At 42.8% G+C, this 67221-nt stretch overlaps 1 protein-coding gene across 4 annotated transcripts; it reads left to right on the top strand.

Annotated features, from left to right (window-relative positions):
- Positions 1-11724: 11724 nt before the first annotated feature.
- On the top strand, positions 11725-66068 carry SLC45A4 (solute carrier family 45 member 4). 4 transcript variants are annotated; one of them, XM_026058508.1, is made up of 8 exons: positions 11725-12690; positions 26398-27016; positions 51133-51321; positions 54366-54545; positions 56165-57240; positions 57353-57452; positions 58505-58716; positions 59489-66068. In XM_026058508.1, the coding sequence occupies exons 2-8, from the start codon at positions 26773-26775 to the stop codon at positions 59849-59851; spliced, it is 2364 nt and encodes a 787-aa protein (XP_025914293.1). In that variant the 5' UTR covers positions 11725-12690; positions 26398-26772; the 3' UTR covers positions 59852-66068. The 4 variants fall into 4 exon arrangements, with proteins under 4 accessions (XP_025914293.1, XP_025914292.1, XP_025914294.1 ...); XM_026058507.1 differs by lacking the exon at positions 11725-12690 and adding an exon at positions 15127-15233; XM_026058509.1 differs by lacking the exons at positions 11725-12690; positions 51133-51321 and adding an exon at positions 15128-15233.
- The last annotated feature ends 1153 nt before the right edge of the window (positions 66069-67221 follow it).

Raw genomic sequence — 67221 nt, 5'->3', positions numbered from 1 at the left:
GGTGCTGCAGAGGTGAAGAAGCAGTGAAGAGCTGTGGGCTGAGGAAGATGTGGGGCTGTGGAGGTGGGAGAGGGATAAGGAGCTGTGGGGAGGGGATTTGGGGTGAGGGAGGTGGGGTAGTGAAGGTAGGAGGAATGGGGAGCTGTGGGGAGAGGGTTTGGGGTAAGGGAGATAGGCTGTGGGAGTAAGGAAGAGATGAGCTGGGGGAGGGAGATGTGGGGCTGTGGAGGTGGGAGAAGGGTGAGGAGCAGTGGGGAGAAGGTTTGGGGTGAGGGAGATGAGGGGCTGCAGAGGTGGGAAAGGGATGAGGAGCTGTGGGGTGAGGGCTCAGGGTGAAGGAGGTGTGGGACTTGAGGCTGTGAGGGTAAGGAAGGGATGAGGAGCTGTTATGGGAAGGAGATGTGGGGCTGCAGAGGTGGGAAAGGGGTGATGAGGTGTTGGAGAGGAATTGGGGTGAGGGAGATGTGGGGCTGTGGAGGTTGGGGGAAGGATTGGGGTGAGGGAGATTGGGTTGTGTGGTGGTGGGAAAGGGATGAGGAGTTGCAGGGAGTGGGACCGGGATGAGGGAGATATGGAGCTGTGGGGAGAAGGATTGGGGGAGGGAGATGTGGGGCTGCAGAAATAAGGAAGGGATGAGGAGCTGGGGGAGAAAGAAAGGGTGGGCATAGTGTGAGGGGGTGAATGGTAGGATGAATAAGGTGGGATTGGAGAGCCTGGAAAGATTGGGTTGTTGGGAATATAAGCAGTCCTAATGAGGTGAAGATGGGATGAGGAAGAGGTGGCYGAGTGCTCCTTGGGGATTGTGCTGGGTGGCGAATRTGCTGGGAGAGGACTTGTCAGAGGTGCTAAAGATGGCAGTTAGTTTAGCCCCTCAGACTTAAGCTTYCTCTGCCACTTGAATAATTCCATGCTTAATCTGTAACCTGAGCTCAGCGCTTTACCATGAAACAGTTCGAAGTCTCACCTCGCCTAGTGTAGCACGRTTGAGAGAGAAATTACCTATTGTTAAACCCTTACAAAACTTCCCAGGCATCCTACCGAAAAACTACAGTTTTCTTAAGCTCCGGATGTTTCATGTTATCAGTARTTGGAGCACCTTAGAGGTGTGAACTTGCAGTGGTGGTCTCCTGCCTCTGACAGGTGCAGAAACTGCTTTTGACCTTGAAAAATACTGTCCCTTTGTGGCAGTTGTTTTCTATTGTAATGAGTCCTGCGACTCTAGTATTTGAAGGATTGGCCTCCTGGACTGTGTGTGTATATAAGAGGAAAGGAGGGAGGAAAAGATCTAGCMAGGACTCAGCACTGAATGCAGTGACAAGTTGATGTTGCTGGAATTGGGCTACTGCAGCTGGTTACAAATGAAGAGAGAAAAGTGAAGTTGCAGATGTTGGGTGTCTGACTGAAGAGGTGACTCCTTTCTACGTTGCAGAAAGGAGAGGTGTTGCAAGAAGCAGCCCTAAAGCAATAGGCAGTGCTGGAAAGGTGGAGCACAGATTTATATTGCAGTTAGGAGAACTCGTGAGAAGAAATCACACTGTTACAGCATGTATCCGTAATACTGTGTGAAAGCTGTTCTCCAGTATGATCTGCATCATGTTCCACTTCCTTGGGTCAGACAGTGCTACTAAAATTTAATGAAATATGGCTTGAGCTGGCACTTCAGCTCAAAGAAAGAGCTAGTGAATGCTTCCTGCTTTCCTTTAGACCTCAAGCTTTTTGTAAGTATCTGGCAAAAGCAGTTGCTGGTGTGATTGCTCTGATATTTCTACCACTTAAATGCAGAACCTGCATAGCTTGTGTATGCCTTCCTCCCTCGTACCAGAATTGCAAAAGATAAGGTCTTCCTCATTAGGTTTGTTTAATGATTATACTGAATGGTTGAAATGTTCAACAGGCCTAAGTGTTCCCTTCCTAAACAAGGAAAAGGGCTTGAGATAAGAGTTTTAAGGTTTTTAGTTGACAGTTTGGTTATAAATGCTCCTAAAAGTGTGTTTTTACTAAATTTTAAAAAGGTAATGACACCTTCTTAGGCTTTTAATACTGCATCCAGTAGTCTTGGAGGTAGCCAAAAACAGTTTATTGGTTCCCATGCCTGTCAAAGGTAGTGGCAGCTGCTGTCTTGGAAATGAGAGCTTCATTCCAGTATTAATGAGATTAAATCGGGTATTTAAGGGGCTTTTCATGACAAAATAACAATTTCCATGATCTAAAGGATGGGATCAGTGGAACAATGTCTATTTTAGTTAGCTACTTGTACTATTGGAGGCCAGTTCATGTTAATCGGCTCATGCCTCACTGAGAAGGGAAGTGACAACAGTTCTTGCATTTGGTTGTGCATAACTGAGGCATCTTGAGTAAAACTGAAAACTTGCAGCTCTATAGATAACCCTCTTACATAATGCATGCTAACCCCGGTTAAACCTGCTGCTCTTCAGGTGGTTGTTTCCAYGAAAAGAATGAGCAATATCTGCTAACACAATCTTGTTTGAATGCTGCTGGAACTGCTTGCAATCAAAAGTAACTCTTGCCCACAAAGCTGAAATGTCGTCTTAGCAGTCTAGTCTCTGTACACTTTAAATAGACTTTTGTTGCACTGATTTCAGCTGACAAGGGAGTGTCTTCTCCTGTAGGAGTCCTTCATTAATAGTGAGAAGGTGGTATATTTAAGAYTATCTTTACATAGCTGGCGAACCTGCTGCTTCTGTCTTCAACTTAAAGGAAATCATGAAGTGCGACATTTGGGCGCCCTTTCAGTGGTGCAACACAAGTAGAATATTTATGTGGATTCTAATGAAGCTTAGTGTAATGTAACTCAACCAATACCCATGTGTATATGTCTAAGTACATGTGACCTAAATTCTTCACACTGAAGCAAATGTAGCAGCGGAGTGCCTAGGTGAAGAGCTTTCTGAAGCAACTGTCTTTATTCTACTGTGTGGAAACACAGGCTCTGAGGAGCTTTGCAACAGCAGGCTGAACTTGGACCCATCTCACAAGGCTGTGACCTTGGAGCTTAATTACTTTTAAACTCGCTCCAGTCTTGGATTCACTGACAGCTAAAGAGTTTGGTCTTGGTAATTTAATATTGCTCTGTTTGTCTGCTAAGGAATGTGTGAACTCTGTCTCCCTGTATAAACTTGTTTTTTTTCAAAAAATGGATCATTCCTAAAAGCTATATGAGAATATTCTCATTTGTTAATACCTGTGGAGCATTTTACTAGTGAAACTGCAGGTAATGCTTAATCTTTTTGAGAAGTCAAAATGCATTGCTGATTGGGTAGTTCAGAAAAATGTGTAAGCTTTGAAAGGCATCTTACAAATGCCTAGATGGGAGTTTATTGCTGAACTGACCTAGTAGCTGCAATATAATGAGCAGAGTTGTGACTGAAGTTCTTCCTTATACAGCTGAATTTGATCTTGTCTGGCTGAATCTTCATGAAATAAACTCTGCTATGGTATACTGCTGTCATTCTCTTCATAGCCACATACCTCAGACTTAAGGCTTTGCTCCTACAGCAGGTGGACAGTTTCTCACAAGTACTGTGGGCACCTCAATTCACATGTTATGCAAAAGCAGTGAAATCCTTTCACATCTCCCATCATGGGAAACTGCAGTTGGAAATTCTTTCTGAGTTTAACTGGTGGTCTATCTGTACTGTTACTCCTAACAGTAGAAGCTAACCTCAAATAATTGCATCAAATGATCAAGTAGCATGTGTTGAGCAACCCTGCAYGTACAGTGGTATCATGCTTGAGATAAAAACAAGCTCCAGTTGCTATTCAAACTGACTTTAACCTGTTCGTTGATGCTGGCACAAAAGCATGCTAAATGGAGGTGAAGCTACTTGACTTGACATGGGGCTTCCAAGTTCATCTGCCAGGGTAGCTGCTGTGGAAGCAGCGAGGCCATCACATGGCATGGGGGAAGCTCTAACAGCTTCCTGAGTCTCACTGGTAATGCACTGGGGTCCTAAGGAGACCTTATGGCTTCTACCTGTAATAACTGCAAGATCCCAAGCTCTGGCCCATTATAGCCAAAGGCATGAGAGTCATCAAAGCTACTTCAGCTTTAGTCTAAGTGTGTGGAATTGCTTCTGTCAGAGAAGGCTTAAACTGACTTGTTACTCTGTGAGAGCTCCCAGTCCTTCAACACGCAGCCTGCTGTCAGTCTTATTGAGCAGCTTCCATTCGAAAGTGCAGGTAACTCAGGAATACTGAATGCGATGGTGGTTGCTCACTCAAACAGTCCCCAGTTTAACACCAATATATTGAAACAATACTCTTCCAAATCAAAATATTATTCTTGCCTAGTAACTGCTTTAATAATGAGTCCAGTGAACTTTGTAGCACAGCAATATATGCAAGTCACTAAAAAAACAAACAAAACAAATGATTCTGACAAATCCATTTGCCAGAAAGCTAAAAAACATAATATCTCCTGTCAGGATGAATGTCGTGTTGTATGTAGCTTGAAAGATAGTCGGTATTTCTTTTTGAGAATCACCTTCAAGATGGGCRCTCCTAGTCTGCTTCCGGAACTGGCTTCTGGGCTGTCACTAGCTCAGACCAGAGCTCTACTAAAGACTTCACATGCTTCACTAAACTGCTGCTGGTCAGATGACTGTTCAAAAGTTTGCACCTTATCAGTTACCCACACATCTTGCATTTGGGCCACAGCCCTACCCAGTGCATTCAGTAACCACCCAAAATGTCAACTGGTAAAGGATATTACTATGTCCTTAAGCTAGAACTTTGAGGGTCCCTTGTATCCCAGCGCAAATTRGTTACTGCTGTCCTGAATAATACTGGTTGTTCTGTAATGCTTCGATATTATATAGTTCACGCTGTTTGGAGTGGAACAGGATACTCTGCATTAGAAAGAGCTGARTTCATAGTATTAAATGTAGGCCTATGATATAGTTGCTGGAGGCCGAATTTGCCTCAAGTTAAAAGCTGAACTTCAGGCATCTCAGCAATGGCTTCAGAGCGCTGCAATGTCTGAGTCATTGCTCAGTAGTTTACGTGCTGTGAACTGCCATCTTAGGGAAACTGGCACACAGTAGCTTAACTAAAGCCCTTAGTGTTGGTATTTCCAACAAGTGCTGTAAAGTCACTTAGACTGCTGACTGGAATACTGCTTTATAACARCTAAGGACAAGCAGCCAGGGTTTCGCATCGAGCTCGTTCTTGGCAATAACTTTCTGGCTAGCTTCAGGACACAAGGCTTTCATTTGGTAATGATTTGGTTTGGCTTAGGAGCTGTTTCTGACCTTGGTTTGGCTCTTACTGGTATGTAGTCTACTCAAATGTAAGCCTCTGGGTGACAGGAAGGTTGTTTGTCTCTTCAGTACATGGACAGCTATACTCTAAAATCCCAGTTAAAATTGARGAAGACTTGCTTTCCAGGACCTCCTGTCTCTGAGGGATACAGGCTACTGAACTAGTCTCCTTGGCTTAACCTTGTTAGGCTTGACTAGTCAGCCTTAAGGCAACACTGCTAAAAGACTGCAAGTTGGGGGGCCCCTGGTGCTAGGATAGAATAAAACCCACCTTTCCTGTAAGACTAAAACTGCAGGTCATAATAGATGCCTCATCTGTAGCACGGCATAAAAATGTAAAAAAAAAAAAAAAAGTAAACAACAAACTTGGATTTCTTAGCCCTAAAAACAGACTGAAGATGCTTTTTAAAAAAATTAAATAGGGTGTGAACAGCAACAGATGCAGGAAAGCATTACTCCTGAATTGTTTTACTAAACGATATCTGAAGTGGATTTTATCAGTGTTCTGGGGAGAGCAAGACTGGAGCTCTTAGAGTTGAGAGGACCTAGTTTCCTCATCTTGTTTTAACTGAGAACTCTAATGTTTTTGTAACTGAAATTGAAACCAGTGTTGTGCTGACCCTGCATATTTCCTATCCTCTGCTGGCTGGCCTGCAGTACTTTTGCATGCAGTATAGTTCATTTATTTTGGAGACTTAAAAACAAGCCATTATCACCCTTTGGTGCCAGATAAATAAATGACCTAACTGGGGGGCTGAACCCAAAGTGCCGTCTCTACAAAAGCACAATTGCATGTTGTACTTATCATCATTCTGCCCTTGAATATATGATCGGTCTTCCTGGACCACATCCAGAAACCAGTGGCTTAACCCAACAAGCGATGACTACAGAACAGTCAGTTTTCTGTGCCACTTCATTTCCTATCATCACTTACATACAGCAAGCAGTCTTCCAGAATACATGTAAATTATTTGAACTGCATAATCTACCACTTGCTTATCAGTCAAATGAGAATAGATGTGGGAGGAACAGAATCAACTATTAAAGTAATTTTGATGCTGGATCTTTGCTTTCAGGTAACAAGGGCTTCGGGGTTTCTGTGGGGAGGGGGAAGGAATGCACGCGGGGTAAAAATACTCCTCCTCTTTCAGGAATATCTCAGCAAGTACATTGGTCTATGCAGTCTGGCTTGGGATACTCCCAAAGGAGTGATTTGGCAGTCTGAACTATTGCTCCTTAGAGTAGTGTGGCTGGCCAGCTAACTCCCAAGGGTTCAAAAAATAACCTAAAACAAATGCACAACTTGCTTCAATGCTAACACATCTAGTGCACGTCCTGTTTGTCTGAAACATGTCTGGGGAAATCAACTCTTGATGTAGGCTTGTTCTTGTTCTTTTTGTTGGCTCTTGTTCTGCTTCTAACCCCTCTGTAGAAAGGGAAAATGCCAACGCTTCAGTGCAGGAGTTATCCTGATGTTTCCAACATCCTATACTTCTGCGTGTCTCAGAATACCACTTACATAGGTTTTGACATTTTTGGTTTTGGGACTGTCCAAAGCTTTTTGATTCAAATGTCACAGCATAAAGGTGAAAACACTACCTTCTTCAGTGGGCTAAAAAGGAGAGTGACCCGGAGTATTCTGTGCTTCTCATGCTCCTACAGTTATTGCAGGCCTGACAGTTTGAGCCCTGGTTTTTCTGCTGCTTTGCTTTCCAGATTGCTTGGCCAGTTTAGTCCTCTCCAAGGTCTGGTATGTTCAAAACTTCTGTCATGCAGCTGCATGATAGTAAGTCTGTCTTGAAATCCACTGGAGGACACTTGGGAGAAGTGGCATTGGACCAGCTAGTGTGTCCTCTTGCACGTAGTCACTCCAGGATAGTCTGCCTAACAGTCTAAGATGCCATCTGAAAGTAAGCCTCTGAACCCTATGGATACTAGTGGGATGTATGCATAAGAACTTGACTGGTGTGCTAAATAAAGGATATATAGCCTTTTTGCTGGGGTCTCAGGTAGCTTCCAGTTATGCTGTACTACAAGAGCTTGGGTTCCCATCCAGTGAATCTAGCGCCTGCTCTTCCACAGATGCCTAGTGCCTGTTCCTCTAGTAGGCTTAAGCTTCAATCGTTAGTAATGACTTTTCACTAATGAAGAATGTTAGGATATACTTGTGGGCATGTAGTCCTATTTGCTGTGATGCCTTAAAATGGAGCCTTACTCTGACTTCTTAGGCTGTTTGTGACTAGATCCAATTAATATCAGACTTTTCTCTCTATAAAACCTAATATAGTACGTCTGAGGCATGTCATAAATTTGACTCCTGTACTCCTTGAATAGACTTTTTGGCTCCCACTACCTCTATACAAGTTACTTTATGGGAAGTTGCTCGCACTTACCTTGTGCAGAAAATAGCTGTGCCCAATAACTGCAGACTATTAAACATGATTTGTTCATCAGTGTACTTTCAGCTCTTTCTAGCAACACAGCACTGCATAGTATTTCCCTAGGCTACACTTAGCAGCTTTCTTTTTCTCATTAACTATGCTCCTAAATTAACACTTATTCTGTATTAAGACTGGTTACTGAATAACTGACTAATTAGTGCCTCATTTATTACTGGTACAATAGTAGCTACACTGTTTTGTGAACTTTCAGCAGCTTTTGGTCAACAGACCAATTGTCTGGGTGACTCTGTAAGGGTCCTGTGGAGGTACTTTTAAATATCTCACCCACAGGATCTCTCAATCAACTTGAGAATAAGTTGCCTTGATTGCGGACCATAACCTCATTCTACTTATTCCCCCACTGAGATTTTAGTAATTAAAGTGGCCTGTGGTCAAGCATCCCTGTTAGAGAAAGCTTCAAGTTCCTACATAACTACTGTATTAAAACTGAATACTGAAAACACCATAGCTTGCAAGAGACACGTTTTTCAAATGAGTGGGACGTGAGACTTCACCAATAAATACAGTCAAAAATTGTTGCAATGCAACAAATGATATGGAAATACTGCCTCTAGGAAACAGAGCAAGAAAGGTGCTGTAATTCTGTGCTTTAAGCAGTTCTGGTAAAATTGCTTTACACTTAAATAGATCTGAACTGAAGACAGCTGTTCCAGGAGGGGTGTTGGTAATAGCTCCCCAGGCCTCAATACTAAGAGTATGCCTTATGATCAGGGCAGAGTCTGATGTTAATGTATTTAAATGTTTCATCTCCATGCAGTGTGTTGCCTAGTTGGAGTTTAAATTGAGGTGGTCAAGGTGAAAGTGCTGTGCAGCTGAACGAAAGCAATACCTTTGTTTATCTCCAGTGGCAGCATTCAGCTTGTTAATATTGCATCAACCTGTAACTTGGAAAATAAGTGGAAGCCTGCCAGTAATGAATATTAAGGAAAAAAAGCGGGGGGGGGAGGGTTTCCTTATTTTGCTTCAATGATTGTCCAGAATCTCTTGTAATTCTTACATGGTTTGCTTTTGTAAGTGCCATCATAAAGCCTTTTTGGGTCACTGCAAATGTAGGAATTAAATAACTTCCTTTGTTATTTCTGTTACTTGACTTTATTATTATCCAGACAATAAGAATACTGGCCTATCCTTGGCTTTCAATGAGGTATTTTTTTTAAAGGACACTGGACTAGACTCAGAGCAAATCGGGAGACCAAGGCTGGAAACTTCTGGACCCCAGTTTATCCAATAAAGCAAATGAGCCCAAAACTCTTCACAAATTGGTTAGCATCACAATACAAGCTATAGCTTTGAAAGTTGTTTGATGTGAGTGTCTAGGACTGAAGATGCATCTTTTTTGTCTGAAAGGGTTTATGCTTTTAGTCATGCTGTCACCATGCCAACCCTTCAGGAAAGCATGGAAACATAGAAGGCTCAGGATCAATGAATGAATCTCCAGCTATATTTGTAACTGGGCTTGTAGTTTAATGTTAAATCTGTATTTGCAAGACTTTCAGATAGCAAATTAGACAGACTAAACTGCAGGCTGGCCAGGAAAAGTCGGGAGGTCTGAGCAGCATCTCTGATAGTTATATGAGCACCTTCACTCACAGTATGAATGAGGAGGGTGCATTCAAAGTGATGCAGGTGTCACAGTGATCTAATGGGACTCAAAGTATGACTTTGAGGGTATAACTGCTGAAATTAGAATAATCACAGCAAATTGTGGTCACACCTGCTTCTAACGGTAAGAAATCTACCTCACTAAGAGCTTCAATAATCGGATGTCTGGGTGCAAGACTAACCAACAAGTGGGAGGCGTCTGCCCAAGGCTAGTGCGTTTCAATACCGTGTTTCTCTATTGCATGTAGCTATTATGGATAATGCTGCTCAAGACTTATCCCGTCAGCTGTGTGATGTGTAAACTTCCTTGATTCGGTCTGTGACCACCCAAAGGCTCGGCCCAGTTGACGTGCAGCTGAGTACTGGATATGACCGCAAAGCAACTCCTTTTGTCCATCCATTTCCATACTAATGCTGAGGAAAGCTGAAGGTTTTACCTACTCAAATACAGCTGGAGAGTCATCCAAAAGAGGCTGGAAGATGATTCTGCCAGAACTTAATTAGTATTTTTTTGCCATCTTGTCACAAGTGGCTGTGCCAGAAGTTGACTTTGAATTTCTTTTAGAACTGGCACCCTGTGGAGATGAAGTCACGTCTGCGCTGTTTCTCCAAGACTCGAGCAGCGCTGTGCCGTTAGCTCGTTGGAGTCAGGCAGCAGAGGAGCCTCGTCTCTGCCACCACCAGGCGTTATATAACTCTTCAAAGCTGCCACCTCCCGGATCAGTGGCTTTCAGAACATGTGGTGAGGGGAGGAGGTGGCAGAGACATGCTAAATAGGGAAGCTATGAAAAGCTGCCTGCATCAGGACTTTTATATACCTTGATAAGAACTGCACTGACAGCTGCTAGAAGAGCCTGGTGCAGTAAAAGACATCAGTGCTTTTCTGCTCAAAGCAAAATTTATGAGCAAAGGTTACGATGAGCGTTTTTTCTGGAAAGCTTGTTGGCAAAGTTAATTCAGATATCTGAGTTTCTTGTGGGAGAGGGGTTTGCTGTGTTTTTCTTTGATCTGTTCAAAACTAGCTTTGTTTGTCTTTGATCTACAGAGCTAATTCCTTGCTCGTTATCCTGGTTGGTAACAGTTCAGGGTCTGTTCCCCAAAATATCTAGGGCGGCAAAGACTTTTTGGTGCTAACACAGCACTGCATTAAGGAGACAAAGCAAAGAATTAAAGAGTATTTACCTTCTTGCTTCCCCATGTACAAAAGAGTACACAGTATTGCTTTTGATGCTGTGTGCAAGATGAAACTGGAGACTTTAGAGGTTTTTGTTTGGAACCGGGCTGTGCAACAAGGAAATGCACCTTGAACTCCTAATTAACTAGGCACCAATTCTTTTAATTTTTGCCTTTTGTCCTATGGCACAAGCTGCAGCTTTCCAAGACAACCCCTTCATAACTCTCTCAATCTAAACAGCCTGTACTATTCCAGTCAAGCTTTCCTTTGCGTAACTGAGTCAAACCAGGATGTGCTCACTGTGGTGAACCCTAGTTTTGAGTTGGTCTGCTCGTGGCTTGGTAGCCCTCTGGAGAAACAAATGCCAGTTCACAGAATCACCTAATCAGTTTGCTACACTCACCAATTCCTTGATTTTTATGATGCGCAGATCATGCCTCTAGCTTGCTTGCAGCAAAGAGGATGGAGGAGTGTTTTAAGATTGCTTGAGTTCCTGGGCTTTGTCCAGTTCTTTGAACCGATAGTGTTTAAAAATAAAAAGCATGCCAGAAGACACAGGCATGTTCAGTTTCTTTTCCATGCAGGCAAAGAAATGAGATCAGGTGACTTTCGAGCAGCTCGGTCTCCTACCCAGATGCTTGGGTGTGTTACCCAATGTCTGTCCTTGAGTAAGCTGGAGTCTTTTTTAACTGTACTGAGGCACTTCACACTGAGCTGTAAAGCTAGTGTCCATACTAATTTCAGTTCCCTGTTTTGAAAGCTGGTAATGCTTTACTTCCAAGGCTTTGCACTTCATAGGAGTGAAGCTTACAGCCTGACTGAAACTTATCCTTACAGGACGAATATTCCCTCATCAGGGGAAATGCAGGATACTGTTGCCATACTTGTATGCATCCTCTTTCTCTAGACCTCATATGATGAGTGTTAAGGCAAGGTAATGCTGCAAGCCCTCAAAGGAAGGTGAGCTGAGAAACAGTTTCTCTAGCCAAAAGTCTTGTCTTATCTGCAGTCAGTGCAGACCTCAGCATGTATAACTAGCAAGAACTGTGCAGACGCCTCATGAATTCTTCTCTTGCAGGATTTGTTATCAGTGAAGCATAAAAGTTATACTTCTTAATAAACCAGTAACTTTTGTTTTCTGTCTACCCCACATTTAAGTTACCTTGAACTTGCTGCTCTTCGATTAAAAAGCATGATGTGGCATGTTAGTCTCCTTAGCTTGCATTCTGTTTTTAATGCAGAATTCAGACTTGAGTATTGTTTGGCTTAATAAAGCTTTACAAAGTGGAAGTGACCTTTTGAACTATTTCTACCATATTTCATGGTGATCTAGGTCTCCAGAGGACTTCATGGGTCAAAACAGTCTGCTTTTATTGCAGAAATACTTTTATAGAGGAAATATGTTAAACTTGCTACTGGGTGAACAAAAACCTGACTCTATTACATTAGGACAGGATAATAAATGCAGAAAACTGCATTTCATTTTCAAATGACCTAACACAGAGATGTGTTGCCCTCTGTTTTAGCTATTAAGCTTTGGCTGGTGCATAAACAAAGCAATATTAAGAAATTTGAAGTCTTTTTAGGCTCTTGGAGCCTAAAACATTAAAGCATATCATGCTAAATTGCACATTCCTGTAATCAAATCATATTCTTCCCAAAAATCTGGCAGGTGATAGTTCTAACAGTAAACACATTTGTTTATTGCATAAGCCTGTACTGTAAGAAAAATAAAGTGACTAAGCAGAATGTTCTGTCAGTAAAGCTGCCAAAATAAATCAGTCCAGAAGGGCAAGCTATTTTTTTCATTAAAATAAGCTTCAACAGCTATGGAATTTTTCAGCCGAAGGGCTTCCTCTCACTTGACAAATGACTAAAATGTCAGATGCCTCCGGGTGCTGACCAATAACTTGCATCTGCTTAAAGATCTGTAATAGTCAAGTAATAAATGTGGCTGTTGTTCACAAGCTGCAAGAATTAAACACTTGTCTTCCTCCAATTGCCTGTGTTATCTACGAGGGCATACAAGGGTGCGTGCGCCACGGGAACCCATGTGTTCTTGTGGAACGCAGTAGCTAGGCAGTTGCGTGTCGGTTCAGAGCTGAAGATTCAACGATCGAAAGGAGCAGCCTCAGCCTGTAGAGCCCCAAGGAAGTCACCAGTAATGAGTGTGGTAAGGAAGGAGTGAACCTGCTTTTTTTCCTCCTGAAGGCTAATGACACTTCTGTTGCTGATACCATGTGGAGAATACCCTGTAATCCTCCTGGTTACAGCTTAAGCCAATCATTGCTTCTCTGATGAAGAAGAGATCATTTCATGTTGTCCTTTCAACAGCTTTTATATTTGAAACCTGCTGTCAAACCTTACTTTGTTTAAACCATTAGGATAATCTTACGCCCGTCAGACTTAGTTGTTTTCTGGCTTTCATTGTCCTTTCTGTTATTCACCCCAGCTTTTTCTAGTTGGCCCACATCTGTTTTGAAGTAGGGTGTGCTTTGTTCACTGAAGTGCGCAAACTGGATGTTATACTCAATGAGGCATCTTAGTCATGTGAAATAATCCTTACCTCTAATAAATATTTCTACTTAGTCTGTCTTTCAGCAGGATACCGACTTGTGTTCTGCTCATCAGCTATAATGCCCAGATTTTTCTGGGAAAAATGTAACCCTTTTTCCATTCTATCTGTGCAGTTAATTGTTAGCAGGAGCAATGTTTGAATAAATACTTGCCAATTGATCAGTTTTGTTTCAGACTGTCCTTTAATCTCTTGCAGTCCTCAGATCTCTGTTCAGTAAACCAGCTCTCAGCATGTGAGCTCATGTTTCTTCTGGACTAACTCTGGAAAATTCCTGAAGCCTGCTTATAAATTTTTTCACTTTGGTCAGCTACTCTTCATAGCAAAAGATGTGAAATTGGTGTAACGTTTTCCAGGTCTCCGAGTTTCCTACCCACTTGTGGTGGTTTCATCCAAGATTGCCAGAGTCTTAAATAGGGATGGATGGCATCTACTGCTTATTAATAAGGCCTGTGAAATCCTACATCACTCCTAACTTATTGGAACCTTCCTCTTTCAGAATTGGATATCTTTCTGGGAGACCTTGAGTGACCAAATTCAGTCGGTTCAGGTTGTCTGGAATCAATTTAAGTCTTCTCTAACTGAAAATGGAAAAGGCATGCAACAAACCATCCAATATGCAAAAGTACTTGGAATGGGCTATTTAGATGTTGTAGGCTAAACAATTAAGATGTTACCACAGTCTGACTGGGATAACTCTGCCACTTGCTGAAAGGCTCCTTCATGTGATATTTCTGGTTTGAGGCCCACCCTTAATACCCATGGACTTTCAGCGAGTCTAATGCTTCTTATACTTCAGACCCAGTAGGTATGTCCCTGTATCAAGGTAACATCTTTGTTTGCTCTTCAAATGTCAAAGCAAAGACTTTGCSAAATACTTGGTAGAGCTGTTCCTTAACCTGGATTGTTAGTCTGTTAATCCCAACAAAGTTTTGTCTACGAACATCTCACAAACAGTGAGGGGAACCAGCCCAAAGCAGTGGAATAATTGAGGGGGCGCATGTGCTATGCCTTCTCAACTCCTGTAGGAGAAAGGATTAAGAATCCTGTAAGAGTTAACTGTCTTCATGGGAACTGGGTTGGAAGCCAAACCACTATCTTGTACCGGAACGAAGTGATAAGAAAAATATCCAGTTAAAAGTAGAACAATTCTTTAAAGAAATACTCTGAAGACTTAAAACCGTCTTGAAAAAATGGAATTTGGTAATATTATGTAGTAGTCATTCAAGTATGTGACTTTGGTTTTGCAATTTCCTTTCATTCAACTCATCCCTTTATTTTAGGAATGATGACTGTCCTCCTATTTCCCCCCACAGAAATAAGCCCATGTCTTCCTCTGTTCCACATACATAAAGCATCCCTTTCTGAAGTTCATCCTGTCCAAAATGCCTAACAGCTTCAGCTAGGTGCATTTGTTTTCACATCATATTTCATCTGACATCTGCATGTGGTCAATGATGTTCCTTGCTCAGGCTGCTGCTGTTTTTCACCTGTAAGCAGTCATCTTCTGGAAGATCATCACCAAGTAAATGTTGAAAATAGAAAAACAAGCATATTGCAGGAAGTAGAAGCCAGCAGAGTTGATCAGAGGAGTGATAGGGAGACCGCGGAGCTGAGAAATGTAATATCTAGGCTCCTGTAAGGTCAGGCTCAGCTTTCCAAAGCAGCAGTGAGAAGACTTAACATCTTTTAAGCTTGTACGATCGGAGAATGTAAAGCAATAAAAGCTTAGAGCAAAGAACTGAATGTCCTAGCTCAGGGTGTCCCTGTTTGCAACAGCTCCTTCTGAACCACCAGAAAGGTTAAACCAGAGCAAAGAGCAGAAGCTAAAAAAGCTTGTTAACAGCATATGAGATGGGAACCATTTGCAGTTGAGGTTGCCTGGTGAGAACAAGGGTTGGACATCAGTAGAGAATGAGGGTTACTAAAATACTACCAATATCAGAAGAGGCTGGAAATGATTGGAATGTGAAAAGAAAATTCTGTTTTTGGGAGTGGACTTCTTGTGCTGTGTCAAAGGATAAAAAAAATCCTTCCACCTTTTGAACAGAGCAGCAGACGTGAAGCCAGACTGAACGGGAGTGAGGCAAGATGAGGAAAAGTCAGTGGCGCAACCACAAACTTCAAGAAGCACAGTAAAGGTGTGGGGGTGAGAGAAGATGAATGGAGAGCCATCTAACTACCTTATTAAGCCTACGCTCTTACTCTGCATTATCATTCAAGAATGGTCAAGTACTTTAAAGGCGTCTTGTATTGAACTGTTAAAGTGCATGAGCAGACAGGCAGACAGCCGCTTTTCAGTGGGATAAGTGATGTTCCTTGTCCAGCTCTCAGTTTGATCACTGCTTCCTCTGACCTATTCTGTGAATAACCAGATGCTCAAAGCCTCGATCTATATACAGTTGACTGATTCTGGGATCCCAAATTTAAGTTGTAGCCCTTATTTCCATTGAAAGTCTACTCACGTGGTCTAGGGAGTCCCTTCCATCTTTCTTGCTCTGAAGATGGCTTACACTAGTTGCATGTGCATTTTGGTGTTTTTTTAAACAACAAAGCAGAAAACCTATTTTTCTGATGTTCAGCTTGCTACTTCTCTCCCTCTTTTCAAGCTGAGTTTCCCACATGGTTTGAGACTTCAGGATATTATCAAGGGCAGCAGAATGAGAAAAAAAACCTCTGCTTGATGTCTGACTCTAGCAAATGTACTGCTGAATAGAGGATCAGATGCTTTTCCAAGGATATTAGATAACTAGTAGGATAAGCTGGCAACTCAGCTGTTGTCTTTTAGCATTATGCCATTCTGTTTCCTGAAATTCTAGCTTTTCCCTCATTGTCCAGTTGGCTTTTCCCAAGTGCTACTGTCAGTTCCTGCAAGTGTTAAAGCAGTTTTACCTGCTTACAGAAATACCTGTGATACTATCTGACCACAAAAAAAAGAATGATCTCAAAAGGTATTCTAGCTGGTGTGCAATTAGCTGTGCATAGAGAAACAACTGCTAGATTAGCTTTGTTTCCTAAACAATCAATTGTGCTTGCATAGGTTGAACTTCTTACTTCCATGTTCTTTTTGCCAGCAACCCTGCATCTAGAAAATGACTCGAGTGCAATCCCTTTGAATCTTGCAACTAAATTATTTACAGACATTAATAATATGCTAGAGGAAGTCGACTTATGAATATCTGTGCTGCGCTCTTTGTCTTGATTTATTGAATAGCTTCTGTAACTGTCTAAAACATATTCTGGCAGTATTTGGAATTCTTAAGTATTTACAACCTGAAGAAACTAATTCGTACAGCCTGAGAATTTTCAGAGCAGTGACTATAATGAGTTCAAATTCTGGTACGTGAAAATAAAGAATGTACTGCACTCTTTAGCTTAGGTACAGTAATATCTGCAAGAAATACCTGGCATCGCATATGTAGACTAATTTATCCTGGCCTGAATTTTCTTTATGGATGAATATTCGTGCAAAATACTTGTCTCAACCTATTAGAACGTATTGCTCATTCTGGAGAGTAATTTGCAAGTGGTTACACTGATACAATTCATTTCCCACACTGTGCAATCAGGAGGACAGCCTTGGTAAAATAACTTGCAAAAGATGCTAGTGGCAATGATGTGCTGATAGGTAGGATTATTCTTGCACCACCAGCCTCATTGGGTTAGATATTGTCCTTCCTTCTGCAAAAAGGTAAGATTGTTCTAGTTAACCCATGTGGTAATATATTGAGATGTTTTCTGATAGTAGCCTTAAGTTTGTTTTTGTCCCTTCTCCTACCTCAGTGAGACAGAGAGGTAATGAATCAATTTAGTTCTGATGGAAGATAACTCTCATGTTCAACATGGTTTAAAATCTTGAGGATTTTTTAGTAGGACATGCTCGGACTGGGCCATAGTTACTCCACACCAGACTCCGAGGTCTGCCTGTGACCATCTGACCAAATTAGTGCCTTTTCTTAGTGAAAGCTCTGTTATTTGAAGCAGTTTCAAATCATAACAGCGTGTTTTCACACTAGCCTGAGGGGTCTCCATCCCAACAAGTCTTTGCGTTCCTTGTGGTGACCGGACTATTACATTTGCTTTTGAATGCACTTAGCCCTTAGTGCTTGATATCTTGCCCTTAACCTTCAGTTTTTTGGGCAGATCATGCTACTTGGAGATCCTGCTGTCATGAATAAGGACATACCTGTGTCTTTGCTGTAGAATGGAGCTGCTTCCCAGTGCCCGTGTTACCAAAAACCACTAGCCTCAGCTGTTCAGGTTTCCTCCAGCTAGGAAGGCTTCTCTATTGCTATTTATGCCTGTTTACTTGTTTAATCCATAACTGTGAGACTGAACAGGAGCGTATATGTAGCTTTTTATCTAGCAGTAAACCAAAAATAAGTTTGATCAGATAATACTACCTTTCCCCGTTTAAGAAAATAAAGTATTTCCTAGTAAAAACAGCAGCAGCAGTGATTTAACAATGTAATCTGATCTAATATTAGTAGCAGCCTGTGCCTTTAGGGAGCAGTATAATATCCAATCCACTGAATAAAGCCTGTCTCACATTAAATTCTGGATCCCTTTTGAAAAGATGGCTTCCCAGAATTGTTTCAGTAACTTCATAAAGAGCCATGATTTCCTACTTTTTTTCTCCCCCCCCCCAATAATATAATCAGGCTTGGGAAATGACATTGGGCCCCCAAAATATGAAGAAAAATACTATTGTCTTACAAAGATGTTTTTCCTGATTTCATGAGGACCTCTATCTCTCCGTGTTAAGACTTAAGTTCTCTGTTCATCTCAGCAGTTCATGTCTGGGCAGGAAAAAGCCCATCAGGGCAGTTTGTCAGGCACAGCAATTTTTCTCTAAGCCACCACACTGCGTCATCGCTTCTTCCAGCGTTAGCAGGAGTCTTATTCTTGGTCGTGTTTTGAATAAGCTGGAAGGGGGTGGAAAGAGGGCGGCAAGACAGCAAGGCCGTGCATTATGGAAAGGAGTAACCAGGCAACCTTATGGAGGGTTTAATACTGGCAACGCTGGAGCTGGAACCCCGTTTCGGTCAGGTTTTAATGATTTCTGGAATTTTTATATATACCAAGGAAATGGCATGACGAGTCTAAACAAAACGGCATATACCCTTGCTGTTTGATTTTATTTCAGCTGCATTTGTTGGGGGAGTCGAGGATGCCAGATGGCTGGCCTTGTTGTAGGGGAACTGTCAGAATCACTCGCTTCTCTTAGTTGAGGATAATTTTCACAAGTTATGCCCCAACTTAAACAGCAGTAAGGCAGGGCTCTTAAAAAACATCAGCTGGATCACGGTATATGAAGAGTCCTGAAGGCGGGCAAAAATTTGCATTGCCAGAAGAGGAAATAAAGCTGCTTCTCTGTGCGATGGATTGCTCCGTATCCTCTCCGGTCGCACTATGCTGTTGAATGATCTCCCCTCCCGCCCGTCGGACCTCGCTTCTGTGGCCTAAATTGGGTGGTATCCTCAAGAGCAGGTCATGATGCAAATGTGCTGCACTAGTTGCAGTGGTTTTTTTCTTTTTTTTATGAAACCAATCTCAAGTCTCAAAATTTACCTTGTTAAAACTCTCATCTGAGAAGTCTTCGCTCGGTGTCAGGATTGCTTAGGCATGATATTCGTGTAAAACAAGCTGTTTTGTGCTGGTTTGTTTTCAATGCCTTTGATTACCTGAATGATGGATTAAATGTTAGGACATGTCAAATTGCACGCAGTTATCCTTAACCTTTTTCCTTTGGCAGGCTTCTCGCGATTCAGAACAGGTTAGTCCAGTTTAATGTGATACAATTTTAAAATTAGAGGTTGACTGTGTTCCCTTTCCTCTCAATATCTGGAGTGATGTTGCTCAAATATGAGACTTAAGTAATATGCAGTATAACTGCATTTTTTTTAATTCTCGAACAAGTATAGTCTTTCCCCTTTGTTAGGACCGATGCAGTTATGTTTAGAGAAAGCGGTAGCTCAAAATCTTCCTGTAATCCCATTTAGCTAGGCGCGTAGCCTTGATGGGAATTTAAACAAGGACCTGCTTATAATTGCTGCGTTTTTGAACCGAAGGCCTCGTGACCCGTTTAGGTGGTGGTTCTAGAGAGCCGCAGGATTTTTGCCTCTCAACTTCCATGAAGGAACAACACCTTCTGACCGTGGAAGGATACGCTCTCGTTCAGTAAGCTTCAGGTGGAGTCATTGAGTGCATTTGTCCAGCGGGGCCAAAATCGTCAGCTGTGTTTTCTAGATGCTTTTCTTCCTGCTGCAGCAGCTAAACGCTTGCGTCTTGACATGGGCCAAAGAAACTTCCCCTGTGGCCAGCTCTGTTACTATAAACAGCTGCTAATAATTAGCAACAGAGCTGCAAAACAGCCAGGGAGAAAATAGCCGCCTCTTGGCCGAGCGAGTGGTATTCTGCCTCGCATCTGCGAAGCACCGGCAGGCAGAATAAACGATAGCGCTCGCGGCGTGACCGGAGATCCTTCTGCTGCCTCCTGCAAAGGAGGAGTCGTGAGCCGAGCAGGTGAGTCCGCTTTTTGACTTCGTCGCTGCAGGGATCCGCCGACAGCTTCGTTCCTCTCCGCGAGCTGCYGTTTCCCAGCGGCTTTGAGCTACTCTTGCTACCCAGAGTAATGATCCTAGCTGCCCCCTCTTCTCCCTCCCCTCCCCTTGGTATGCCGGTATACAGGTCGATGCAGCCACGCAATCAGAGAAAGTTTACCCGACTTAGCACAGGATTTTTTTAATTTTTTTTGGCAGTGTTTTTGTCGGGTTAGTTTTTAACCTAGAGCGGTTTCGCTGTCTGATTCACTTCATAAATGCTTATGTGGCTGTGCAGGAAGGGGTGGGGGTAAGGAACCTGGGGTGAAAAAAGGAAGAGCAGACTGCTGCTTTGAGAGGAAGTACTTGTTTATGTGGGCTTAAAGCAACTGAGAAACTTCGAGTATGATCAGCATAATAAACTGGTAAACTATTTGGTGTGGTAGCCCTGTGCAAGCAGACGACTGTGAAACGAAACCACCCTGGCTTGCAAAACAGGTTGCCCTAGCAAAAGCACAGCTCGCCATTGGGATTGGAAGCGGTGATCAGATTTGTAGCGCAAGGAGCATCTGTCTGGTTTCAGCTGCTGCTACCTGCATGGTGGAAGCAACTGTCCCTCTAGCAGATGTGCAGAACAAAATAAATTGTGCGGGGAGTCATCTGTTTCAGGACAAAATCGCTTAGATCAGCCTCCTGTGGAATCGTTTTTAACGTTTTGAGAACCGAGCAGTTAACGGGAGGTATAGCTATGCTGGCTAGGACGAAGGGTATGGATGAAGGGTAGCCTTGCCTTTAAGAGCTGCTCGTTCACAGCAACAGGCTATTGCTCTGCTGCTGTGGGAGAGCGCTAGAGGATTTGAACTCAAAAGTTTAGGAATTTCCTTGGATGAATGTCATTTTACTCTTGTGCATTAAAAAAGGCAGAACTGCAAGCAGCGTATGGCTTTGCAAGCCAGTTGAAGCAGAACCGAGTCTCCTTTTTGTATTTAATCGTAGATGGAATAATAAGTGGTGTTTGTCAACAACGTAGAAGCATTCAGCCAAACATTTGTTTAGTCTGAGGAAAAGGCAGCCGTGCTCAGAATGACTTTTTTTCCGATGAGAACACGGGAGACTGTTAGAGTGCTTATTAAAGCTATACTTCGGTCAGTCTAGGCAACTTTCCAAGAGATGGCCAAGTTACTCGAAAACCTCAACACAAACCCACTTGGAAGCAAGAAATGAAGTATTTGACAAATAAATAGAATGACTGGGCAATTACGGGCTTGCCAGCCTAACGTAATTCTCAGGTGAAACAGGCTGTTGGCATGCATGTCTGTGATGTACTCAGGAATTAAAGGAGGGTACTGTGCAAGGCGTTATAGAGCCTGTGCACTTACGTGTAAAAGACAGTAATGATAATGGAAGGTGCAGATCTTGAAGAGAAGAGATGGTTAGATCAGTGGCTGGAAGTTAATGCAATAAACTTTAAAGACCAGGATGAGAGAAGAGGGTAGCTTGCCTCTGCTCAATCCCCCTCACCCCCTTATATATTCACTAACATTTGGACAGAACTGTTTTTGTCTTTTTAGTTTGCTTGCTCTGTTTTTCTTAGGTCCTTGCTCCATTTTTTCTTAGGTTGTGCTTATTTTTCCCTTCGGGACTTAAGATTTTGCAAATAATGCACACCTCCCCTGTTGAAATGAATTGTTTCTTAGGCCAATAAATGCCTCAATGATTGCCTACCAACTCTGGGGTGGTGGTGGGGGAACGCAGGCGAAGCCCTCCTAAAGAGCTGAAATTTTCTCATGGTATCCAGTTGGGCTCATTGAACTTGCCAGACTTACTACTTAATAAAGTATGTATGCGATTACCTGAAATTTGCTGCATACTATGTAACTTAATTAAAATCATATGCTTTGGCACTGGCTCAGAAAATCTAGTTGCTTGTAGAACAGAGCATTCCTGTTCCTTGTAGGCAACAGATATCTGGAAACATGCATTAAAATAGCTCTGCCTTAAAAGATTTGGACAAGATCACTGTTAACTCTATTTATGCTCTATTTTGGGATTGATGGGTGTGCTACCCATCGTCTGATCTCTGGTTGATGGTATCACAAATGCGAAAACATTGCTTGTCAACCTCTAAATCTTAAATTGTGTTTAAGGAGGAAAAAAAACATGCTGTGAACTATGTCATTTGCCTGAGATATCGTGTTGCATAATTGTCTAGCATGAGCATTTTGCACTTCTCTAGCACCTTAGTGCTCACTAGGGACAAAACACTGAATTTTGCAGGCCACAGATGTGATCTATATATATAACTGTTTCTCTCCTTTGGAACCCAAAAGAAGGCAGTAGTGTTCCTCTGGCTCGGTCTGCGAACGCTCTCTGTCGCTGCACGGGATTATTGTGCTACAGCCTCATCAAGCCTGTAACATGTGGTGCTGGGCTTCACACACTCATGTTATGATCTACCTAGATGCAAGGGAGTAAAGGTATAACAGATAAGATTTACCAAGCATTTGAGCAGCTCTTGTAAAATTTTTTTGCTTACAGATTCATTTTCAGAATACATGACTTGCCTGTCTTGTTGAAATATTAACTACCACTTTATAGGTTGTGTTGTCGTTGCTCTGTGGCCAAAGGTCCAAGTGAAACATCTGCAATTAGGTTGAAGAAGAGCTAGCGTAATCAATCCCCACCTCCCCATACGCCCCTTGCAAGATCAGGAATATATCTTTATCCAAGTTCTCTTCACACCCAACCTCCGTACGGTGCCTGAAAGCAAAGCTTTAAACCACTTCCCATGGATGAAATTCTTCATTCTGCTTTCTTATATTTTGTTAGTTAAAACCTTATGGAAAGTATAGTGAGATTGGATGGCAGAAAGTGCGACATGGTCACCTTGAGACAAATACTGTCTTATTTGCCAATTTACATTTTTAAGCTCTTAGTATTTGTCTGCTGCATGGTGTCATGGTCACAAAGGTGCGGGTGAAAGGGAAGTTGTCTTTCTGAAGCTTACTGCCGCTGTGCCTCTCCACTCCTGCTTGAGGAAGCGTTACCAGCTCTTTTAATACCTACACTGGCTGAATGATAGGTAAAATGTAAGCCCAATTTACCACTTTTTGAAAAGGAGAGAAAATAATGCTGGCCTGTTTCTTAGGTGGAATTTTCAATGAAATGAAGCCTTTGAACCTCATGAGTAAGTGATTTTGCTGTATTAAAAAAATCTTATCAATAAAGTCGTGGTTTTCCTAGCTGATAAAGGTGAAGAAAGAACTATTTGTGCTAGACCCAGAGATGGAGGTGTGCCTTCCTTGGTATTTTAATCCAACTCCTCTTCACATGCCATTTACTCTGGAGTTCCTCACTACATATAAACTTCTGTAATATTTACTTCCAGCAGGTAAATAAATTTGCCTCCCGTTTTGATAAGGCACAATGCCACTATTCAGACTTGCCAAATTCGTAATGAACTTGGAAGAGGAACAGCAGAATCTGTGCGAACACAACAGGACTCATAAAAGAAACCTTTCTGAGAGGCTGTTATTCTCCGACTCTGGTGTTAGAGACGCACTTGGAGCCAGATGAAAGCACTGAAGGAAGACTAGCATTGTGCTTACCACAAAATTGGCATAATGGAACGGCAATTCTCTGTTCCATTAGATAAAACCTGCCCATTCTGCTTCTTGCTATTGCCCTTGAACACTGTAACTGCTTTTTTTGGCATGCTTAAAAGGTACCATTCTTTCTATTTGTGTCAATTACAACTTTAAAGTCTACCTCCGTCTATCATACGCTATTCCTGTCTCTTAAATTATCTGGTCCCTCCCCGTCATCTTCCGCTTCAAGCATAACTTTTTCAGGCATCCCTCAAGAGTCTCGCTCAGATGGCCTAAATCTCAGATATCTTCTTTTGTCCTGCCTCTTCATCCCTTGCCAGGAATAAATGCTCTCAGCCCGGTGTCCTCCTGCTCGCGTGTTCGGGCTGCCCCAGTGTGTCATAAAATATTCTGGTGTGATGAGCTCTGTGCCTCTCCCTCCCCCATTCTGCTACCCTGTAGCTACTTATTAAATGAAGTGTTTAGGGAAATTGAATCCAGTCCCTCCTAGACAGTGAAATGAAGGGAAATTAAGCATGAAAAGAAACGCCTATAATCTTTATAGCCATCTAATGCAGCATGTTCTCCATGGCCCTTAGTCTGTTACTGGTCTGAGGAAGAGAATGCCTTACGCATGTTCGGAGTGATTTCTGAGTAATAACAGCTGATACGTAAACCTGTTAAATTCTACCAAATGGGGTTTTGTCTAACAAGTCTGCCGGTAATTAGACATTTTATTACTAGTCTGTAATTAAAAGAATTGCCCCTGCTCGGAACTTGTTACTTTGGAGGTTTTACTCRGCCAGAGCTTTTTGTTTTTTAATACACACCATACTTAATTTCATATTTATGGTAAGCTAATAGCCATTCAAGGAGTCAGCTGAAACCTCAGGCACTAAAGCAAGGTAGGAGGATCGCGTACATGCCCCTCCTGGTGTGAGTTCAGTGCTGGAAGGAGACAAAGGGGCTCTACCACATGCAGGAACATAAATCCAAACCCTGACAGATGGAAATAAAATGCATTAGAAAAGCAAGGAGTTTATGAAGAACATGAATAAGTACCTGTCTGCGCCATAATTCAGTAACCCGAAGCAGGGTATCTCAGCTGCCCCTGTTGGTACTGAGTGGGTGGAGAAATGGTTTCTTGAGACCTTTTGTTCTGAGCTATTTCTTGTTTATGGATTAATACGCTTGGAACTTGAAACTCAAACAACAGAAAGCACTGGCGTTCAGGATAAGTAAGTTTTTTAACTTTTCTCACATGATTTAAAGGTTTGACCAGCTCAAAAGCTACTTGTAGTATTAGTTCTTATCAAGGTGACCAAATTTGAGAACTTCAGTAATTTTGGTGAGCCTGGAAGGAGGAAAATGCCAGTATTTTGAGTTGACTGTAGTATTAGGGTTACGGCTCTAGTCATTCTGTTCAAAATCTGAATAAACTCGGTGACCTCCTTACCACGCATGGCAGGCAGCAACTTTTTGCTGTATTCTGGCAGTGCGCTGCGAGCTGTGGGGCAAGAAGAGCCTGCAGAGCAGGGATCCGTCTGGACGTGAGAGGAGATGGACAAAAAGAGAGCGTGTGAGATCCAGCAAGTAGGGAAACCACAGGAAGAGCAGAGGTTGCAGGACTTCAAATCTCTGAACGTTTTGGTCTGAGAAATGGCAAGAAGAAACCTTTCCTAGGGATGCACAGGGTTTGTCTAGGATTTGATAAAACCTAGATAGTCACTAAAAAGCTTCTGGGCTGAAGGAACCTGCAAACCTGATGGGAAGAACATTTCCTATGAGATCGCTGGGAGTAGTGAGTAAATTTTCTTTGCGGAGCCCTTTTGTTTCTGTTCCCACTCACACTGTTTTCTCTGTCCTGTAAAGTTCACTCCTTTAGTTTCTGCTCATGAACTCTAGCTTTTGAGAGCTGTCATATGATACTTCTTTAATGAAAGGGCACAAGCAGCCTCATCTTACAGATCCGACCAACTTGAGAGTCTTGCCACAGCAAGACAAAGGGGATTTTTTGTTGTTTGCCTTTTTTTTTTTTTTCCTTCTAAGGGATAGCCTCATAAATTAAGTGTGTCAGAGCAAATAATTCTCCAGGATGCCTTGCCATTATTTAGAGCAATCCTACAGTACGTTAGAACAGTAGGATCAGAGCAATGCTAAAACCGAAAAAAGGTGCTTTCACCTGAAAGAACAAATTATATGCAAGAAGCGCTCTGGGGGATCCAGCTCTGAGCCTGGTATCGGCAGTAAGGAGTGTTCATGAAGATGCTTTTTTTTTTTTTCTTCTCTAAGTGCTTAAAAACATTCACATTTTCATTGAAATGGCATGATATGTATGTTTGCTGAGACTTTGTCTGTGGCATGAATGAGGGATATGCAGGAGAAACTTGTCTTGCCTGGCTGGAATAAAGTTTAGGAATAATGTACCATGGAAGATTTGCATCATTCTACTATTGTGGACCTCAGAGGCCTCATAGGAGGTTGTGACTAAGGTGGCCTGCTCTTGTGTGCAGAGAAAAAGTCAAGATGAATGTGTATGCCATATTTCTCTTCATTAAAAGTTTAAATATTGATCTTAAAAATTATATTCCTAATGGCTTATTTCCACTGGTGTTGGTTTGAGGAATGTCTCTGTTGTAGGAAGGTCTCGGTTCCCACAGTGTAAACTTCTCTACCAAGCTGCACGGTCGAATTGCTATTATTGTGGAAGCTTGTAGGGGGCCTTTGGGTCTTAGATGCTACTGTAAAGTAACTGACAGCTTCCAGAAGTATAAACTGGGATGTCCTTGTGGCCGGTGAGCACATGGCAATCTCTGAGTCATCTTCCTGGCACAGTACTGGAATATCCTATCTGTTTCTGAAATGGAACCTGCATTGAATTTCCCAGAATTGTTAGTCTTATGTTAGATCTTCTGAGAATCACAGGTGCATCTGTGGTGTAGGACCACAAACTGGAGGAACTTATGAGTGCAGTTAAGCTTCATTTAAACGTCAGGAATAACTGCATTTGAATGGAAAGTCCAGGGGTAGGAGGGAATGTGGAATAAAAGACCCTTCAAGCAAGGACAATGGAAAACAGTAAGCAGGAAATAGGGTATATGGTTAAAAGGGAGGGGGGGAACAATATCCTGAAAAATGCTATTGAAATTTTTTTTAAAGGTTGCTTTTTGTTGCAGATTAATCAGCCACTCGATGGGGATTAACAGTGGAGCACCTCTTTGTGTCGCCTTTCCACCTCCCTGTAGCAAGAAAAACAACTTCAGCACTTCTTCAATAATAATTATGAAACTGGTATTAACTGAATGGCAATTATGGATTTTTAACTCTAACTCACAGTAAACCAGCAAGCCATATGTTGAAATTCCTACCAAATAGCTTTTCGTTCTTAATGTCTCATACCTATTCAAGAAGTTGCAAGATACCTGTTTGTATACGAGGAATATAAGCATTACTTGCCTGAGGAACAGAAGCTGAAAGAGAAGACACCCTAAGTTGTCCTTGGAGATATGGTAGTATTATTTATATAGATATAATAAATATATATATTTTTTATGGTGATGAAAATGGCTCCTCAGAATGCTGACTCGGAATCTATGCAAGTTCAAGATCTACCTGTGGCAGAGCTTCAGAAACCAGAAAACAAGGAGAATGAAAGTAGAGAGGAGACCATTAGTGAAGGATCCATAGACCGGATACCGATACGCCTCTGGGTGATGCATGGTGCGGTAATGTTTGGCAGGGAATTTTGTTACGCCATGGAGACAGCTTTGGTAACACCTGTGTTGTTACAAATCGGTAAGTAATTCTCATTTCTTTTAACCAAAACCTTATTTATCTTTTTTTTCATTGGTTAAAGTCAGAGGAAAAAGGAAGTGGGGGATGCTAACTAAAAATGCACACTGGCAATAAGGAATTTTTTTGGTCTTGGTTGTGCCACAAATAACAATTGTATGACCATGGTTAGGTGGGGAGGAGTTGTATCTCCTTTCATCCTCTGTCTAATATCTCTTCCCTCTGTAAAAGCTTAATCTGATTTAAGTTTTGAGTTCACATGTAAAACGTGCAAGCCTAAAAGCTTCTAAAATTCTGTATTAGAAGGTAAGTATTCTAGACACCAGAAGCAGCACCAGACTGTAAAGGATTGCGATGAAACTTTGTTTCATTTGTGGACAAATGCTTCAGGTTATAGTACTTGAGAATAAGTAGTTGTATAATTTGGCTTCCCAACTGTTAGTGAAATGTTACCTGTATTTCAAGCCACTAGTGAGTCTTGTTTTACATGGTTAATCTGCCTAGTTTATCTTTAAACATATAAATCCTTTATCAACTTGTTTTTATTATGCAATATTCAGCTGTAACCTGATGAAAGGAAATAAGTGTTCATAGTTCATTCTTTTGAGTAGTATGTAGATTCCTTAAGGCCCAAATTGTTCAACTCGATTAGATAACTTAAAAATTCAGATGGATCTAGTGATAAGTGGAAGTTCTTGTCACTGGAATTTTGTTAAAGCTTCTGCCCCAAACTGCTTGCAAGCCTCAAATTAGCAAATAATTCTGTAACTTCATATTTTATCTGAATCAGAGATACTAGCAACGAATGATCATAGGATTGTTGGTTGTGCTATAAAGTCACAAGTCGTTAATAATTTTCCAGATCTTTACCAGGATGCAAATTGCTTTAGATAAAATGGAGGGAAAGTGGAGATTACAATAGAAAGTAGATGGTGTTAAGTCTTATGGAGAGTACTATAATTAGGTTTCCAGATAAAATGCCAAACAGTATTAACAATTTCTGACATTACCTTTATCCAATCCAGCAAACGTGTTCTCTGTCAGATGTCAGAAAATACTGTATGAAGAAAAATGGAAGAACTGGACTGAGCGTGCTTCCATGTGTGAATAAATCAATGATGTGTGTGTACATATTATAAGTGTATATACAACATATGTGTGTTATATGTATGCTTATGCTTGCTTTGGCTTATACACGCAGTTGTGCCTTAGAACATGCCCAGTTGTGGCCAAACAGAAATAAGAGTACCCAAACAACTCTCTGAAATAATGTTCATTGAATAATATTTATAATGTTTAAAAATTTAAAGGTTAGCATTCCAAATGAAACATCTGTGTTTTTATATTTGATACAAGGGCGGGGCATGAGATGAAATGTAAGAACATGCAATGTGCAAATTGCTTTCTGTACTCTTCCTACAGTTAAAAATGCCTTTTCATATGAAATTAATAGTCTATTTTAGACCAACAAGTGGGTCAGTAATCAGTACATTAGTCTCATGAGAGGTGCTGATGGGCTGTTCCTCCCAACTTCCCTGAAAACTTTCTTTTTCAGAGCTCAAGTGGTATTTTTGGATCTATTGGTAAGATAGCTAAAATAGATTACAAGTGTCCCCAGAATAGGAGCTTTCTGATCAGCCCAACTTACTGAATAAAACACGTGCAACTTCGTCTAGGAATGTTTCTAATGTCCATAACCTCTTTGGAGATTTTGCATCATTTGGATAAGCCAAGATTTAGAGACTTGAGTCATTTGAATTGTACTAGCAGCTTTGGTTCGGTTACTGTCTACCGTGAATACAAAATACTTGCATCCTGCTTTTCATGGAGGAGACCTTCAGTTTTGTAAGGAACCTATACTTTTTTTGTTCACTTTCTTATCTGTGCTGGCACTTGGGTGTTTAAAATGTATAGCTAGCTGAGCTGACTTTACCTTACCAGATGAGTAAGGTCAGACTGTATAAATAAACCGTCCCCTTCATTACCGAGCACTCTACTAGTTTCCATTTCTTTTGGGAGCTCTTCTAGCAAATCTGTTTCCTCCAGATAATTGAAAAATATCTCTTCCCTTCCTCCCCTAACCCCGGTGATCCAAATAACGTTGAGATTTGGGAGAAGGGAAGAAAAGAGCTCTCATTTTTTAGAAAAGCTGGCAAATAGACAAATGCAAAAGACTGTGGCGATGCAATGCTGTGTATATATGCTGTCTGGGTAAGGAAATGGAGTTACCTGGTTACAAAAGTTAGCAGTTTGGAAACTTCTTGAAATTTTTAGCGCTCTGCTCGTGCAAACAATGTTGGATTCACTTAAGGGTTAAGTAATTCACGGTTGACTTATCTAGTCTGTTTGGTAATTGCCTCTTACGTGGTTCTGTTTACTTTTATCAACCTCAACATCTGTCTGCCTCAACATGAGCTGTATCTGTTCCTCACCAAAGGGGTTGCATATAGCTGTTAAACGGCCATAATATTCCCTCTGCATCTTGTTTTGATAAAAGCAACATTCAGTCGTTCGCCAAGTCGTTTGGCTTGAGAAACCATTTCTGAGAAGGGGCTCCTGGAGAAGTGTGGTGACACAACCAACTAACTTTGCTCGTACAAGCTAAAGAACCAGAAGCCTTGGTCAAAGGGTTTGCAAAAAAGGCTCTTCCTTACAGATGCACCTTGAATCTTAAGAATTAAGCTTCCTATACGTGGCTTGCATTTTGCATCTCAAAGGAAACTTTGGTCACTGAAATCTTCTGAAATTCTTCTGAGGCCATGACTGAAATCCGAGGCCAGTTAGTATATTAGACACTTTCTGCTTGCAAGTATTAGAGGGACGTTGCTGGTTATTCATGATTTGGCAGATCAGTGACTTGTCCTACTTGTTTTACAAGCCCTGAGATTTCAGCAGCTGAAGGAGACAGTCCCTTGAAAAGTCCATTTCCAATTCAACAGTGGTTGAATTGTCGATGTGTTTAAATTTTCAAAAATTTCAGTTTTTCACAAAAGAGCTAAAGCTAGCAGTGAGAGCTCTTTGGATTGAAGGATACTGTGAATTAGAAAGATCTGGAAGTCGCTGAATGCTGTACAACTACCAAAATAAATTCTAATTTATGACTTTAATCTGTGCCTTTATTGCTATGCTTAAGTTGATGTTACAGTGTCTTTTTAGAAATGCAGCTACAAATTAGTAACAGTCTTGTAGTCATAACTTGGTTTTAGTAGCTTAGCAACAAGAACAAGCCAAACATGTATTACACATTTTTAATTCCAGCTTGCTCTTTGATTTGTTATCCACTATCCGGGGCTTAAGAATGCAAAATTAAGCAGCTAATGTGTTTAGAATAATTCAGAGAATCCAAAAATATTGCAGATAGCCTGCGTCTTGGCAGGCTGACTCCAGCTGGGATGGTATTGCTTGGCGCTTTCTAAAGTTATGACCTCTGTAAATCTTCGTTAACCATTTGTAGGGACCTGTTCAGTCGACGGTTCCTCCCCAACCAGTGCTAAAACCGTACAAGAAAGTCGACTACCAGCTCCTTTAGCGCTCCAGGTTTGCATGTTTATATCGGTCCAGGGCGCTTGAGAAACTGAGTGATTTCATTTTGCTATTTCAGATATTCTGTACAATTAATAAAGACCGACCGCAACAACATGAATTATAACTTTGGGCATTACAGGACTATGTAATATGTAACTACAGTATGCAGTGGCACGTGAGCGTTCACTTGGTAAAGGGAAAATGTCTCTTTTAAAGGGTAGATTTCTGTACCGTTTGCTTCCTCTGCCACTTTTCAACCCTATATTACAAAACTCCGTAGAGCGTGGTGAGGCCTTTGCCTTCGGAAACATACAGTACTTAATACTGCTTATCTGGGAGAGGGAGTTAAAATGCCGGCTATTGTTTATAAATGACAGTGTATTTTCTTCCGTTATTGAGCTTGGCTTGTAAAGATTAAATCTCTAAATCTACTGCCAGTTCATAAGGGTTCAGGGAGAATTTGGCTACGTTTTGGAAAGGCTTTTGCAAGGTATTTTGGGTGAATCAAGGTATTTTGGGTGAATGAAGGTGAGGTGAAACTAATGACTGGGCTGACGGAAACTTAGAGAAACTGTTAGCTTTTTAAAGTAACTTGGGCGATAAAATCAGGATACACGACCTCTGCTAACAACACTTAAAATTATTAATAAATATCAGTCTTTGATAACTTCCTTCAGATGATTTGGGATGTAATTCAAGTGCAGTTTGGCTTGTAGGGCAACCAGTAAACGCATTGGTTTCTCTAAAGGGGGGATCCATGTGCCTGTTTAAGAAAAGTCTGTGTTCTCTAACGTGTTGTGGCTTCTACTTCTAGCATGAAAAACTTGACAGGTGACAGATGAGTAGTGGTGCGGTAGCTGGAAACATGCAATTTCATGTCTTAAAGGTAAGACGATAAAAGCTTTGCCAAGCCTTTACTATGGCTTCAAAGGCTTTTCCCAATGCTGCTGAGTGTTTATGAATAGTTAATAGGCAGAGAAGTGATTTTGTCAGCACCAGAACTCTTCCTCACGCCCCCGCCTAAATCATTAAATATATTACACTTGTGCTTTTAAAAAGAAACAAGGTATATTTACATAAGGAAAACACAATTTTCCTGTCCTGTTTACCTCTATGACATGACTTAAATGTACAGATGTTTCTATACAAAACAAATATTTCAGTTGGGTTCTTTAACCTAAGGAGTGCGTCAGATGAGTGATAATATCCGATCAGCCACTGAAGTATCTCAAGTCTAATGTGTAAAATAGCTTCATTTCTATGTATTTCATATGTGAGCGCCTCGCTGAGGGCATCGTGTTGTTACGCTATGAGAGTTCATGGGCTCTTGTTGTAAACATTAGCTAGTCTAGCATTAAATTTTCAAGTTGGTGGTTTTAAGCGTAACCCTGAACATAATGTTCTTTTCAGGCAATAATGCTAAGCAATAGCATTTCAGGAAACGGAGTCCTTCAGTGCTAATTAATAGTTTGTAATAAAGAGAGAGGCTGAGCTAAGCAGAGCAGAATACAATAGGTTATTTTTGTTTGGAAAAAAAAAACGGTTTCTCTCATTATACACTCTTGAATCAAAAAGATGCTAGAGTTACTGCAGTGTTATACATGTAGCATAGTCACTTGGGGTTTGGGCTGTCAGCTCGCCGTTAAATTTTTCTCGTCTGTTGTAGCTAAGTGCTTTATCTAACCTATAAAATTCTTCCAGCCTAAAGATTAGCCAGACCATGCTTTAAGGATCTTGAAATCTTGTTCATGTGAAATTGCCAGGATGGAAAAAGGATATTAAGCAATAATACAAACTGCTGATTTTGAGGAATCTCGCAATGGTTGCTGACAAGTCATTGTCCTAAATAAATTTAAAATTATGCAGTGAACTTCAGTAAGAAGCGGTTCGTTTCCCTGTTGAACTGTAGTGTTGATACCTGTCTGAGAAGAATGAACGTAGGTGTAAAAGATTATGGAGATGTCGTTAGAAACCAAGCGTGAAATGTTCCAGATACGTTAGCTTTTAGGTATGTTTCTTCAAAGGAATTAAAGTATCAATTGCTGGCTCAATTCAGCGTGGAGGGGCATAGTCTTCCTAAGGCTAACCCTGAGATCAAAGGAGATCTAAAAGCCTTAAAGACCTGGTTGGGAGGGAGGGAAACGAAGGGATGGGATGAGCTTTTAGAGACTGCCTATAATTCAGATAAAGGCTGACTGGCTGGAGAGACCCCTGCAGACAGAGGGATCTCTTCAACATGAAAGCAGTGCTGGCTATTTCAGGTCAGCTCAAGTGATCAAGTTTATTTTGCATCTCTATCAGAGGTTACATTTACGGTAAAGAAATACGTATGTATAACTGTCTTTGATTCTCAAAGTCAAATTCTTGTACATGCCAGCCCCATGTGGGCTTCCGGTCATAGCTGCACTTGATCCTGGAGGATGAATGGCAGGACCTAAATTCCACCTTGGAAGAATTAATGGCTTGAGAGCTTGACCTGTCCTAAGAGGAGACTGTAACACAGCTGACCTAAGGACAAGAACTGAATTTACAGTGGATCAAGAAAACCTGGAATAGTAAAAGTTTAATCGAATGCACTTTTATTGTCTCTAAGATCATGTGAAGTTTGTATTCAGATCTCAAGTGGTGGAATGTATAAAACTGCAAAGATTGTGCCTTTGAGGCAGATGTTAATTGCCCTAGAAAACTTTCACACCCATCATTTTTTAGTTATTGACTAATTTTATGCCCGCTAAGGGGTTGTGTAAGACTAACATTACTGAACTTTTTTTTTTAACAAAAGGCAAATCCATAAGGCTTTTGTCTCATAAATCACTTTTCTCTTACATAAAGGAACTTTTGACCTAAAATCAACAACAGAACAAATTTTGAACACGTGATGTTTAGTGGAAGGTTCAATTGACGATTCACCTAAGGCATCTTTTAAGGAACGGAGCTGTGCCACACTCCAGGATTTTGCATCCTGGAGGCAGCACACACACATACTTTATATTCATACCGAGGCAAATGCCGCACGGTCTGGCAGTTGTGCAATAAATGTCACTTATAAAGCTGTTTTTTATAACAAAGTTCTGTTTTTTCCTTAAATAACATTGAATATGGCTTTAAGATCTTCCAGACTGTGCAATTTTGGATTAATAGCCTTGCAAGGATAGGGAGGTTGAATGTAAAGGAATTCAGGGGATTCTCCCATAGCATGAAACATGCTTCTTATTACTTAGCAGTAGGTAACATTTTGTTCCTTTTTTTGGCTGAATAAGGTCTGCTTAAGAAGCTGCTTCTAAAATAAGTCAAACTTGCTCTTAATGCTGGTTTTTCTCCTTCCAAATCTTTAACCAAAGTCCTTGATCTTGTAGTTATGTACTGTGGGAATGTTAACACAGAACTGGCTCAGTATTTTTTAGCATAAGGAATGTTTGTAGTAAAGCTTCCATGTGAGAATAGTCCTTTGAATCCTCAAAAAGTTTCCTTTTGAGAGTTTGCAATTTGAGGTTGGTGTGAGTAACCATATATCGCATACGGGAAACACCAACAGATCTGAGAACTGTGGACAAATAGAAGAAACACAAGGTGCAAGACAAAGCAAATGGTGCAAAATCACGCGCTGTCAGCTCTTAAAGGAGGATGGAGATTTAAAAGCAAGTTCTAATTTTGTTGCTGTCTTTGCTCTTCAAATCCGTGTTTCTACAGAGATTGACGTTTCTATCTGTGAGCGGAGCTTCAGGCCTCCAAAAATAATTTATCACCTCCTAAGAAGGGAATGGACTTCTCTCTTATGTAGATACTTTCTTCTACCAGTAAATCTTTCTTGTCCAGCATACTGCCGCCTTTTACCTTAAGTAGCCAAGATTTAAGAGAGGTTTTTAGAACTTTTTAGAATGACTTCAGAGTATGTTTGCAGAATCTGTGAAACTTTGACATCTCTGTTCCCCTCCTTTCTCGAATCTCTTGTTCTCCCCTGCCCCAAGTAGATTTATTAAAGCAGCAGAAATAAGGACCAGTTAATAATACTAGTAGCAGTAGGCTGCTTGTGGGACTATATTAAAGTATAAGCAGAAAATGCTTTTTTTTTTTTTTGGCTTGAATATCAGCCAATAGCTTTTAAAATTTCTTTCACAGCCTATGGCTCTATCAGTTTATTGCTGATATCCTTTATACCTCTTGCTTGCACTGGATCATTGGGTTGCCTTGCAGCTCCTGCTTCCCACCCATACTGGACTGCCAACCCACCCAGCTGGTGTAGGCAAGATAGGCCCAGAGGTCTTCATTTCTACTGGGAAGGTTGGAACAGAGCCCTAGGTTTTCTCCTCTTTTTAGAGGCAGCTCTAGAGTAGAAAGGGTTGCTTACAGCATTTAGGAAGTGGAGCATTCCTACATTTTTATTTTTCCCTTATTAGTAGAGTTGAAACAGAGCTCCCTATTCCTGTGGATAGTGGAGCAAGGATGGGAAAAAGGGGAAGTGGGGCAGGTTTAGGCCTCCTGAGCATGTGCTGAAATTGGGTGGTTTCAAACACGCACCTTTACACAACCTCTTTTCTAGTCTAAACCCTTCCTCTTAATGTGCTTTCCACCCACGTATATTCTTGGCCAAACTTGCCAAAGCCCTCATCTTTCCGTACTTCTGTCTAAACATACTCTAGGAGAGCAAGCACGTTAGGTGACCCTGCTGATGCATGTACAGTAAACTTAAAAATGGCTTTCTTGGTGATAGTTTGAGCTTCAATATGCTGTTCAGAAGTTGCGTTTGACCTTCACCTATGACTTGGAGGTAACTATGCCCTTAATGAAAATGGATAAAACATGATAGTGTTTTCATGTTCCTTATTATGAAGTAATTGCCACCTGGGGAATTTTCCAGCAGGCAATTACCTTTTCTTTACTGTAAAAAGAAACCTTTCAACTGTTTTGATGGGGTGCTGGTGATGGAGGCTTGCAAATGCAGAACCGAGAGCGAGGCACCTAGCTTTTGAAGCTGCAGCATTGCCGTGCTACTTCAAGACTCAAATCAACGGTTTTCTATTGAACGTGGAATTAATTGTGGAGCAGATTATGAAAAGAGAAAGGTGGAGAACTCCGTAATGAGCCGGAGCCTTGCTTTTCAAGGAAATAAAATTAGGGCCACTTTTTGAAATGCAAAGAATGTCAACAGGCCGTTGCCAAATGACGTCATGCTTTAATAAAGCTCGCTTCAAGAGGATCGTCAAGGCTGCAGCCCCGTAAGCCTTGTTCTCCTCTGAGGCTCCCGCGCGCATGTTGCAACAGCAGTTTTGTTGTGATGGCCCCCTCTGGGACTCCGTTTTCGTTGTGCTCTTCTAACCAAGCAACAACTGAGAAGGTTTCAGACGCATCTCCCGCAGGCTATTTCGCAAGAAATTGTTGGAAAAGTTTTSAGCTGCTGATTCAGTTTGATGGTAAAATTTAATACAAGTCCATTTAACTAAAACAGGGATAAATCAGGTCACAGATTTTATTTGCGTTGGCTTGGATAAACCCCCARTAACTCGTGTCACTCCGTAAACGTGTTCCTCTGGATAAAGTCTTGAGTAGCAGTGGTCACAAAGCAGTACAGATGCAGTTTTTTCCTTGAATAGACAACCAGCCTTATACTGTCTTCTCCTTTGGTGAACTTCAGTGGGAGCCTCATGGTGTTTTCTTGGCAGCRTGGTAGATTCAAAGCATTTAAACTGAATGAGACCTGCTTTTCTACAGAAATAAATTGGGTTTAAAATGGCTTCATCAAGAAAACAAGCATAACTTGTCCACAATCAGAACAGCCTGAAAACCTAAACTCTGCAAACAGGGTAAGATGAGTAGCTGGTGAAAGGGAGGTGGTGGGAGGAGGGAGGGAGAGCTCTTTGGCAGGGGGCAGTGATGACAAAGCAGTGGCTGGCGAGAGCAGTAAACTATTCAGCAAGCGCTGCTAGAGCGGGTCAGTGATTCCTCTTGTGTTTTGAAACTGAGAAGGGATTCAAGTCCTCAGTTTATTGCCACCCCTGTTTTGGAGAAAAGTTTGTAAGCCACGTTCCTGCTGCTGGGTGAAATGTTTAGCAAATAAGGTTTCCCCCTTCCAGTTGCTGTCTTTGGAAATTGYTCCACTTTGTATAAAACTGCATAAAAATTCAGGAGAGCAGGTCTTTAAATGACTGTGGTGTCACTGCAGCATCTGTCTCGCCTGTCCCGATCATGGGATCCCTTTGCAAAGTAGGTGCTTTATGAAGTGGTTTCAACCTTGAAATGCCCCTTATCCAAACAGGTAGGGCGTTCTGAAAAGTGAAGGTCTGGATGCAAATATCTGCTTGGGATTGCACAAACGGAAGGACTCGCGTCTGAATTTCTGTTGTATCTAGGGAATTGGCGCTGCAACCAGGTTAGAGGCCTTCTTACAGGTCTGGGGCAGCCAGCCAGGAGAAACGCGCAGTGTGAGGACGGAGCCGGCATTCCGGTTAGACACAGGCATCAGGACCAATTTCTGCATGCGTCCTTTTTGCGTGGCAGCCGAAGGGAGACTTTTAAAAACATTAAATGTGCTGGAAAATTAAATGCTGGAGGTAGAGCATCAGAATTAAGGTCCCCAAGGATAATGTACAAACTCCAGAAGCATCCTGCTGAGGGTAAATGAGTCCTTGCTCTGGAGCTGTTTAATATCTCCTGTAAATGTTATATCTGGATGCTTCTACTAGAATTTAATATTTTGCTTTAGAGGCTGACGATCCAGCGCACGCACTTCAGAGTTCATGGAGGTGTCAGGAAAACTAGTATTAAATTACCGATTGTAAAATTAGCATTAAAAGTTGCTGCTCTAGAAGAAAACTGGAAGAATCTAAACCCAACAAAATGCCCGTGGCACCCAGATAAAAGATTGTTTACCAAGGACGGAGTCGGTTGTAGTAGATACCGCCGCAGCRTTCGCCGTGGTTTCGTTTCCTGATTTGGAAAGTCAGGCGTAGCGTCTCTCCAAGCCAGACATTTTCTGGCAAGGAAAAATCATAACAGGCATACCTGCTGTCTCGCATACGCGACATCAGGTGACTTAAAAATAATTGTTTATCCTACTCTGATGCAGCTTAGGCAGTTTATGTAACGATGGGATGCCGCTGCGGCCCCAGAAACATCCAAGCTCGTGTTTTGCTCCAAATTACAGCACGAATGAAGAACAGACGCGCTGTGCCGTATTCTTTCTTTTCCCCCTTGAGTTATCCAGAACTTTACAAAAATAGGTTTCTGTTTGCTAAACTCCAGTGGCAGTTTATTACCTCTGCAGCAGTTCTGTACTAAATCTGCCTTTTTAGAAAAACTGCTAATTCCAAGGGGGTTTTCTTGTTTTTTGTTTTTACTAAAGGGATATAATCCTACTGCTAATGTCTTTGCAACATAAAGTCAAATGCTGCTTACTTTATGCTGATTTTTTTAAATGAGAGCAGAGGATAATTTTGTCATCAATCTGAAATGAAAATTGAGCTTTGCTTCTATTGCCTGCTCTTGGATTTGCACTGAATATCTTTTTTTCTTTCCTTTTTGTTCAATGAATAGCAGTGTGCAAGAAACACGTTGACAGTCCCCATTCAGCTGGGACTGTCCTGGTTTACAAACCTGACCTGGCTTGCATCTCAGAGGTGGTCACCACCAACAGCTTACGCCGACCAGCAACGCTGACATCCCTTCCCTAGCGACTTGGCTATTTTCCCCCACTGCTTAACTGAGGAGGAGCTGAAGAAGAGAGTATGTGGGAGCTTAAGGACACTTGGGGACAGTAAGGAGAAAAGGGGAAGATGCAATCAGTTAAAAAGCTGAGGGTGGCTCTTTCTCTGTGGTTTAATTACGGAGTTCTCTCTAAGCACTTCTCCCTCCTTTTCTGACGTAGTTGGAAGTCGGGGATCATAAATCTTGTGCCAGGGATCCCATAGGTTTGCATAGCAGTCAGCAAGCGAGAGGTTACGGAGATAAATGCAGAGGCGGGTTGTTTTTCTGCACTATAGATTCCTACCACGTTGACCTAGCAACTATATTTAAGAGAAATTTTCAAATGTTTTTAGGTTCTAACCTTCAGGGGAGGGGGTCAATACAACTTTCTCCCTGTCAGGTATTAAAAGGATTCCCAAATTCAATCTCGATAATTGTTTCTTGTGCTGGAAGTCTGACTAGTGCTGTGCTGCTGAGTACACCTGCAATGTCTACATAACTTGTTCAGTTCCTTTACGCGTTCAAATGATAACAAAAAGGTTACGAGTGATGTAAAGTAAAACCGGTTTTCACGATATGATAAAAATACTTGTCTGGCTGTTTGGAACCAGAGTTCTGTTCTACTTTATCCCTGTTAAGGAAGCTAATTCTGATTAACTTCCACTTTTAGAAGGAAAATGTTTCCTGTCTTATTTACTGCTGTGCTCCGCTTTTGCACTTCAGAGGAATAGCTTTCAATGGTAAATTTACCCGTATGTGCACAGCCTCGCTGACTCAAACATAACGGGTAAGTAAAGATTGCATATAAAAAAAAGTCTGCAGTATGAAGCCTTTTTCATCTAGTGCCGTTACATTTTATACCAAACTACCAATCCTAGTTATTTGGTGAAAATGCCTCCATGGATCTCATTATCCTTCATGCAGAGTTGCAAGCTGTGTTATTTTTAAAGAGCTCAAAAAAAGGGTGGGGAGGCCACTCCTCTGAGAAAGTGGTGAGCAGGTTATTTTGGAATCCTGGCTTGGATTTGGGGGTTAAGTTCTGTTTTCATTGCTAAAATTTATTGTGCGTGCAACTTTGAAGTATAACTGTCCTGGCTCAAAATATCAAGATGAAGGGTTTGTTTTTTTTTTTTAATAGCTAGAGTTTTGAGCACTTTGCTATGAAATCAGCTATGCATTTCAGTATCTCTGGTACATCAGGAGCACGTGTTCCGGTGAGGTTAGCGTTCAAGCCAAAACATACAAGTTTAGAGCAGAAGGCGTCTTGAAAAGCTTGAAAGTGGTTGGGCTGGCTTATATAAATACCAATACCATCTTTTTAATCAGCCCCCTGTAATTTTTTTCTGAAAGGATGGATTTCTATAAGGCTTTACCCAAAAGGAAAGCAGCTGGTGGTCCACCGCRAATAGCTATAGAGGGGAGAGCACTTTAAAAAATAAAAATAAGTTGAATTAAAACAGTGTGTGTGAGGAATTAACCTCASTAAAGGTGACTGCGTAGAGGAATGTAGTTTCTCTTTAGGAGCTTAGGCCGGGTTATTTTCAAAATTCCCCTTTTTTCAAATATACAATGAATAATGAGTTGGAAGAACCGGGGCATGGGTTGATAGCTCCGGTTCAGCAACATTTTTAAAATAGCAAATAGCTTAAAAGCGAGCGTAGTGTTGTGTTATTTGAGTTTTAGCTGGCGGGGCATCCCGATAGCACGGCTGTGAGAAAAAATGATCRACCGCTGCCAACGTGTTTATTCCTATCCGAAGCAAGCCTAAAGACTTCCGAAAGGACGGCGGGGTGATTTTTGCAGCGTAACAACAATTAACAATGTGCTTTTTGTAAGCCCTTTCTGGGAACGATGGCTTTTTGGTCGGCTTTGCTTATTAAAAGGAAGTAAAAAGCGCTTTGAGACTGCGTGCCGCGCCCGGCCTAAGGAGCGCAGGTAAGATCATTTCAGCTGCTTATCCCTCTAAAAAGCGTGGGCGTTTCTAGCTGGAAAAATGGCTTGTAGAATACGAAGGTTGTACGAGGTCCCTGTAACGTTCATGAGCAATTAGATTTGTTTTGCTTCAGGTCAGCTAGGGTAGTTATAGAAGGAGCCACGCGTGCCTCTCTCTTGACCCTTAAAAGGACCATGCAGATGTGATCCCTGCTGAAGTACAGGGATCAGCTGGCTGCTCGGTAACCCCACGGGGCGATGAGGCCTCGCGGGTTGTATCTGCAGGGAGATGTGGGCCAAAGAGCTCCTCCTTTAGCCACTGCTTTCGCCTGGCTTCCGAGTGCAGAGTCAAGCCTGAAAATTGGAGGGGGGGGCTGATTTTCATCGGTGTACGTGTGCTGCATCGTTGCTGCAAAGAGAAGCTCCTCGTGATTTCCTTTGCTCCACGCTTAGTGTCTAATACCCGCAACTCGAGGCTGGAAAGACGCCGTTCTCTTTGCTGCTTGCAATTCACAGGGGCGGATGTTGTGCCGGCCGGACCCTGCCTGGCCGCCCGCTTGACGAAAACGCTTCCTTTTGGCTACCTTCGAGTCTGTTCGCCTTCCTTTTTCAAGCTCTCTTTCTGGGTACGCCGACCAGATGCCATGCTGAGCGAAGTATACGCCAGTCACTTGTTTGGCAGGGCGGACCGGATCCTTTATGGTTTCCTAGGATTTGGGTTGTAGGGTAGAACGGCAGGAGCAAACTCCTCCTGCAGTGAATGGGAATTTAATATCGAGGCAAGCCCTTCCAGTCCAGCATTCGCTTTGCTGGAGCAGCRTTTAAAAAAACCTTCACCCTGGGCAGAGAGAGTCTCATAAAATTTGAGATGTCCCCTCCTGGCCGTGCTCTTCATCTTGCTCGCGGGTTGCGTTCCTCAGGCTTCTCCCTCTCCTCGAGGTCTGGTTTTAGAGCAGTGCACAGGTGTATTCAAAGCTTACCTTAGGCACCAAAAAAATAAATAGCCCTTGCGCTGATCCTGGCCCGCGGAGCTGCCGGGGGTCGTGGTGCGGGAGCAAGGGCTCGTGCTGCGCCTTGGGAAGCTGCCGGGCAGCCCCCGTCCCGAGCAGGTCCCCATCACGCGAGTTGAAAAGTTATCCTTCATCAGTAACCGGGGTTTTTTTAGGCGTTGGGAGAGGGTTGGTTGAGCTTGGGTTGAGCAAGGATTTCAGAGTAACGGTTCGGATTCGGCTCTACTTGGAAGAAAAAACTGTTAATGCCAGTTTTTGGTTAGGGTTTGGGTCAGCTCCCTGAGCAGACGGTCATCTTCCAGCGTATTAATGCACTAATTGCTGCAACAAAAACTCCGCTGTTGGTTAACAGGAGAGGCTTGCAAGTTGTGCTGCAAGATTTTACGTTGCGTAGGTAGGAATCTCTTTGAGCTTGGGGCTTTTAAAGCACCTTCTGAGCCGAAACGCCTTTGTTTAGAAATTTGCCCGTATTCCCGAAGGGGCGACGACAGCTCTGTTGAGCTTCGGCTAAACGGGGATGCTGCGTGTCTTCGGGCAACGCGTGTCCTTGTAAGCGATGCCTAAGCTTGCAGCGAGCCGGAGCGCTGAAGTGCTGCAGCCTTACRTAATGCGGGCGGCGTCGAAGTGGGGCATCGTGTGCGTTTTAATTGCATCCCGTCTGGGAGAGGCAGAGATCAGTGTGGCAAAGCGATTTATTGACAGCAGCGTTCGTATATGCGTTTGCATACACTCAGACGCTCGTTACTGATGTGCCAGAGCTGCCGCATGGGGCCTTTGAGCCCTTCGGTATCGGCAGCTTGCTGAGCTGGCAAATTGATTACTGGTGTCAAAGCGATATAATTCTAAATATTGCTTAATAACTAAGAGAAGAGGAGAAGTTACAGCAAGCTTCCCAAGAATCAAAAAGGATGGCCTGTGTAATCCAGACAGCGGTGGTGGATCAGGTGCAGTGGTGGAGAGGAGCTCCCGGCAGTGCTGCTTTTCCGTGCCCTCGGTGGGGCTTCGTCACCTGCTCCAGCATGTTTGTCACCGCCAGTGTTTGAGTATAAAAGGTTCGGTTTCTGGTTTACCTAAACGTGGCGCTTTTCACTGGACCAAATGTTCCTTGGAAAAAGAAATGCCACGTTTGGGGGAAGGATATCATTCCGGGCAACCTTTAGGAATTGCTAAGCATTTTTACTATGATAATAAAATCTAGAATAGCAATTGATCCTTTGGTCTTTCTCCGACCAGAGCCCGTCATATGTGTTGCCTTTGATTCCTTCTTTTCCGCAGCAGTAGGAGTAGTTAATACTGCTACATTTGTCTATTTGCTATCTGTGGATTTATTGTTTAAGGAGATAGAAAGCTGAATTGTTACAGGGATAATAAGTTAGAAATGATCTTCCACCTGAATTATACAGTTCCTCCTGTAGAAGTAAGCTAGTAGGAGGGCAAGAGACTTAAAAAATAGATAAATAAAGCTTTCAAAGCTTTCTTGGACAGCATGTCATTTGTAATCACGCTGCTGCCTTTCAGTATTCAGTTCTCGTTCGGTTGCTCCCCCTCTTCCCTTTGCACACATACCTTTGGGTCCCTTTTGCCCTATACGCTTCTCTTTCCTGACGCAGCACCATAAAACTTTGTTACAAGCAAGAAATTATCAAGGAAGCTACATAAACCTTTCTACAACATTGGGCAGCATGGCAAAATAGCAGCAGAACTTAATGAAACACTGATGACTCCCACCCTTGCCAAATATTAGGAGGGGAGGATGGTAGTAGGAGGCTGAGAAGCAATAATTGACCTGAGACGGATGATGGGAAAACTGGATGATGATGAAATCCCTTAAGAGGCCCATAACTCATTTCTTCAATGCCATTTTTCAGAAACGTTGTTTAACCCAACACGGTTGCTGCTAGCATGCTATTGCAGGGCTAATTTCAAGAGCTGCTTCTGTGTTGAAAGGCAAAATAGCTTTGCCAGAAGGAGATGTTACTCTTCTACGGCTTAAAAACACCTGCAGGACTCTGTATGTGGAAATAGCACACTAGCATTTCTGTATTGAAGCTGTTGGAGCAGGAGAGCAAGAGCATTATTTTATTACCAGTTTAGTTGTTCAAGTTTTTCTCTCAAAATGGGTGGTTCTTACTCCAGCTGGCATGACGTGCCACCACCGATGGTATCAAGCAGAACCTGTTTTAATGGTTTCCAAATTCCTGGAAATTTTCTGCTGTAAAAGTGTGACTTGTTGGCATTTRGCTTTTAAGGAGATTAAACACGCACGGGTTTTCCAGCCTCTCTAAAGTGTTGCATCATAAACTTCTTCGTTTATCTCACATCTAGATCCAGCTTTTGTGTATAACCTCGTTCTTCTTACGACTTAGTGTGACTAAAGCAGAAATGCCGGGGCATTTTAAAGGCGCAAAACTGCAGTAAAGGCTTTGGATGTCCCTGGTGCCTGTAGCAGATGCCTGTCCAGGAGGCAGCCCCATCCTCGCTTCGTGTCTCTAGGAGCGGTGAGAGCCCAGCCGAGCGAGGCTCAAAGCCCAGCACGCCCAGCCGTTGTACGGAGAGATCCCTGCTGACAAGGAGCTAAAAAGCAGAGGGAAGGAGATGGACTTCTTGCAATCTGATGATAGTTTATGCTCAGAAAAGTATGGTGAGAATGCATAATGAACTTACTTCTGCTTATAAATGTATGTGATGTCCTGACAGCTCCTTACGAATGTTGCAGACTGAGCAGAAGTGCTCATACTTGACAGACAGACTAATCTCAGGATGTAAATTTTGCTAGGRGGGAAGATTTAAGTAACAGTTTTGATACTGCTCTGTTTTCTTGTTGTATTTATTGCAATAGGTCATTCTAAGACACCGAGCAAATGTAAGATGCCTGACAACTTTTTAACTCTCCTTTTTCTGTAGAAAGTTAACGGCAATCAAAAGCCTTACGGTACTAATAGTGTATTATTCTGTATTCTTCTTTTTATTCTGTATTCTTCCACCTGCACGCTTGCAACTAAAATGACCCTTGTGGTCACACATACTGGTCAGTATAGTTTTTCTCCAGTTTCCTGTGGCGTTTGCAGCTTGTGCAAAACAGCTTCTAAAAAGCGCTTGGCTTGAGCAAATGCAGTCTTGTAATACTGGCTGGGCAGGAGTAATTTAAGAGCAAAACTTTCATATAAAGCTGAAGTCCGCTGTTAAATCGTAGCTTCTTGCATTTGGAGACTCATCTTCCCGTGCATTTCTTCTCCCACCAGCAGCCCTAAGAAACTATAACGCCAGGGGTGCAAACTGGGTGCTGCATGTTCTCCTATGATACCAGCCTCTGATTTCAGGCGGTACTTCAAAGTGTTTCCTTCTTAAAAACTTGCACTCTCGCATTTGGAAGCTCTTCAAAGTGTGGTAACGGGCCTGCCAGGAGAAGTTACCGCGTTTTTTCATATCCTTTCCTTGCTGGTCGCAGATCCTCTTTCGGTCCACAGGTTACAAGGAGGTTTCTCGTGGGTACGAGATCCTCAACCGTACTCAGCACATACTGCGTTGCAATGTAGTGCTCAGGCCACCAGTCGAGCCCGTTCCAGCGTCAGCTCGACACGTATTGGCTCAAGGAAGTTTCGGCAGTTCGGAGGCTCATTTGAGCTCCACAGCTTCGCCCTGTTCTGCAGGGAGGTTAGAAATCTGACGGAAGACAGCAAGAAGCAGGGGGATTTGCAATTAAAGTTTGGGGTTGAAACGGTTGTCAAAATAAGCATGCAGCCTCCGTTCCCGGTTTCTTGGGAGATGAAAATGTGCGGCAACTCTTGTTTTAAATATCAAGGAACGGATAGGAAAGTGCGCTTTTACAGTGATTGCAACAATGTTTTGAAATCCCTATTCCTCAGATCCTCARAAAACAAAATTATTGCGTTTACAGGGTTTCCTTCAATGCTGTCCTCGCAAGACGACGAGCAGGGTTTTAACTCTTCGGCAGGTTCTGGACAAGCAGTCGCTTTTGCTTGCTGCGCTCTGTAAAAACAAAGCGGCTTGTGTAACCAATACGTTCCAAACAGATCAATGTGAACTATTTTTAGCAGCCTCCAGTGTTTTACGCAGGACAAAAACGCAGCGTACAAAGCTATTTGCAAAGCACGACAGCTGCTTTCTGGCAGCACGGAAGTTTGTACGGTGTTTACTTTAAGAGTACAAACAAGCCTCTAGGTGATGATTTCTGACAAATGAAAACAGGAGCTTAGCATCCTATTCCCATATCAGATCTCATTGTTAAGCGTATAAAGACCTATTTTTTTTTCCCCCCAATAGAACTTATCAAAAAAAAAAAAAAAAAAGGAGAGGTTTTGAATAGAAACTGCTGCATGCAACCTAATCTTTCTTCCATGTAGCTCGTGACCTCCCGCGGCCCTGGGACCGAGGGTGACACAGTGAGCATTTCCTGTGAACCGCGAGCCCTGCGGGTCCCACTATTGTTGGGCCCTTTTTTTGTCTGGGAAAAAACAAGCCCTTATTTACTAGAAGCCAGTGTCCTGTTTGTTTGTAGCTGGCTGGGAAATGCCACGTTGCAAGGGTCTCAGTGGCAGCCGGCGCTGCTAGCGCGAGCCGTGCCTGGGCGTTTTGCTCTTTTTCTCACCGACGCRTATGAGATTTCGGAGGTTGACTCGTGACCCGCTCCGTCTTCAGTTCGCCGCGCAAACGCGGGCCTTGTTTACCCACCGTGTTTTTTTTCCCCTGCTCAGTGTTTCCTCAGATTAGCTGTCAGTAAAACACTGAATAATAACCTTTCGTTTTTTTATTCCCCCCCCCACACACACACCAAGAGGTCACCCCGTTACTTTTCCGCGCGTTGCCGAAGCTGGTGCACGGCGGTTAGCGTTCCCGCAGCCTGTTTTGCTAGAGCTGCTACCTGGAAAGGCAAACGCGGCCGTGGAAAATTACAGACCAAATAAAGAACCGGCATTAAACTGGTAATGGGATGCAGCTGCTTTGGCCTTTCGAGTCTCCTTGCGCATCCCAGCAGCCTCTGGTAAAAACATTTGCTATCCGATAGTTTTCTTGGCCGTACGAAATCAGTCCCAGCCCAGTTACAGCCTGTTCCWGATGTGCAGAGCAACGCGCAGTGGTTAAGACGTTTTATATTTGGCCGTCAGAGCTTGTGGCGAGGCAGGCGTATATGGGTGACAAGCTCACTGCGTGGGACTTCCCTGACATCGAGTCAAAACCGCAGCATCGCCTCATCTGTTTTGCACATCGGAGGCTGGATTCTGCAGGGCTGCTGGCCCGGCGCGTYGCCTCAGCCAAGTTTATTTAAAATATGTGCTGTGTCTGTGTCCTTACCGCTAGATGGTGGTATCAGAAGGAACTTCTTGGTGCCAAAATATTCCCTTTATCTCTTTGTTTCTGCATGTCTTAATCTTGTCCTGTATGTCTGGGGTGCCTTCTTCACTGTCCTCCCGTTTTTTAACTATTGAATGAAATGGTTGGGTTGTGTAGGTATTGCAACATGTACGTACAGAGAAAAGAAGCATTAGGGTATGTAATTACCTTCTTTGATTGCCAAGGACCCTTCGCAGACRTGATTTCTCTGAAGTTGCGTTGATTGAGTTCATCCTCATTGTGAGGCAGCAAACTTTTGAAAGGTATATAGATATCAAAAAAATGCACATACTTTTATATATATGTATATATAAAAGTATTTCAAATTTCAGTTTCCTTATTTGTGTTGCTTCTACTGCCAGATCATGCCTGCCAACCTAAACATGCATGTCATTTATATAGACACCCGAGATACTAAATCCAAAACAGTCTCTTTTAGGGAAAAATGTTTGGGGGTTGGATTTCTTCTTGTCTGTCTGTAACTTTCTAACTTGCATCAAAACATCTAGCGTTGTTTTAAAATATTAAAGCAACCCCATGATGATAGGATGAAGGACCTGTAGACTTGCCTCTATGAAGCATGAGTTTTATGAAGAACTTCTCCAAAGTAAGTTTTGAAGTGTCACAGGACGGTAGAGGAGGTGTCGAACAGGTGCAGGAGGAAGTTCTCCTGCCGCTCTTGTCTAAAAATTAATTTTCCCTGTCCTCCTTTTTTTTTGCCCCTCCTTTTTTTTTTTTCTAGCTTTCATGTGCACCAGCTTCCCATATGTAGTCTTCTTCCCTAACCCCACTCAGTAATTTTCCACTAGAGTAACCAACTAAACTGTAATATGACTACATCACTGTTTACATACTTACGATAAAGAAAGCTCACACACCTCACTTAATAAATAACTATTTTAAATTCTGTGTAACTGTATATAAAAGCACGTGATGATTTTATAAACTGTTAGCTTACACTCGGTATGCGATTTGTAAGAGCCCTGCCACTTAGGTTACAGAAGTGGTCCTATCGCATGGTGTTGTGCTCATGTGGATGGTTCCTGCCATTATACAAGTTTGAGAATATGAGAATTGCTCCTGTTTTGACTTGAACATTATCTCTTTCCTGTTTGCTTAGAGGTGCACTGTAAGCTTTTTTAGAAATTCTTGCATTTTTCTTGTGCATGCAGCTATTCTTGTATAGATTTTTATCATAGCCTCTTTTTCTAAAGATATGTATTTTGGCTGCTAGAGCATAATTCAATAAAAACATTGAAATGGTTTGTCTAAGGAAGGATCTCCAAACATTATGTACTTTGGTTTTTTATTGTTCTTCTTCCCTTCCCTAGAAGCAGCCATACACCCCTAGCTCCATTTTGAAAACATTGAGATTCATGTCCTTTACTAAGCAAGCCATTTTAATGTTAATATTTTGATTTAGGCTCTTTTGGGGAAGATAATCTTTTTCAATCAGTGAAAATAAAGCCTTCTCAAGAAAGCATTTTAGTTTCTCGTATAGAAAGGTAAGACTCGCTGATTTGGGGCTTGTGACAGAGGTTGGGTAACACCCCTTTTTCCCTTTCTTCTGCTAGCTTGTAAAACCAGACATGATGCAGGCCTTAATCTGTGTTCTAGTTATTGCATGCAAAGTTGACCTTGAAAGTACTGAAATCAAAGTAATGCTAGCAGGAAAAATCACCGTGTTTTTTGAGAATCTTACGACGTTTTTATGACAGTTGATTAACCGCGGCTATAAAGCATACAGAAAGAAGCGGTCTTTCCAATTTAGAAACGTGCAGCTTTTACAGTTGGAGGAAAAATATTTGCACACAGGTTATGTTCATGCTATGTAGAAGTAATCGTTTCAGATAGATGCAGCTGGCATTAAGATTTCTGTGCGGCAGACAAGCGTCACTGTAGACTGGGGACACGCACACGAAGCGGTGGCAGCGAGGACGTGGGGACAGGGAGCTGTGCCAGCCCCGGTGTCCTGGATCCCCCCTGCTATTGCTAGTCCCTGCGGGAGCCYGTGCTCGCATTTCCTTCTTGTTACTGCTCACAGTTTACGTGAAAGCGAGAATGTTTCCTGCTTCTCGCCAAGCTGGATGTCTCATTGGCCATTGCAGTACTAGAAGAGAGTCTCTTAATTGCATCCATTTTACTTGTATCTATCTAGGTAATGGCATTTATTCCCATAAGATGCTTGTAATTTTAGTAACAGAGCTCTTGCTAGCCTTTGGAGTTCATCATCTGTGTATATCTGAAGAGACTATGTGGCTTATTGCAAAACCTTCCCTGTAGCTCTCAAGTATGCTTACCGATGGGTGAGCTCAATTTAGATGTTCCAAATCACATGTTAATATAGTCTTAAGTCACACTGTAAATCGTAAAATAAGCTTCCATTCTCAATATACAACCCATTTGCGTATGATACCAAATTATTTCGGATGGCGATCGCTACGAAAAAGATCACTAACGGTTAAACTGTGGCAGTCGTTCACCCCTAAATAAATCATAACTCTCCCGGCGTTTGGTTTTGCACGCCTCGGGCTAAACGTTTCCTCCTTCCCGTTGTTAATTCGTGTGAAACAAACCCCTGCCCCTGTGCCAGGCCAGGCTTACACAAGCATCAGCGTCCTGGCGCAGGTAAAGTGGCGGCTGAACACACAGTGCTTGAGCCGACTTAGTACTTGGGAAGGGTAATGATCAAATGGATCAAAGAAGGTGTTAAAACCGTGGGGAGATGAAGGTTTTCTCTGCGCTTTTGTTTGCTCTACTGCCCTGGTGATTTGCGCCTGCTGGTAAAAGAGTGCTCAGAAGAGAGCTGGCTGATGCAACTGCGGGTCGGGATCTGGAGGAGCTCTACTAGCAACCGTGGCTTCCTGACCACGATCTCTAATCTTAACGTGCTCCCCAAAATCCCGATGTGCCCTGCTGAGCATGTCTCAGCCAAAACTTTTGTGTCACCGGCTAGTTGCCAAGACATCACCAACCAGTCGGTAAAGCTAAGCAAGAGCTTGCAGAGTAGCGGTTTGAGCTGTGATGTGGACAAGGTGTCACAGCACATCTGGGCAAACATGGGCCTTTCCCGCAGACCTAAAACCTAATGCAAAAGGAGACGATGGTGGGGTGGTAGGTGCTGACGTGGGGCTTTGGCCTCAGGTACAGGCCTGCAGCAGGGGAAGACTGCCAAGCCATGATGCTTTCCCCGTTCAGGATGCTCATGGGTATGTTGGTCTGAAAAGCGCATGTTTTGGCCAAGTTCAGAAAAGGCAAGTCTCTTCTGATAACTCCATACTCATCAAGGTGGCTGTTGTTAGCTTATTAAGCCAGCAAAAGTTGGTTCAAATCGCTCGGTAAGGAATGCCTCGGCGGGCTGAAGGGAGAACACAAGGTACAGGTTGATCTCACCAGCAAAGTCGAATACTACTTGCACACACAATATGCGGTTTTGAATAATAAACGTTTTTCATTTTTAGGGGTAAAGACACTGAGCTTTTCCGTCTCGGCATTAGATGAACTAAGCAATTGGCCGTTTTGTTCTTAATGCTTTGCTCAGAAGCGTGTCAAAAAGATTACCTGGCTTGTGCTGATAAACCGAGGAGACAGATTTCACATGATCCCAGTGTAGCACCTCTTCTGAGCCAGCCTGCCATCTGCAGGCCAGTACTTTCCATGCTAAAGAGGTATAGAGCAGGCCTTTTTTTATTTATTTCCTACCTTCCCTGCAGCTTTCTGTCTCCAAACTTTATCCTTCGCAACAGATTTTTTTTCCCAGGTAGATACTACATGATAAATCCATGGTTCTGTCCAATCCTATAGCTAGTCCGCTGCAGAGGTAAGCAAGCCTCCTTAGCTGCTCTCTAAAGGTTAGCAAATAATTGCTTTTTCTTTTATTGCCCGTTGTTCAATTTTATCGTAAGTAAGCATTTTTGCACTTGTAAATCGAATGTTTTGTATGATAGTCAAATTCTGTCTATCAGGCTCTGTCCATTAAATCTTTAATAACTCTTTATGGAGGTGGTCTTGGGTGTGCAATACTATTATAATGTTGAACTCATGTTGAATCTTAAAAGGTCTGTTGAGAAGGGGATATATCAGTATATTACAACCAGAGAGCTTTCCAAGCATCTCTAGGGCTTCCTTGTTTTTTTTAATATGTCCACAAATGAATAGAGGATGCAACAGTGCTGTTGGGCTCCTACACACCGGACCTGGGCTATTTTTTCCTTACGGCATCCCCCCACCCTCCCAACCACACCATCACCAAAAAAACCTCAGCACGCACAGCAAAGTTCAGCAAAAGTGTGATTTCTCAGACAGTTGTAGCTAATCTAGACTAGTGATGTGACTGTTAAATCTCTCGGTTTTTTAATTTTTATTTCAATAGCTTTCATATACCTATTGTTGCCTTCTTATTGCCGGAGGATTTGAAAGATGTACGGACCGTTCATTCCTCTGTCTGTTGTCAGTTCCTTTATCGTTGATAAGAAATCTGATCGAGTTGTGAATTTGGGAGGGAATTTATTATAGGTAAATTACTGCTCAGTTTTCAAAAGTGTAAGAAGATGTCGTGTATAAAGTAAAAAGCTTTGTGTGTACCACATAACCTTTAAATCATTTTTGTCTTTGTTTTAGGTCTTTCTGAACAATACTACAGCCTCACTTGGTTCCTTAGCCCTATCCTGGGCTTGATCTTCACTCCGCTTATAGGTTCGGCTAGTGACCGCTGCACACTGAGCTGGGGCCGCCGGCGGCCTTTTATTCTTGCTCTCAGCATTGGTGTCCTCTTTGGAGTTGCACTTTTCCTTAATGGCTCTGAGATAGGTAAATAATGAGGAAATCACCTGCGTATTTTTCTAGCGAACGTTATCTGAGTTAAGATTTTTATGTTAGAAGCAAAGATAATGATGTGCAGTTGATTAACTTATGTGTAAAGGCATTAGAAGTCTCTGCAACACTGCATTTGAGCTGTCCATCTTAAATGTTTTCATTCTTATTTGAAAGTTACAGTGCGGGACTAAGTATTGTGCAATCATAGCTGTAACTGTTAATACAGAGTTATTAATACAATGGTTGCCAGCATAATGTTTGCAGTTGCTGAGATGAATTTGGTCAATCCTTGACATGGGAAAATTGTAGCAACCTGTTCACAGGGAAATGTTTCCTGTTGTGATCCATTTTCCCTTTAATGCATATCTGGCAACACATCCTGTTTCCAGCATTATTTCAAAAATTATCTTTTCACTTTTTCTTGTTCTTTTCTTAGACCTGGTATTGAAAAAGCCCAGAACACGGTTAATATTTGTTTATCAAAAACTATGTGGGAAAATAATTTTTCCTGAGCCCCCATCAAAGCTGGTAAAAATAGTTTCCCTTGAACGTAGTTTACTACAGAACTTAATCTACAATCTAAGACTCTTTGTAAATTTAGCGTAGGAGAGGTGACAGCAAGTACATTTGGGGAAATGTTACATCATGGTTGGTCTGATGCAAATGAAAGGAACTTAGCACCTAGTAATATCCTCTTGGCTCTCTTTTTTGGGTTAGATGCAGCTCTATTGTGAAAAAGTTTTACTAATTCAGGGAAATGAGTGGAACATTACCTTGGCTTAGCACATTAGCTTTTCAAAGCCAGACTGAGATGCCATATGATAGCTTTTAATTTTCTGCAAATCGCAGTGGACAAACTGTTCCAATTAATGACATTTAGCTTATGTTTTTTGAACTTAGCCAAGCAGTAAGTATGAATGATCTGAAATTGGTATCGTATGGTATCATTTGTACTTTGTTATTGTTGTCTCTGCTCCAAGACCTATCCCTCCTCCAGCAGATGTATGCAAAATGTTAGATTGCAGCCCTGGTACAAGATTTTACTTGATAGCAAGCTCTTACTTCCACACATTATCTAGGTCCGCAGCCATTGATACTAACAAGCAAAGCTAATACAGAGCTTATATTTTATTTGGAAGTATCTCACCTTCTAATAAATTAGCACAAAATATTGCTTTCAGTTTTCCTAGTTCTTTGTTACACAGTAAATGCAGTCTATTGCATTGCTTTCTAGAAAACCTACATTTTTCAAAAAGCGCTGTGCTACTTTTGTCCAATGAAAAGTCTTTAAAAGACAGAGGTTGTTGCAGTGCGCTGAGAAAGTGAGCTGCATTCTTTAGGTTTCCATTCCTGGGATGTGGCTGTAGTAGATTTTGAAAGAATACCCTATCCTCTTCCAAGAGAGCTTGGGGTGAACTCAGGTGAGAGCTATTGGTCTTCTGTAGACCTATTTCCATACTAGAAGATGCGGATTTGCCACTAACATTCAGTTCACATCATCAGATATTAGCCATCTGATCTAGCATTTAGAGCAAAAGCACAATATGCTAAAGCAATATTAGTCTCTCTTTAATTGAACTTTGCTAAATGGTGGCTTGTGCCACTTTCAGAGAAAAAAGACATTGCTTACCAGACTCTCACAAAGGGGCTATCTAGAAGTTTCCAGAAAAAAGGCCTCGTTTGTAACCAGGTTTCCTTCTAGATGGACCTTGTATTTTTTTTCACTGTATGTCTTCTTCCCATTGTATGTTCACACTTTCCTATCCTTAGTCTCCAGCTACTTGCACTCCTAATTTCAGCTTGGGACTACAGGAGATGCAACAAAACTGAGATGATGGTTGTATGATACCCTTTTATGATACCCTTTTTCATAACCTGGCCTCTGGCAATGGGAGTCTTGGGGAGCGGAACAAGGAGCACAAGAGTGTGCTACAAGAGTGCTATTGAAAGGTTTCTCCAGCCCCAGGACTAATACCAGCATGTCCATCCAAGGAGTCCACTTGTGTATAGACCTTGTCTAACTGTTGTTCTCTCCACCATACGCACTGTTCAGGTTTTCTACAGCTCTAAAGCACTGACACTGTAGATGCTTTCAGATGTAAGAAAACTGTTTTCAGCCTATTGTGGAACACTAATAAACTTCTTCAGCATTCAGAAGACTTGGTATAAATGAATGCTGAATATGCAGGAATCATAGTGCTTGAGGTTTAGATGATTTTTAGTGGCTTACCTAGTTCATCTCTTTCCATAACCATTTTCATCCGTTATGTTAATGGTTTGAACGGTATTGTGCATGTGTAACATCTAAATTTCTCTGATTCAAGAAATTCATGCTTTTGCAAATGCTTTGTTCTTTGAAAATTCTCCAGCTAAATACTAATGCTGCTTTTCTACTCTGTAGACAAAAAGTACTTCATCCCATGCTATCAACAGAAGCTGGACTGATGCTTTATGTGATGACCTATAAATACCTTCACGTCGCTTCATCTTTAAAAGTTTYGTTTATAAAAGTGATCTAGAAAACTGAAAGTTTAAGAAAAGCAGATAGGGAGTTGGGGGGGGGGGGTAAATTCTACTTTCTCCTGTTGTACTGCAGTCCATTTCACATTAGGCACCATGTGAAATGTCAGGAATGCTGCCAGCAGCAGTTACCTGTGTTTGTAACTCCTAGATGTGGTACATARTTTTGCTTTTGGATGCTCTCCTCCCTCACCATGTTTATAAAAACAGCCTTCAACATTTAGAGAAAAATACGGGTGAGGAAAGTGAAATAATAACCAATGCTTTCAAAGGTTTAAGAGGTGCTTTAAAAATAATATTTTGAAAAATAAACATCAGTCTTACAAAAGTAAAAACGTATCTTCTGTCCCAGACCCTCCACGAAGCTCTGCCAAAGAATTGAAATTGCCATTTTATTCCGTAAAGGAATATTTCCAGTAAGTGTGTTGGCCACCTTTCTCTTAAGGAGATTATACTTGATTTGAGTAGTTTTCCCTTTTTGACTGAAATGCTCAGATTCCTCTTCTGTTTTTCCTCAGGTCTGGCTATCGGCGATGTCCCAGACAAGCAGCCCATTGGTATCGTTCTCACGGTGCTTGGTGTCGTGGTGTTGGATTTTTGTGCTGATGCAATGGAAGGGCCAATTCGGGCCTACTTGTTGGATGTGGTGGACAGTGAAGAGCAAGATATGGCCCTTAACGTCCATGCCTTTTCAGCTGGTATGTAGTTAATCGATGTGTCTTCTGCAGCTGTCACATCTTCCTGATGACCCAGTTGTGACTGAACTGATTTTCCCTGAACTCACTTCTCATTTTTTTTCATCTTTTGTCACTGCCGTTGCCTTACTAATACTGACGCTCCTAATGCTCTCTAGGAGAGAATATCKGTATGGACCATTGACCATAGCATAGTAAAAAGTACTTGTAAAATAAAAATATGATATAAAGGATAAGTACAAAGATCAAGTACCTTGGGAATAAAGTAACACAAGATGATGGCTAGCATTATAAAGTTTTTAAAGCACTTGGTTAAAATTAGGGCTTTTCAGCATTTGGTACTCTATAGCCAGAGTGGGATAGTCCCTACCATGAAGTTTAGACTGAGTAGACAAGACTGACAGAGCAGTAGCAAACTGGGGCAAAGTCTATTGCTATTTCTGTTAATCTTGATTTCTTGATATCAATGGAGTGGGAAATAGCAGTGTAACCTAAAAGACAATTTATCTTAGTACATCTGAAGTAGGTTTAAGTTCCTTTTCCCTTGTGCCACAAGTATTAAAAATGGACATTTCCATACTTGTTAATGAACCTCATATACATAGAAGTGTGTGAGAACAGGGCAATAACCTATAGACCTGACTGGTGGAGAGATTCACTACTGCACCATTCATCAGCTGTGCATTCTCATTCAAAGACATGAATCTGGAGAAGTATCCTTTAAACACTTAAGGCCCTACCTTTATTTCCCACTCSTTCCCCAAATGTGCGCCCTTGAGGCACTGCATCTCTTTTGCTCTGAAACAACTACGTTTTTCAGTCCTTATGTGCCATAACCCATTCCCCTCTTGAGGCTGAGGAAGCAGCAGCCTATCTCCTGGTGGGTCCCTTCTCCTGCTCCTCCTGTTGATTGGCAACCCTCTCTCTTAACCAGTCTCCCATGGCACCAGCGCAGGTTTAGGTTGCTGCCTCTGTTGTTCACCCCTTCTCAGTAYAGCTCAAAGGTGTGGAGTTTCAGATCCTTGCAACAGTAGCCCCAATAATCAACAAGATGCTTTAGTGCAAAGCTGTGTTTATTTAATGTTTTTTCTTTTTTTGGACCCATGAAAACCCCGGGGGCCTCACATATTGGTCATGCAGCTCTCAGGTTGTTCCTGAAAAGGCTTTGTTTCACAAGGAAGGCACATTACCAGGAAAAAAAAAAAAAAAAGGGACTAATCCTGCTTGTGTGATCTTGGAGTTTATCTTAAACTGCAAACCCCAAATGAATTTAAATTTAAATTTAAATTTGATTGAGGTTGTCTGATTTAAGAAACTCCCTTTTCTTTTTTTTCACTTTATTATTGGCAGTCCAAAAGCTGTGTCCTACTTGAACTATTTTTAAATTTAAGCTGGGTGATCCAAGAGTCCCATGAAAACCACAGTTTAGAGTCAACAATGGTGTTCCCAGGATTGCTTTGCCTCCAGTCAGAAGCTAGTACTTGTTATGAAAAGAGAGATCTTTTGGAACATCTGAGTTAACTGAGAGTGGAAAGGAGACTTGTCTGTCAGGTTGAATGTGGTTTTGGGGCATTTTGGGGCTGTTGCCTGTTATGTGACAAAACTCCTTTATCTCTCCGCAGGTCTTGGGGGAGCAATCGGTTACATGCTAGGAGGGCTGGACTGGACACAGACCTTCTTGGGTAGTATTTTTAAATCTCAAAAGCAAGTCCTTTTCTTCTTTGCAGCCATCATTTTCTCTGTCTCYGTTGCCCTCCACCTTTTTAGCATTGAAGAAGAGCAGTATAACCCTCAGCAGGACAGGATTGATGAGGAAGGAGACACACTTTCTAGCGTGAAATTCAGCAGTAGTCTCCCCCCTCTGAATCGACTGAATGTAATTAGTGAGGAAGATCCATACGGAACCTCTATATTCCACGATGAGGTTCAGTCAGAGCATGATCTCAATATGGAGTTCCTCGAGGTGAACATTGTAAGAAGTAAGAGTGACTCTGTTCTGCACATGCCTGATGCTACATTGGAAATTGAATCAGAGCTGCTTTTTCTGCATGACATCGAACCCTCAATTTTTCAGGATGCTTCATATCCAAACACTCCCCACAACACCAGCCAAGAGATCATGAAGTCCAAACTCAACCGCCTGTCTGCTTTCCTCAGGGACAATGAGAAAGAGGAGGAAATGTTGCTTGATAATCACTTAAATGAAGATAAAGTCCCAAACGCAAATGGCTCCCTACCAAAAGAGTTCCTCAACGGACACGCTAGAATCGGCATGAAGCAATCTAGYACTTCAAATTCCATGCGAAGGCGAAGGCACATGTTCTACCGTCAGCCATCCTACACCTTCTCGTACTATGGCAAAATAGGCTCTCACCGCTATCGTTTTCGTCGGGCCAATGCCATCGTCTTGATAAAGTCCTCGCGCAGCATGAACGATATCTATGACATGCAGAAGCGGCAGCGGCAGAAGTGCAGACACAGGAATCAGAGTGGCGCAACAAATTCAAGTGGAGACACAGAGAGYGAAGAAGGGGAGACTGAAACCACTGTCCAACTCTTGTGGTTGTCAATGCTAAAGATGCCAAAGGAGCTGCTGAGAYTGTGCGTTTGTCACCTCTTAACTTGGTTTTCAATCATTGCTGAAGCTGTGTTCTATACAGATTTCATGGGGCAGGTCATCTATAAAGGTGATCCAAAGGTAAGAGAGCAGAGTTGTGTTACCACTGGCAGATCTGCTTATAGTTCCTCATTTCCGAGATGTGCTGATTAAAAGCCAATGACTTTGCTTTTGATTTTGGGTTTGTTTGCAGGCCCTTTCTAATTCAACTGAGTTACATAACTATAATGCTGGAGTTCAGATGGGATGCTGGGGACTGGTAATTTATGCTGCTACTGCTGCCGTTTGTTCAGGTAAGAGAGTCTGCACAACTGGACAGTGGAATGAACCTCGTAAACATATTGCARAATAAATTATATTACATAAATGTATTGTTTTGCTTCAGTTAGCATCCACCTCCATGTTTGGGGCGATGGTTAATTTGCAAAAGCATTTCACATGGTCGTAATGGGAGAGCCTCCTTTAAGAATCAGTATAAAAAACTCCCTTCAAATACAGAGGTGGACATATGAAAAGGTCTGTTGAGTGGCATAAAGCACAAAATCATACCTAATGATATTGAGTGGCATTTAGCTAGTCATCAGTAAACTAGAATTATGCTTGGTCAAAAAAAAAAAAAAATCAAGCTTATGTAAGAGAGTTTTTAAAAGCAAAATTAATATATTTCTGAGACAAGAAGCTTAAAGTCTATTTCTTGCTCTCTAATAACAGCTAAACCAACCATGGACCTTAGCAGTAACATTTAGGCTTGGAATATAGACTCTAAAATTCAGAGCTTTTGGTGCACTTGAATTCTGCCTTTTGCAGCCCATGTGCAAGCATGTTTCTACAGATCGGCGTCATGGGGACTGCCTCTTTGGTGAATCGTTTCAAAACAAAGTCCAGACAGCTTGTTTCTAAACGCAAACCGAAATGTGGCTATAAAATTGAATTATCTAATCATTTCATTTGACAAATGTGTTTGCATTAGATACAGAATCCACTCTGTGGTCAGAGCTTAGAGCATATCTGCATTGTTAAATTAATAAATAGATAGCATTAATTAACACACCCCAACTGAGTGGACCAGGACACATTTGAGCCTTGAAGCACCGAGTTCTGCTCCAAGTTTTGCCACAGCCTTGTGGCGTGGCTCTCGGCAAGTCTCTGAACTCACGTCTGTTCCCCTGTCCCTGGAGTGGCGACACGTCCTATCCCAGTGAGGACTGAGCTGCGCCGCTGAGACACACCGAACACCCAGAGCGCGTCCAAGTCCTAAACAGCATATCGAGCTGTCACGGTCACGTCGTACCATAAAACTTCACCGAGTAAACTGATACTTACCTTTTGTTCTCAATCTCTGCAGCGTTGTTGCAGAAGTACTTGGACAACTATGACCTTAGTATAAAAGTCATCTACATCCTGGGCACGCTGGGTTTTTCTCTTGGCACTGCAGTGATGGCTATGTTCCCCAACGTGTACGTCACCATGATAATGATCAGCACCATGGGAATAGTCTCCATGAGTATCTCCTACTGCCCCTACGCGCTTTTGGGACAATATCATGATATTAAACAGGTACGTGAAATATATTGATCGAGGCAGAGCGTTCACGTTTCTCTGTAGATCAAAGTGACAAAATGGATTTAGTACATCCAGTTATCTGAGATATCTGCTTTGTTGGGACACGGGCCAAGAACAGATTAGTGCTTGAGAGTAAACAGCAGGGTCATCGTTGCTTTACCCTGTGCTGAGGTGTAAAAGGATTTGAATGCGTGTGAAATAATTACCGAAATATTTACTGTGTGCATGGTTGTTGCTCCTGTTTCGTACAGGTGTTACATTCGCGTTAGTGAGGCTCTTAGCAGTTTTTTAGATAGAGCGGTGAGTCTAGAATGCAGCTATGGGTTTGGCAAGTTATAAGGCAAACTGATTCTCCCGGAAACGAGGATGGCTTTACTTTCCAGTTTTTAGCACTGCTATGTTTCAGCTATAAATTCATCAGGGATCRCTTATTTTAACATGTTTCTGCATGGGGATTGGGAGGGAGATTCCTTTTTAAGATCACAGGAACAATTTCCGCCAGTGATTTCATTGAAATTTTTTTGCAAAACCTAATTTTGGGGCCAAGTTCAAGCTAGGAGTGCCCCAGTAAATACCTGTCTCTTGGTGTAAATAAGAGGGCTGTTGAAACGGAGGCTGTTGCTCTGGACATACATAGCCTGCATGATGCCCAAGGATGGCGTAAAGGCAACCACATGGCTGAGAAATTTCGGGAAGATACTAGTGYTCAAACATCTGACGTCATCCTTCGTTTTGTCTTCTAACACGTATTTCTTGTCTCTTTCAGTATATTCACCATAGTCCCGGGAACTCAAAGCGAGGATTTGGCATAGATTGTGCTATTCTGTCGTGTCAGGTTTACATCTCCCAGATCCTCGTGGCCTCTGCGCTTGGCGGCGTGGTGGATGTGGTTGGCACGGTCAGAGTCATTCCCATGGTGGCTTCGGTGGGATCCTTCCTGGGTTTTTTGACAGCAGCGTTCTTGGTGATTTACCCCGAAGTCAATGAAGAGCCAAAGGAAGAACAGAAAGGAGTCGGCCCTCCAGAGACCGCCCAGAGCAACGGCACCAACGCCGAGAAGCCAACCGTTCTGAAGCTCACGCGCAAAGGGGCCGCCGCGCCGGGGCTGGAGAGCGAGTCCGCCGTGTGAGGCCATCACTCATCGTTCACACACATTCCAGGGAGTGCAGGTGCAGGATCAGGAACCCCTTTTTTTTTTTCCCCAAGAGAACAAATTAGGATCTTCAGTTCTTGTAGCTAAATTTGCAGAAAATTGCAGGCAGTTTCGTGCAAAAATGTAAATGAAATTCTGTAGTCCCTAATATAGGTTTGAACAGGTAGCTATGATGCTAATTGCTTTCTCTACAACTTAGAAATGTCATTTCTGAACACTTTTTTATTAAGAATACATTTAGATTTCAAATAAGTTTTATTAATCTGCATGATTCTCACAGTGTATACAATTAGCAGTTAGAAAAAATAAGTTTTTGGCCGTTTTTAAACTAACTGAAAATGGAAGCTATCTTGACCTATAGTCTCTTGCTCTTTTTGTCTGAACATTTCAGATTTCATTAGTACAGCACCTGAATCAAATGCTTAGACATCTTGATCGATCTTTTCCATAAGCACGATGATATTGGTCCGACAGCTACAGTTCGTTAACGTTAATTTTAGACTTCATGTTTTTGTTGGTGCAATTGCTACAGAAAAGTTTTACTTGCAATCGTTTTCAAGACAAACAAAAGCAATTACTGCGGTTTCTAAGAAACTGCTGTGAATTCTTTTAGTCGCACTGTTCAACAGCTACTCCCGAGTCTGCTGCTTGTTGGGAATGGATAGCCCTGGGTGCGTGACGTGAACCGTAGCTGGAAGTAGCAGCAGCTGGGAAGGTGATCAGCACTCGCAGGTATTTCTAACACGTGCTGAATTTTGTGAATGTCATTGGAACACGCTGTGACAATTTTTAGCTGGGAGTTTTGCGTGCCGGTGAACTTTGGGGTTTTCTCGGCATTTAAAGCCGATCGTCTCTGGATGAAGCTGCCGCGGAGAAGGGCGTCTCTGGGGCCAGCTTCACGGAGCGGGGTGTGAGGAGTCTCTGGAGTGGGGAAAGGAAGTTGATGATTAATTGCACTTTTTACGGTCCTTTTACCTTCCGGCTGGGAACGCAGCAGCCCAGGTAAAGGCGCAGTGTCAGTACAACAAGGTAAACCGAAGGCCTACCTCTGTAACGTCGTGGCATGGTCTGGTTGCATAAAAATCTGTGTCAGAAACAGTTTTTAGGCCTTAAAATTCAATCCGCTAGCACGCGTTGCTGTTCCAGTCCCTGCATTGGAGGGACTGTAGGCTGGAGCTCTCCTGAGCTGCTCTACCAATTTCGTCAGCGCAACCTCCGTACCCCCGTCCTTGGTTCAGGACGTAGCTGCCGTGCAAAGACGTTTTCCGTGAAGAGCTTAAAAGAGCGATGCTAATCTCATTTAAAATATTTTTGGGATCACTAGCAGTGCCCCAGTAGACAAAGCTCAGAGATCCAGCAGCCAGTGAAGGCAACTTTAGAAACCGAACTTCCAGTTGTTGTCTAAGAAGTGTTTGTGACGCTATTTACTCGTTTTTGCATGGACCTACCAGCTGCAGTCAATCCATGTGGTAAACAGACAAATCACAGCTCGCTGCAAGATTTCTGCCGCCTCAAACTTCTTATACCGCAGTACTTTAAGGTGCATGTGTAAATCATGCTGCAATATATTCATTCAGAAGAAAAATATATATTTCAAAATGAAAAGCAGTTTTTAATAAATTACTTGAATCGTCAATGTATTTAAGAAATATGTATGTTTTGGTATGTTTGAAGTTAACGCGCAGTCTTGGCCGACGTCACTGATGAGTTCCTGGTGGCCTACGTGTGTTTCTAAGCTGAAGGCTTTCGGTCAGTACTAAAGTCCTGTGCTGTCAAGGGTGGCGATGTTGTTTTTAGGCCGGTGAAATTTCAGAGCGCTAAAGTACACGTGATCGCACAGGGCTTTTTTTTTTTTTTTCCAAGTGTCTCAAGAAAGTCGTTTTTCTTTAAGGTGAATATTTTTTATTTAGAACACATACTGTGAACTGTGTTCAGACAGGGGAATAATACTACTGAAGAATATAAGACCTTACGGAAGAAATCAGTTGCGAGAAATACTTTAACTGAACTTCTGCAGTGCATTTTATCATCTCAGTTACATTTAATATATTCTGGTGATATTCATATATAACAGAAATGAGTGTTGTATTTCACCCTATAACTGGCATTCTTGTAAAATATAAACTGAGTTAGACGTTTTAAAGTGGCTTTAATATTTTATTTTTAAACCTTTTTTGAAGATTCTGCTTTTGGTTAGACGAACGCTGTCAAGTATCCCTTCTTTTAACCTCCGTTTCTCGAACGGTTCTGCTACGGCGTGAAAACCTGCGTCTCCCTGGTCAGCGCCAGCCTTGCCCTTTTCCCCACCGCCGGCGAGTTGCGTCGATCGCGAACGCRGCTTTGGATTCGCGTCGCTCCGCGTAGCAGCTCCTTAAGCCCAAACAACCTTTCGCAGCACRAGCGAGCGAGCCGCGGTCCAGCTCTGGGGAGGGACGAGGAGCTGAAGCTCCCTCTTGCGACCCAGCCGGCAGAGGGAAGGTAAAACCGTTTGGGGGCGATGAGATCACGCGTATTTGTTTCGCTTCCTCCGAACGGGCCGTTCGGATCCGTGTTCGGGGTCGTTTACGGGGCTGCTCGATTACCGTTTGTAACGCGTGAACACGCGCGCTGCTTTGGAGCAGGAAGTTGTATTTCACTCCCCTGCGAAGCCGAAGGAAATAATTATCCATTGTAAAGGCTCCCGAGYGTCTGTAGTGCCGCCAGGAGAACGYGCGGTGGGGAGCCCCTGCCAAAGGAGCTCCTCCCGCGCCGGGGACCGCAGCTCTGCCGCCGCGGGCCCTCGCCGGGGACGGTGCCGGCGATTCGTCGTGCTAATGCCACGTTTCCCTCGAGTTTGAGAGGTTTCTCCTTCGAGCCCCGTCGCTTCTCAGGGTAGGGTGGGCGTTCCCTTACTTCTGCACGTGTCCCTCGCCTTCTCCTTTGATGCAAAAAAGACTTCCTTTTTTATTTTCTTTTCTTCAATCGCATCCAAAAGGTAAAGTATTAGATTTTATATCTTCTTGCAGAAATGAAGGGGGAAGAAGAGAGTCGAGGGGGCTGTTTTTACTTCCGGGGACAATAAGTATCGTTTCAGGTTTGCCAGTTTGATCCCACGTGCTCCATCTCTTTGCGTCTTGCCTGCAGCAGGTTTAAGGTTTGGCGATTGACTTCTGCGTTGCTCTGTTCTCTAAACGGTTTTCCAGGCTCTGCCGCGGTCTTTCTAGCGACACATAACGCCTCTGATATTGGACACCGTTAGTGCTCGGATTCGCGAGTGCTGAAGGAGAACTTCGTAGCGGGTAAGCCGCACGCCTGGAAGTAATTTTGCATTAAAGCAGAGAAGCTCAAACGCAACCRTTTTGGTGGGCGTAGTGCGGACTTTGCACCGTCGGGTTGTCGTAGAGGCCGGCCGGATCTGAACTGTGTGTGGATGGCAATTTTGGATTACAGAAGCAATAATTTCTTAGGGATGTTTCCCTTCCTGCTGGTTAGTTGACCTTCCTAGAGATTTATTACCTGAACAGCCTTGTAATAGTGTGAATCGGGCCATTAGCTAGCGCTGGTGGTAAGCAGAGCTCTGGGCAGATGTGGGTTGTTCAGCGTCGGGAGGGAARAAGCCGGTGAAGCCACCAGAAGTTAGTACTCTTTGAAACACCTCGTGTCCCTTTCCCCTTCCGTGCAGAGCCTTTTTTAAGTACATATTCCCCACTCAGAGGGCTGAGGAGAGGTGGCTGTGAACGTGGCCTCCTGGTCTCCTTGTAAGCACCAATCCTGCCCGTGGAGCCAGGGACACAACGGGCYGCGAGCTCCTTGCAGAGCTGGCGTGCAAGCGGGGCTCGGCCTCTCTCCTTCCTCTCCCGTCCCATTTAATTCCCGCACGGCAACGGCAACAACGGCGATTTCGTTGCCAGATCCCTCCTTAAAAGCCTCCTTTCACCCCATCAAAACCCGTCCCCAGCTGCTCGTCCTTGGTGTGTGGTGAGCCTGGCCTTGGGCTAATGTCCTCCGTGATCCGGGGGAGGACTTCCACAGCCACCGGTGGCTTCGTTGCATCCGTTCGCCGCTCTGCGGGTTGACGTCGCGTTCGCGAGTAGAAGGTGGAGAAAGTTGAATTTTATTAGCGGCACCGCGTCCGGCGCCCGGTCGGGCAGGAAGGGAGAGCAGGGGAACGGCCGCGCGCAGCCGGTGGCTTCCTGCCCAGAAGCGCGGCTCAGCGGTCCGAGTTGGGATTTTGGTGGTCGTTCACGTTTTCGGTCGTTTCCATTTTTGCAGAGACAAGTCGCTGGGTTGTGCCACGTTCTGTGGTTGCGCGTCTACGATGACTTGTAGTTTGATCGCTGAGGTTTAGATGCGTGTGTGTATATGTGGCTGTGTGTACGTATATATATATATATATATATATATATATATATACGCGCTGTTCAGGCCAAAATATGATGATGATGATGATGATGATTTGATGGCTGTACGCTCTTTGTCACTGTACTCCACAACGTTTTCGACCAAGTTCTTCCAGTTTTTCCCTCGTCCCAGGCCCACGCGACACAAGCTCAGCTATAAATATATATCCCGTTTGAGTGACTAAGTGAAATCCTGCATGGTTTTCTGAGCACATGTAGCAGCTTCGGCATCTGAAGTATCTATTGTGAAGGAGAAGTTGGTTTTRTTTGCAGCTGTTTTGTCCTTGTTTTCTTTTAATAGGCCAAATAAATACAACGAACACCAAATGTTGCACAGAAATGGTATTAATGACTGTGTATAAGAAATACCAAATTTTATTTTTCTTTGCAGGAACTTTATGGTCGCGGATAGTCCTCTAGCTGTTATTCTTCCTTGAACCACAAAGCTGAAAGTTTGTAAAAATTGCATTGAAAATGGTCATTTTCTTACAAAGTTGAGCTACCCAAAGTTTGCTGGCTCTCATGTTGCATCCAGAACAAGCGATTTGCAAAGGCAAGCTGCAAACGCTCAAATTCAAATGACATTTTAGTTTAGGGGGTCAGCAGTTTGGACAGTTTTAGGAAATGGTATTAGATARTAACGAACAGGCTCAACTGTCTTTTCGTAATATGGCGCTAACAGATGACTTCAGCCTGTCAGGGCAGCCAGGTCTGGCCATTAGGATGTTCAGTTTTTCCTGCGATTTAAATTAAGATCATATCCTGTCAAACTGATGGGAATTTTTGTCCCTCTGTGTTTCCGCAACCCAAATAGCCCTGCAGCCAACCTGTCTTTTAACCTTGCCTTGCCGGTCCTGCGGAGAGCACGGAGGAACGGGAGCGGGGCCGGCTCGAAGCCGACTCGTTTGCYGCAGAAGTTACAGCAATTCAGCCGCGAGCGTTTTCCACCCGCGTAACGACACCCAACTAAAATTAAGAGGTTTTCGATGCCTTTTTTTGACCTGCGAAAGTTTTAGAGGAAACCCAGCGCCTTGGTTCGATGTGACGTGCCCTGAGGCGTTCTCCTGAAATTGGGAAGCTGTGGGTAGAGCTGATAGGAGCGTAGCCTCGCTTAACTAGTCCTTAGCCTTATTTCGTCTGCACCTATTCAATACTCAGCGATAGCCAAATTGTAGCTAATAGCCCCAAAGCTAGAAAGCCTTCCCGCTCCGCAGATCGGCAGTTCCCAGGTTTGGTTTGGTTTTCTGATGTAACATGAACACTAAGCCCTTTTGGTAGCCAAATGACCAGCTTATTTTAAATGCCTCATATTAATAGAAAGCTGCATATAGGCATCTCATAGCGGAAAAAGAAAAAAAAAAAAAAAGAATATTTAGTTCCTTTGTGAACTGGCCATATGACAACTACTTTTTTATCAACTTATTAAGTTGGGGCACTATAATAGCTCTTGCTGAGTTTAGCAATGTTTATAAGCATGTGTTAAACACATAATGTTAAGTTTTATGAGGAAAAAGGGATAAAGAAAAGTAATGTCACAGATGAATGTTTGAGTGAGTAGACGGCATAATGTATGTATGTTTTTTATTTCTACACTGTTGAGCTTGTTTTCTGTTTTAAAAGTAAGAAAAAAGAGATTTGTTGCATGAGAACTGTTTTATTGTGTTCCGCACTTTCTGTTCTTTTTGTATAATCTTGATTTTTTTTTTTCATTTACGCGTAGAAAAAATCAATTTAGAAGTATTCTGCTCCACGTTACATTGTGTTCCGATCCGTTGTTCTGAAGTTCGATCTTAATAAACATTTCAGTAAGAGTCTGTGGGTCGTGTCGCCGTGTTGTTTTGCGCGGCGCTTCGGCAGCGGCACGAGCCCCTTCTGAGGACGCGGGTACTTGGTGCTGGGGACGACGCGGAGGGCTGCGCCGCTTCCCGCGGCTGAACTAGCGTTTACAAAAACGCCRCCTCCGAGTGTTGGCGTGATCACCGGCGAGACGAAGCGGAGAAGATGCCGCGGGGCGCTTCAATTGCCGGGGCCGAGGGGCTTTAGGTAGGYGGACGGAGGTGCCCGCTCCCGCCTTCGGCAGCCCGTCGGCCGGGTTTCGCTTCTCGGCTCCGCGGCGGCGCGGGATCCTCAGCACGGCAAGGCCGGGAGGGTTTGGGGGGGAAACGGGGCCAGCTTTGGTTTGGAACTAGACGCAAGGAGCTTATGGAGAAACCGGTTCGTATACAAACTGATTAACCGCTTGGGCTTTGCCAATGAGGAGACAGGGAAAAACCCAAGGGACTTCTATATCGGGTTACAAATGCCAGCTGGCAGGGTTGAACTTGGAGCCTGAAGATCGCTGTTGTCTTGCTTTAATTTCCAGCAGTTTATYTGATGAATTCGGTCTGTGGCTGCTTCTTCTGTAGGGACTCGTTCAGAAGCGGTGCCAGCAGGCCAGAGAAGCTGAGGCCCCCACAGCCTGCAGGTCATTTTTGGCTACCTACAGCCCAGAGGGGCTCTTTTCTCATCAGAGCTGCAGGTTCTGGAATAAGGGAAACCATAAAAATGTAATAAATCTGACTTCCAGCCTGAGCTCTGGCTTTGCTTTTCTACCAGCACCGAGGGGAAACTGTGGGTCTTGTCCCACCTGGGAAGGAGCCTCTGCAGATACCTGCAGAAAAGCCGCAGGAGGGTACGAGACTCTCCTCCTCACTGCCGTTTGTCCAGGCTGGAGCTCACCAAGTGCTGCTTCCCATTGGTGTCCATGTTTCTTCATTGTCTCTCCCGGGACGAGGTGTTTGGACATGCCTGGGGTTGCAAGTGCCCTCTGGGCTCTCATCTTCTCTGTGGGTGCCTCTGATCACCTGATGGAGCCCAAATTGAAGTGGGCATTAAGTGACAGCATCTGTCCCAGCCACTGGGATCTCCTAAGTCGGCAGGCGCAGGAGACCCCCTAAAAGCCGTAGGGGTGTTAGCGAGGCTGGGCTG

The sequence above is a fragment of the Apteryx rowi genome, unplaced genomic scaffold, assembly GCF_003343035.1.
Source record: "Apteryx rowi isolate R43461 unplaced genomic scaffold, aptRow1 scaffold_148, whole genome shotgun sequence".
Classification (NCBI taxonomy): Eukaryota; Metazoa; Chordata; class Aves; order Apterygiformes; family Apterygidae; genus Apteryx; species Apteryx rowi.
This window is presented reverse-complemented; position numbering and strand designations above follow the sequence as displayed.